This window comes from Hemitrygon akajei, chromosome 3, assembly GCF_048418815.1.
Source record: "Hemitrygon akajei chromosome 3, sHemAka1.3, whole genome shotgun sequence".
NCBI classification, from domain to species: Eukaryota; Metazoa; Chordata; class Chondrichthyes; order Myliobatiformes; family Dasyatidae; genus Hemitrygon; species Hemitrygon akajei.
This window is the reverse complement of record NC_133126.1, coordinates 136,228,977-136,301,065: the sequence shown is the minus strand read 5'-3', so window position 1 is coordinate 136,301,065 and position 72,089 is coordinate 136,228,977. Positions and strand designations below refer to the sequence as shown.

General features: G+C 41.8%; 2 protein-coding genes across 2 annotated transcripts; both read right to left on the bottom strand.

Moving 5' to 3' along the window:
* Nucleotides 1-24,426: 24,426 nt before the first annotated feature.
* On the bottom strand, nt 24,427-70,187 carry LOC140724587 (lysophosphatidic acid receptor 6-like). Its single transcript, XM_073039014.1, has 2 exons — nt 69,045-70,187; nt 24,427-26,496 (listed from the first exon to the last, which is right to left on the bottom strand). Exons 1-2 carry the CDS (start codon nt 69,988-69,990, stop codon nt 26,441-26,443), a joined length of 1,002 nt encoding a protein of 333 aa, XP_072895115.1. The 5' UTR covers nt 69,991-70,187; the 3' UTR covers nt 24,427-26,440.
* Nucleotides 34,670-35,878, bottom strand: LOC140722899 (G-protein coupled receptor 35-like). Its single transcript, XM_073037541.1, has 2 exons — nt 35,074-35,878; nt 34,670-34,809 (listed from the first exon to the last, which is right to left on the bottom strand). The coding sequence occupies exons 1-2, from the start codon at nt 35,876-35,878 to the stop codon at nt 34,670-34,672; spliced, it is 945 nt and encodes a 314-aa protein (XP_072893642.1).
* Nucleotides 70,188-72,089: the final 1,902 nt, after the last annotated feature.

Here is a 72,089-nt window from a genome sequence, read left to right as displayed (position 1 = left end):
TCCATGTACCTATCCAAACATCTCTTGAAAGCCTCTAATGTATTGGTCTCTACCACCATTCCAGGCAGCTCAATCCAGGCATCCAGCACTCTGAGTAAAAAACTTAGCCCTCACCTCCCCCTTGAACCTACTCCCCTTCACTTCCAATGCATGCCCTCTGGTATTGGACATTTCAACACTGGGAACCAGATATTTCTTGTCTACTCTATCTATGCCTCTCATAATCTTATGAACCTCTATCAGATCTCCCCTCAGCCTCTGCCGCTCCAGAGAAAACAACCCAAGTTTATCCAGCCTCTCATGATAGCATAAGCTCTCTAAACCAGATAGTATCCTTGTAAAGCTTTTCTGCACCTTCTCCTAAGCCTGTCTGTCAGTGGTCATTTGCAGACAGCTATTTAAATACCTCACATGGCAACATTCCTGCCTTTCACTACAATAAATTTGTATTGCATTTTTATTGAAGTTGCTTTGCAAAATCATTCTTCAGTACTAAGTTAATGTCCAATCTTTATCATTCATTATTAATATCTGTCTATACCACAACTATCAAATTATCATTAAGGTGAAAACAATGAAATGTAGCTGTTTGTTTCTTTTTTGGAAGTCTGTATTCTGACTGAAAGTGTTTGTTCACAAAGTGTAGACATTGCAAAGGAAGTAGAAACCTTCAGTCAGCTTCCTGGAATGCTTACGTGAAATGCTGGTGGAACTCAGTGAGACACGTGGCATTTGTAGAGGAAAACAGACAGTTGATGTTTAGGGTTGAGACCTCTTGCACAGAAACATCAAATGTCCATTTTCATCCACAGATACGGAGTTCCTCCAGTGTTTTGTGTGTTGCTCCAGTTTTCCATGGACTGTTGTATCTCCTAGAACCTCTGTTACAATTGCCAGCTGGATGGATCTTTCAAAAGAAGGACCATGTACATTGGCAAATTGCAAATCTTGACCAAGCCCCATAAAATCTCAAACCATCAGGTAAAATATTACACAAGGTCAAATTATTAACTCGAAGTAGGACAAAATTAGCGTTTGTTTAAAATGTTGCCTCACTTACTTTCTATTCTCTCCAATAGACTCATCTTTTTTTCTCCACTCTTGATGAAGGGTCTCAGCCTGAAACTTCGAATGCTTGCTCTTTTCCATCCATGTGCTGCCTGGCCTGTTGAGTTCCTCCAGCATTTTATGTGCGCTGCTTTGTTATTTTCTTTCAGCTTGTTTTTTTTTTTGTCTTGGGCTTTAATGTGAGCCTACACCCTAAAACCCCATCTTTGCCATGTTTATATGTATCAGGATTATTTTTCCCAACATACTTGTCACTTCAGTGAATTCCTTGCATCCTTGTTTCATCAGTCTTTTTGTGCTGCAAGGTTCTTTTCCTGACTAGAGACTCTAGAGATAAAGGACATAGTCTGAGGAAAAGCATTGCCTATTTAGAGCTCTGCTGAGGGGAAATTTCTTCAGAGTTGTGATTCTTTAGAGACTTTTTCCTACAGGGGTTAATGAATGCAAAATTGTTGAATGAACAACTGAATTCCAAACCTATTTGAACTCTCAGAAAAACAAGGAATTCCAGCAATATTCAGATCACATAACCCTCCAAGACATCAGACCTTAATAGTGTACCTGGCAGGATACTGAAGAACTGTGCCTACCAACTGGATGGACTGTTCAAGGACATCTTCATCCTCATGCTGCTGTGGTCCAAGGTTCCCACCTGCTTCAAAAGAGCTTCAGTCATATCAGGGCCAAGAAGAGCAGGTGAGCTGCTTCAGCGGCAATCATCCAGTAGCAACCATGTCTACTGTGATAACGTGCTTTGAGAGGTCAGTCATGGCTAGAATTAACTCATGCTGTACCTAAGCAAGGACCTGGACACACTACAATTTGCCTATTGCTACAACAGGTCTACAGAAGATGCAATCTCACTGATTTCCACTCAACCTTTGACCATCTAGACCACAGCAATATGTACAACAGGCTGCTATGGATCAATTACAGCTTGGTGTTCAACACCATCATCCCCTCTCTACTAATCAACAAGCCTTAAATCCTTGACTCTCTCTGCAGAGCCTCCCTCTGGACCCTTGGCTTCCTCATCAAAAGACCTCTGTCGGTGTGGATGGGTAATATATCCTCCTTGAGGACAATCAACACAGGGACACCTAAGGGATATTTACTTAGCCCACTGCTCTACTCTCTCTACACTCCTGACTCTGTTTATAGGCGCAGCTCAAATGCCATCTGAAAATTTGCCGGTGAAGAGCATTTTGACTGGTTGCACCACTGATGAGTACAGTGGCTCCAATGTACATGATTGAAATACTTTGTGATGGCACTGAGTTTGTTGACTGCTGAGTTCTAAACCCAAACAAAGACTGTAAGCCCCATCCAATATAGATAGGCATGGGTACCCTCACTATAGGAAGATTATGCTGTAGCTACCCAATCTTCAAAGACTAGTTCACTTCCCTGTTTATCCTCCATGGTGAATTTAGCTGTGAATATCCAAAGCTTGAGTGGTGGGTTCACCCTCCCTCCCAAGCAGAAGGTGCTTTTTAGCTAACGAAATAGTTCAGCGACATTTCATTTATTTTTAGTAATATGCACTTAGATCCAAACAATATTCATAAAACACGTTTAAAACTCGGAGGATTTCTAACTTATAAAAGACTTTCAAATTACAAACCATTTCTATAACACACAGGATTTCCAAAATACAGGTACAATAAGCTAAAAACAAACATCAATGAGCTGCAGACATTTGCCCTTTGCAGAAATGGAAGGCAGAGGAAAGATTCCAGTTCACCTCATCTTTCTGTCATATTCTTGATGTTTCTGGACCATCCTTAAAAAAGCCTGGACTGCTCTCTATACCTATACTGTTTCTCAGCCACATACGTGACTTCGTACAAGTGATATTTTTTTTCAGTACCTTTTAACACAAGTGGTCTAAAACTTTTGGAGACAGATTTCCCAGGCACACACAATTAACACTGTTAAGCTGTGCACAAACCTTCCAACTATTAACAGGTCAGATATTTGATACGCTAAGTGATAATAGCAATCTGGTCTGCAAGCTTCCTTGAAATAAATAACTTTGCCAGTGTTCTCTGTTTGAAACAGGCTAAATTAACATCTGCCGTTGTTTTACACTGCATCTCTTCAACAATTAGCCCAGGTGCTGTGAGCCAGCTAGTCTGCTCTATAGACAGTGCATGTTTGCAAAGCTGTCTTCCTAAATTCAAACTGATTATTGCTTGCCATTGACATCAAGAACTGAAGAATGGTTCCTGTTTATAACAAGAAGCTAAACAAAGATTAGTAGGAAGTTTAACGCATATATAAGCAATCCTTTGATCTTAAAAGTGTCAGCTGTTGTGTTTAGAAAGCTGAGCTTGGCAAAATAGAAAAGGCCTCTGGCTGAGAGCAGTGAATATCCATCACAACTTCAAATGCTGTAGACTTAACTGGCTCCATAATGAATACAACCCTCCCCAGCATCTAGGACATCTTCAAAAGGCATTACCTTGGCATCCATCATTAAAGACTATCTGGGACATACCCTCTTGTCATTACTACCATCATGGCGGAGGTACAGGAGCTGAAAACACACATTCAATGATTTAGGAACAGGTTCTTCCCTTCCACCATTAGACTTCTGAAGGGCCCATGTCCTGCGCTATGATTTATATTTTGTATTTATTCTTGCACTGTCCAGCTACCACAAAACAACAAATTTCATGACTTCTGTCAGTGATAATAAACTGGATTTTGATTATGATGTGCAAAAGTAGCATCAGGTAGAAAGAGATGTTGAGGATTTGTTATAATGGAAGAACCATATCCTTAATCCAAGACCTTTAAGAGCATTGAAGCTAATCCTATAATCATTATGTGGTTGAGAACCATATAAAGTAGGGAGCAGAGGAGAAATATGGCCCTGGTCTTACACAACTGATTTAATAGATTACAGGCTCGTTAAGGTGTTTGATTTCCATGAATGCATCAACATGCAACTCTGCACTGTGGTTATTGCACTTACTTTGTAAGCACCGCCTGAACACTCTTTATCTAAGATGCTTGGGCCCAGAAGTGTTCCAGATTTTGGATTTTCAAATAGATCATTTTAGAGTTGGACTGCAGCCAATCACTGAGTGGGATTACGAGAAGACAGCTGCCTTTTCAATTAGGTACACACTCCGGATTAAGGCCGCAGAACTTTGTGGCACTTCTTCGGAGTTGGACTGCGACCAATCACTGAGCGGGCCAGTGCTTGGAGTAGCTTTGGCCCATCAGGCTTGGGAGAGGTAGGTATCTGGTAAGTTCCTCTCCTTTTCTTCTTTATTTGTCATTCCTTATCTATTAGGGCATAGTAGTGCGTTGAGAAGGGATCCAGAGGAAGTGTTTTGTTCTGTGTGTGAGATGTGAGAATGCTGGGAAACTTGCAAACTCCCAGATAACCACACCTGCACCAGGTGCACTGACCTGCAGCTCTCCAGAAAACGTGTTAAGGAAATGGAGCTGAAGCTTCATGACTTTCAGCTCATATGGGAGACTGAGGAGATGGAAGACAGCAGCGGCAGGGAGGTCATCACCCCTAGGCTGCAGGAGGCTGGCAACTGGGTACTGTCAGGAGAAGGAATGGAAATGGGCGGCCAGTGTAGAGTACCCCTGTGGCCATTCCCCTCAATAATAAGTGTACTGTTTTGATTCATTTGAGGGGAATGAACTAACGGGGGAAGCCGCAGCGACTGGTTCTTCAGCGCTCAGTCTGGTGCAATGGCGCAGAAGAGAAGAGGATGGTATTGGTGATAGGAGATTCCATAGTCAGAGGAACTAGATTCTGTTGGTGTGATAGAGACACCTGGATGGTATGTTGACTCCTAGGTGCCAGGGTCAGTGACTTCCTGGATCTGGTTCACGGCATTCTCAAGGGGGAGGGTGAGCAGCCAGAAGTCTCTGTACATATTGGCACCAATGACATAGATTGGAAATGTGAGAAGGCCCTTAAGAGAGATTTTATGGAGCTAGGCAGAAAACTAAAAAAACAGGACCTCCAGGGTAGCAATTTTGGGATTACTGCCCATGCCATGTGTAAGTGAGGGTAAGAATAGGATGATCTGGAAGATGAATATCTGACTGAGAATATGGTGCAGGGGACAGGGGTTCAGATCCCTGGATCATTGGAATCTTTTCTGGGGAAGGTATGGCCTGTACAAAAGGGATGAGTTGCACATGAACCCAAGGAGGACCAGTGTCCTTGTGGGCAGGTTTGCTAGAGCAGTTCAGATGGGTTTAAACTAATTTTGGCAGAGGGATGGGAACCCTCTGGAGCTGGGGATGAGGTAGTTTGTTTACAAACAGGGGCAGTGTGTACTGAATCTGCTAACAAGAAGGCTGATGATAGGGCAAAATTGCCATCAACAGGACGATTTACAATGTAAAAGATGGACAAAATCAAAAAAAGCAAATACAGGCCCAAAGGTGTCATATTTGAATGCATGCAGTATATGGAATAAATCAGGTGAACTTGCAACACAGTTACAAATTGGCATGTATCATGTTGTGGACATCATTGAATCATAGCTGAAAGAAGATTATAGCTGGGAAGATTATACTTTGTCAAAGCATACACATTGAACTGAAAGGACAGGCAGGAATGCAAAGGGGATGGCATGGATCTGCTGGTAAAAATGAAATCAAATCATTTCAAAAGAGGTGACCTAGCATCAGAAGGTATTGAACCATTGTGGGTAGAGCTAAGGAACTGCAAGGGAAAAAATACTCTGTTGGGAGTTACATACAGACTCCCCAAACAGAAGTAAAATATGGTTTTACAAATTACAATGGGAGATGCAAAATGCATGTCAAAGGGCAATTTTACGGTAATCATGCAGGATTTCAGTATGCAGGTACATTGGAAAACCTAGGTTGGTGCTGGATCCCAAGAGAGGAAATTTCTAGAGTGCCTATGAGATGGCTTTATAGAGCAGCTCATGGTTGAGCCCACTAGGTGATCAGCTATCTTGGATTGGGTGTTGTGCAATGAATGGTTTCAGTAGACCATAAGACAAAGAGGCAGAATTAGGCCACCTGGCCTATCAAGTCTGCTCCACCGTTCAGTCATGGCTGATCCTTTTCTCTGTCTCCTCAACTCCAGTTCCTGGCCTTCTCCCTGTAACCTTTGATGCCATGTCCAATCAAGAACCTATCAATCTCTGCCTTAAATACACCCAACAACCTAGCCTCCACAGCTGTACATGGCAACAAATTGCGCAAATTCACCATCTTTTGGCCAAAGAAATTTCTCCGCATCTGTTTTGAAAGGGCGCCCCTCTATCCTGAGGATGTGTCCTCTTCTCTCAGACTCTCCCACCATGGGAAACATCCTTCCCACATCTACTCTGTCGAGGCCTTTCAACATTTGAAAGATTTCAATGAGATCCCCCCTCATCCTTCTGAATTCTAATGAGTACAGAGTGAGAGCCATCAAACATTCCTCATATGATAACCCTTTCATTCCTGGAATCATCCTTGTGAACCTCCTCTGGACCCTCTCCAATGCCAGCACATCTTTTATAAGATGAGGGGCCCAAAACTATTCACAATATTCAAGGTGACGCCCCACCAGTGCCTTATAAAGCCTCAGCATCACATCCTTGCTCTTATATTCTAGACCTCTTAAAAGGAATACTAATATGGCTTTTGGACTTGCAAGTCCTTCTGCATCTCAGATTTTTGGATTTTCTCCCAGTTTAGAAAATAGTCTGCACATTTATTTCTACTACCCAAGTGCATGACTATGCATTTTCCACTTTCTTGCCCATTCTTCTAATCCAAGTCTTTCTGCATCCAACCTGTTTCCTCAACAGCATCTGCAGTTGTATTTTTGTTGTCTTGATTTGTTACTCCACTGCAAAATCTCTTCGAGGTATGCCTACCCTGAAGAAGTTCAAATCTTCTCTTCGACGGGAGTTCAGTGAGACCCTCGCTCACTGCCCACCCTCCATTATCTCCGCCTCTTCGACCACATCCTGACCCAGACACGGTACCATAGCCATGTCTCGTTTTTGGGAACGTGTCTCCACCGCCATCTCATACCGAAGGGTTTCCAGCTTCGGTTCCAGGCTTCCCAGCGAGGATCCCAGGTACCGCCATTTTGTTAACTGAAACTCCCTCCGCTTCTCTCGTCGGATTCTCCGAGCCACGCTTACCGCCACGCGGAGATACCTGCGGTTCCTATCACTGTCTCTGCCACCACTCCGAGCCACGCTTACCACCGTCTGCCGTGGTCCACTACTCCACTTCATTCTCCACCGGATTCACGCCTGCAACTGCCGTTTCTTCTCCTTCCTCACGTCCAAGAAGGATTACAAGCTTGCTCGCTTGCATCCCACGAGGACGACTGCCTCCAGCCCAGACTCCTACTTCTCAGACCTTCAGCACGTCGAAGAATCATCCGCCTCGGACTCCGACCCCAACTGGCACCATGGCCCCCTGGACATGGGCACCTGCCTCCGGCGGGCCATGAACTCTCTCTCTCTGGACTCTGACCACAGATTTGATGCCCTGCGGGCTATAAGCTCCGGAGGCCCCAGCTCCGGGTCCGGCTCAGACCGGGATCCTATGGCCAGGACCGTCGATGCTGCCGTGGGGTCCTGCCGCCCGTCCTATTCCCCTGCTACCTCCTATTCTCATTGTGACTCCCAGCCTTCCCTTCATCCCTTATCCCCTCTCCATCCCTCATCCTCCCCTCTGCCCGCTCTCCCTGAACATCCCAACACCTCTCCTCCTCCTGAGACTTCCCACTCCTTACCCTCCCTTAACCCCAGTCCCAACCCTTGCCGTGTCTTCACCATCCCCCCGATCTTCCCCTATCTGAGGCAGAATGCTCTGTCCTCAGTAAGGGCCTCACTTTTGTCCCACTCCGCCCCCACCTCAGTGAGTTCCGTGCCCGCCATGATGCTGAACTCTTCTTCCGCTGCCTACGTCTCCGAGCCTACTACTTCAACAAGGATTCCCCCCCCCCCCCCCCAGTGATGATCCATTCTCCCGACTTCTACGCTCCTCCTCCTCCTGGACATCTCCATCGGGCCTTCTACCTGCTCTCCACCTTTTCATTTCTAACTGTCACCGAGACATCAACCGTCTCAACTTCACCACTCCTCTCTTCTATTCTAACCTCACTCCCTCTGAACGCACTGCCCTCCACTCTCTCTGCACTAACCCCAACCTCACCATCAAACCAGCAGACAAAGGTGGTGCCGTTGTAGTCTGGCGGACGGACCTCTACCTCACTGAAGCCAAACGGCAGCTCTCCGACACCTCCTCGTACTTACCCCTGCCACAGGACCCCACCAAAAAACATCAATCTACTGTCTCCTGCACCATCTCCACCCTCATCAACTTCGGACACCTTCCTCCCTCAGCCAAAAAACTCATAATTCCCACACCCCGCACAGCTCGGTTTTACCTCCTCCCCAATATCCACAAGCCTGACTGTCCCGGCAGACCCATAGTTTCAGCCTGCTCCTGCCCCACCGAACTTGTGTCTGCCTACCTGGACTCCATTTTATCCCCCATAGTTCAGACTCTCCCCACCTACATCCAGGATACATCCCATGCCCTTCACCTCTTCAATAACTTCCAATTCCCCGGCCCCGACCGCTTCATTTTTACCATGGATGTTCAATCCTTATGCACCTCCATCCCACATCAAGAAGGCCTCAAAGCCCTCTGCTACTTTTTGGATAACAGACCCCACCAGTTCCCCAGCACCAGCACACTCCTCCGGTTGGCAGAGCTTGTTCTAACTCTCAATAACTTCTCCTTTGGTTCTTCCCACTTTCTCCAGATCAAAGGCGTAGCCATGGGCACTCGCATGGGCCCCAGCTATGCCTGCCTCTTTGTGGGTTATGTGGAACAGTCTATGCTCCAAATCTATACTGGCACCACTCCCCAACTTTTCCTCCGCTACATCGACGACTACATTGGTGCTGCTTCCTGCACCCATGCTGAGCTCGTCAATTTCATCAACTTTGCTTCTAACTTTCACCCAGCCCTTAAATTCACTTGATCCATCTCGGACACTTCTCTCCCCTTTCTCAAACTCTCGGTCCCCATCTCCGGAGACAGACTATCCACTGACATCTTCTACAAACCCACTGACTCCCATAACTATCTTGATTATACCTCTTCCCACCCTGCCCAATGCAAAAATGCCATTCCCTATTCCCAGTTCCTCCGTCTCCATGGCATCTGCTCCCAGGATGAGGCTTTCCATTCCAGGACTTCTCAAATGTCCTCTTTCTTTCAGGATCGTGGTTTCCCTTCTTGCGTCATCAAAGATGCCCTCACCCGCATCTCCTCCACTTCCCGCACTTCAGCCCTCACCCCATCCTCCCGTCACCACAACAGGGACAGGGTTCCCCTTGTCCTCACCTACCACCCCACCAGCCTCCGGATCCAACACATTATCCTCTGCAACTTCCGCCACCTTCAACAGGACCCCACCATCTTTCCCTCTCTACCCCTCTCCGCTTTTTGCAGGGATCGTTCCCTCCGTGACTACCTGGTCCACACGTCCCTCCCCACAGAACTCCTACCCAGCACATCCCTGTAAGTGCAAATGCTACACCTGTCCCCACACCTCCCCCTTACCACCATTCTGGGCCCCAGACAGTCCTTCCAGGTGAGGCAACACTTCACCTGCGAGTCTGCTGGAGTCGTCTATCACATCCGGTGCTCCCGGTGCGGCCTCCTCTACATCGGTGAGACCCGACGCAGATTGGGGGATCGCTTCGTCGAGCACCTCCGCTCCGTCCGTCACAATAGACAGGACCTCCCGGTTGCTACCCACTTCAATTCTGCCTCTCATTCCCATTCAGATATGTCCATACATGGCCTCCTCTACTGCCATGATGAGACCAGACTCAGGTTGGAGAAGCAACACCTCATATACTGTCTGGGTAGCCTCCAGCCTGGTGGTATGAACATTGAATTCTCCAATTTCTGGTAATTCCCTCCCCCTCCCCTATCCCAGGTCCCTCTCTGCCTCTCTCCCCTTTCAACTTTCTGCTCCTTTATCTCTACAGTTCTTTCATGCTTATCCCCTCCACTCCCCCCTTTATCTTTCCTTTGATTGGTTTTCCACCTGGCGCCTCTAGCCCTTCCCCCTCCCCTATCTCTATTACTGGGCTTCGGCCCTCTCTTCTCCCCCCCCCCCCCCCCCATTCCTGATGAAGGGTCTCGGCCTGAAAAGTTGGCTACTCTTTTCTCACGGATGCTGCCTGACCTGCTGAGTTCTTCTAGCGTTGTGTACGTATCCTTTGATCCACAGCATCTGCAGTTGTATTTTTGCTGCTCTGTTTCCTCAACACTACCTGCCCCTCCACCAATCTTCGTATCATTTACAAACTTGTTGACAAAGCCATCTATTCCATCATCTAAATCACTTATATACAGCATAAAAAGAAGTGGTCCCAACACCGACCCCTGTGGAACACCACTATTCACTGGCAGCCAACCAGAAAAGGATCCTTTTATTGCCACACACTGTCTCCTACCTAAATATGTTAATAATTTTCCTGTAATCCTAACTTGGTAAGCAGCCTCATGTGTGGCACCTTGTCAAAGGCCTTCTGAAAGTCAAAATACACAACAGCCACTGCATCTCCTTTATCTATTCTACTTGTAATCTCTTCAAAGAATTCCAGCAGGTGCATTAGGCAGGATTTTCCTTGAAGGAAACCATACTGACTTTTCCTATTTTGTGCTGTGTCACAAGTACTCCATCACCTCATCCTTAACAATTGACTCTAACATCTTCCCAACCCCCGAGGTCAGACTAACTGGTCTATAAAATTTCCTTTCTGCTGCCTTCCTCTTTTCTTAAAGAGTGGGGTAAATTTGTAATTTTCCAGTCCTCTGGCACCATGCCAGAGTCCAATGATTTTTGAAAAATCATTTCTAATGCCCCCACAATCTCTAACACTACCTCTTTCAGTTCCTCTGTTCCGGGTGACTTATGTACCTTTAGGTCTTTGAGCTTTTTGTGCACCTTCTGCCTTGCAACAGTAACTGCACCCATTTCTCTTCCTTCACACACTACAAGCTCAGGCACACTGCTAGTAAAAGTGACGACTGACGCAAAATACTCATTTAGTTCAGCAGCCAGCTCCTTGTCTGTTATTATTTCTCCTGCCTTATTTTCTAGCGGTGCTATATCCACTCTCATTGCTCTTTTATTTTTAACATATAACCATAACCATATAACAAATACAGCACAGAAACAGGCCATCTCGGCCCTTCTAGTCCGTGCCGAATGCTTACTCTCACCTAGTCCCACTGACCTGCACTCAGCCCATAACCTTCCATTCCTTTCCTGTCAATATGCCTATCCAATTTTTTTTTAAAAAAATGACAATATCGAACCTGCCTCTACCAATTCTACTGGAAGCTCGTTCCACACAGCTACTACTCTCTGAGTAAAGAAGTTCCCCCTCGTGTTACCCTTAAACTTTTGCCCCCTAACTCTCAACTCATGTCCTCTTGCTTGAATCTCCCCTACTCTCAATGGAAAAAGCCTATCCACGTCAACTCTATCTATCCCCCTTGTAATTTTAAATATCTCTATCAAGTCCCCCCTCAACCTTCTATGCTCCAAAGAATAAAGACCTAACTTGTTCAACCTTTCTCTGTAACGTAGGTGCTAAAACCCAGGTAGCATTCTAGTAAATCTTGAAATACTTGAAAAATATGCTTACTACCCACTTTGATATTATTTGCTAGCTTGCTTTAATATTTCATCTTTTCCCTTCTAATGATTGCTCTTTGTAAGTTTTTAAAATCTTCACAATCCTATCTTCCCACTGATTTTTGCTTTACTGTATGCCCTTCTTTTGCTTTTACAATAGCTTTGACTTTTCTTGTCAGCCACGGTTGTACTATTTTACCATGAGTATTTCTTCATTTTTTGGAATACATACATCCTGCAACTTTCTCATTTTTCCCAGAGATGCACGCCATTGCTGCACTGCAGACATCCCTGCCAGCCGCTCCTTCCAATTTACTTTGGCCAACTCCTCTCTCATATCACTGTAATTTCCCTTACTCAAATGAAATAATGCTACGTCAGACCTTACTTTCTCCCTATCAGATTTCAAGTTGAACACAATCATGTTGTGATCACTGGTTCCTAAGGGTTCTTTTACTTTAAGCTACCTAATCACCTCCAGTACATTACATAAAAAAGCCATCTCATAGGCCATTCTACAAACCCACTCTCTTGAGATCCATGATCAACCTTATCTTCCCAAATGACCTGCATGTTAAAATCTCTCATAACTAATCTCTCATAACTCTCATTGTCCTTTTGACTTGCCTTTTGTATTTCCTGTTGTAACCTACGGTCCACTTCCCAGCCGCTGCTGGGAGGCCTGTATATAATGCTATCAACATCCTTTTATCCTTTCAGTTTCATAACTCAACCCACAAGGATTCCACATGTTCTGATCATATGTCACATCTCTCTGCCGATTTGATGCCATTCTATAACTACACTGGTCCAATGAAATAATGGCCACACATCATACAGATGTCCTCGGAGATTTATTTTTTTCTCTCTCTCTTCAGCAGACACCATAAAAACTACAAGAAAATAAAGGTCATAAAAGGTTTGAAACATACATCTCTGTCTTTTAAAGTCTCTCAAGCTAGTGTCTACCGATAAACAGGCCCAAACCTGTTAGCACAACACAAGTGTGCTGAAATCAAATAAAATCACTGAAAACATATCACACTGTCCATATAAAGACACCTCAAAAACATTATACACAACATAAAACAATTACCATGTGCACCTCTTAGACCACATGCAGAATAAAGTTATTTTAGGGCCATATGTCTTTCTCTGCTTCCATATTGGTTCTGACCCATAATACCACAGTCATGCTTTTATTGAACTCTGGTCATGTGACCCAGTAAACTCTGGTCACATGACCCATTGAACTCTGCATTAAAATAAAACCTTACATAAAATATTTTAAGATGATAAAATAATCACAAATTTATGACAAAAACATAAAATAAACATCTCAATGAAACATGTCTCTGAGACAGTTACACATTCTTTAGCAGTAGAGTCACATCACCCCCTCTGCCTACCTTCCTATCCCTCTGATATAACATGTAACCTAGGACATTCAGCTCCCAGCTACAACCATCCTTCAGCCACAATTCAGTAATGGCCACAACATCATACCTGGTCATCTGTAACATTGTAACAAGACCATCCACCTTATTCCTTATACTACGCACACTCAGATACAACACCTTGAGTACCGTATTTGCTATCGTTTCTGACTCTGCATCCCTAATGATTTGATACTCAGCCTGTTGGCTGCAACTAAGTCCCATCACCTGCCTGCCTTTCCTGCAATCAAATGGCCCGAAAAATCAAATTGCTTCTCCCTATAGATGCTGCCTAGCCTGCTGTGTTCTACCAGCATTTTGTGTGTGTTGTTGCACACTATCTTTACTTTTTTACCATCCGTCCTATCCTGAGTCCCTTCAATCCAGTTTCCACCCCCCTGCCAAGTTAATTTAAGCCCTTCCCAACAGCTGTAACAAACCTGCCCGCTAGAATATTGGTCCCTTTTGGGTTCAGGTGCAACCTGTCACTTTTGAACAGGTCATATCCTCCCTGCGAAGAGATCCCAATTATCCAAGAATGTGAAGCTCTGCTCCTTGCACCAGATTCTTAGCCAAGCATTTATCTCCTAAATCATCCTGTTTCTACCCTCACTGGCACTGGGTATGGGCAACAATTCAGAAATTACTACCTGGGAAGTCCTGCTTCTCAGCTTTCTACCTAACTCTCTAAATTCACTTTTGAGGACCTCATTACTTTTCCTTCCCATGTCATTGGTACCAATATGTACCAAGACATCTGGTTTCTGCCCCTCCCTCTCCAAAATGTTGTGGACACGATCTGAGACATCCCTGACAATATGCATTCTGAAATTCTTTTTCTTTGCAAACTTCCACAAAAACCGAGGAGTGCCCCAAAAAATGAATGACAGTTAAATGTTAGAACCCCAAAGCCCCCCAGCTCCCCCCACACACAAGCAGCAGCAAAGCAATGACCCACCCCCCCACCAGCAAAAAAACATCAGCTCCCTTCACCAAACACTGAAGCATACAGCAAAGTGTCAATGAAGACACAGACTTGCATACCCCAAAAACTGAATGTTCACCTGGTAATTTGATTTACCACAGGCTCTCCCTCTCCCTAATAAGGTAAAATGAGGTGTCCATGTTTCACAGTGAGAAGGGAGACATAACAAACAACTTGCTGATTTGTGATGTTAAATGTCTGTTGTGTCGCTTCTTCCGAGCTCTGCGCCCAGAGAGTTGGCCCCAGAAAGGTGTAGCTCTCTGGACACACAACCCCTGGCAGATAGTCCACTGCTCCCAGTGTTCAGTGTTCTTCTACGATGCCTCAGTCAGGGACTCTGCCCTGGAATCAGCATGTCTCCAGAGCCATGAAAATCCACAACCTTGAATGCATGTTAGTCTTCCAGGCCGCATCATTGGGATATGAAAAAGTGGCCAGTTGTGAGGCCCTGAAAGCGGGTCCCATTCCCACGAGGAATCAAAGTCAGAAAGTAACTCCAGTCAGGTTCTTCAAAAGAACCTTGAAAAGGAGATGCAAGCAAAGGAGTCATAGTTTAGCGCCATCTTGACTTTTCTCCACCCCTCCGAATTGAATAAAGAGCTTAAGGGCTAGCCTTCACTTGGGGAATGTGAACCTAATATGATAGAATTCAGCCTGAAATTTGAGAGGGAGAAGCTAAAGTGAGAAGTTTCAGTATTATAGTGGAGTAAAGGGAATTATAGAGGAGTTGGCCAAAATTGATTGGAAAAGAACAGAGCAGCAATGGCTGGAATTTCTGCGAGCAATTTGGAAGGCACAGGATATATTTATCCCAAAAAGGAATAAATATTCCAAAAAGGAAGAAGCTGACAAAATAACCAGCATGTAACAGCAAAACTTAGTGGGATGTTAGAAGAAGAATAGCAAGTTTTTAAAAACCAATAGAAGGCAGCAAACAGCATGGTGGCATAAAGGTTAGCACACCGCTTTACAGTACAGACAATGTGGCTTCAATTCCTGACACTGCCTGTAAGGAGTTTGTATGCTCTCCCCATGGCTGCATAAGTTTCCACCCACAGTCCAAAGACATACTGGTTGGTAGATTAATTAGTCATTGTAAATCATCCAATGATCAGGCTAGGATTAAATTAGGGGATTGCTAGGTAGTATGGCTCGAAGGGGCAACAAGGCTTATTAAACTCTGTATCTCAATAAAATCAAAAATAAAATGCAGTTATAAAGCCATAAGGAGCAAAAAGATTGAAGATGAAGCTAGCCATTAATATTAAAGAAGATACCAAAAGTTTCTTCAGATACATGAAGTGTAAGACAGACAAGAGTAGATATCAGATTCCTAGTAAATTATGCTGGAGAGGTAGTAATGGGGGACAATGAACTGGTGGACAAACTGAATAATTATTTTGCATCAGTCTTCACTGTGGAAGAATACTAGCAGTGCCGGATGTGTCAGAGTGTCAGGGGGCAGGCGTGTGTGAAGCTGCCTTTACCAGGGAGAAGTTCATGCAAAACCATAATGTCTGAAGGTAGGTAAGTCACCTGGATCAAATGGTGTACACCACAGGGTTCTTGAAAGACAAAGATGAAGAGTTTGTGGTGGGATTAGTAATGAGCTTTCAAGAAGCTCATCACATCCTCATCACATTCTACAGGGGTTGTATTGAGAGCATCCTGAGCAGCTGCTTCACTGCCTGGTTCGGAAATTGCACCATCTCGGATCGCAAGACCCTACAGCGGATAGTGAGGTCAGCTGAGAAGATCATCAGGGTCTCTCTTCCTGCCATTACGGACATTTACACTACACGCTGCATCCGCAAAACAAACAGCATTATGAAGGACCCCATGCACCCCTCATACAAACTCTTCTCCCTCCTGCCGACTGGGAAAAGGCACCGAAGCATTCGGGCTCTCACGACCAGACTATGTAACAGTATCTTCCCCCAAGCTATCAGACTCCTCAGAGCTTTGACTGACGCCTTACTGCCCTATTGTCTTGTTTATTATTTATTGTAATGCCTGCACTGTTTTGTGCACTTTATGCAGTCCTGGGTGGGTCTGTAGTCTAGTGTAGTTTTTTTTCTGTGTTGTTTTTTTACAAAGTTCAGTCTAGTTTTTGCACTGTCATGTAACACCATGGTCCTGAAAAACGTTGTTTCATTTTTACTGGGTACTGTACCAGCAGCTTTGGTCAAAATGACAATAAAAAGTGACTTGTCTTGACTTGACTTGAAGAATCAGTTGATCTTGGCATGGATCTGGAAGAATTGAAAATTGAAAAAATCACTCCAATCTTCAAGAAGGGAGAGAGGTAGAAGAAAGTTAGTCTGATCTTAGTGTTTGGGAAATGTTGGAGTCAATTGGTAAGAATGTGGTTTTGGGGTACTTAAGGGCACATGATAAAATAGGCCAAAGTCAGCATGGTTTCCTCAAGGGAAAATCTTGCCTGACAAATCTGTCGGAATGCTTTGGGGAAATAACAAGTAAGATAGATAAAGGAGAATCAGTGGATGTTGTGTACTTGGATTTTCAGAAGGCTTTCTATAAAGTGCCACACAAGTTAAGAGCCCATGCTAGTTCAGAAGATATATCAGTATGGATAATGCATTGGCTGATTGGAAGGAGGCAAAGAGCAGGTATAAAGGAAGTTGGCTGCTGGTGACTAGTGGTGTTCCACAGGGATTTGTGTGGAGACTGCTTCTTTTTACGTTATATGTCAATGACTTGGATGATGGAGTAGATGGCTTTGTGGCCAAGTTTGCGAACGGTACAAAGATAGGTGGGGGGGCAGGTAGTTTTAAGGAGGTAGAGAATCTACAGAAGGAGCTAGACAGATTAGGAGAATGGTCAAAGAATTGGCCAAAGGAATACAGTTTCAGTAAGTGGATGGTCATGCGTTTTGATAGAAGTAAAAGGGTAGGCTATATTCTAAATAGTGAGAAAATTCAAAAATCTGAGGTACAAATGGACTTACGAGACCTTGTGCAGTATTCCTTAAAGGTTTATTTGCAGGTTGTGTCTGTGGTGAAGAAGGCAAATGCAAATACAAAAGCAAGGATGTAATGTTGATGCTTTCTAAAGCACTAGTGAGCCCTCACTTGGAGTACTGTGAGCTGCTTTGAGCCCTCTTATCTAAGAAAGGATGTGCAGACAATGGAGAGGATGCAATGGACAGGATTCCAGGATTGAATGGCTTGTGATATGGAGAGCATCTGATGGCTCTGGGACTGTATTTACTATAATTCAGAAGAATGAGGGGTGACCTAATTGAAACCTATTGAATGTTGAAGTGCCTCGATAGAGTGGATGTGGAGGGGATGTATCCTATGGTGGGGAGTCTAAAACCAGAGGACCCAGCCTCAAAAGGGCATTCATCTAGAATGGAGATCAGGTAGAATTTGTTTAGCCAGAGAGAGGTGAATCTGTGGAATTCATTGCCATGGGCAGCTGTGGAGGCAAGTCATTGGGTATATTTAAGGCAGAGGTTGATACATTCCTAGCATTTTGGGCAGAATCTGTGGAAACGTTGACTGTTTGTTTCCATGGATGCTGCTTGACCTGCTGAGTTCCTCCAGCATGTTGTGCGTGTTGCTTTGACCCCAGCATCTGCAGTGTATTTTGTGTTTACGATATATTCTTAATTAGTCAGGGCATGAAAGAATATGAGGAGAAGGCAGGAGATTGGGGCTGAGAGGGAAAAAGGACCAGCCATGACAAAATGGCGCTGTAGACTTGATGAGCCGAATGGCCTACTTCTGCTCCTATATCATATGGTCTTACTAGACTTATTTCCAACTCTGAATTTATGATCTACCATTTAGGAGTCTTTGTCTTAGAATTGTTTATCACACATATGTACTTAACATTAAAATTATTACAAACCATTAATATAATGAAAATACAATGTGTGCAGGGTATTAAAGCCAGCAGAGCAGCATCTAATTAATAACTGAATTGACCGTTGGACAACAACAAGCAACTGCAGGCTTTTGTTCTCCAACAGCAGTGCTGTGTTTTTATTAAAAAGTTACAGTAGAGTACATTGCATTTGTATTTTACTTTTTTTAAGGTTTTGTGTAAGGTATAAAAACAATCAGTATTGTAGACTTTTTGTCTCTGCTTCTTTGTGATCAGCAGACACTTTATCTTTAAAATCCTTAAATCTTTAAAAATTTAATGCCAAGCCTTTTCTTAAATTTTCGCAACTACTCTGCTGAATGTCCATAATTACATTCAATTTTTAGTTCCTGATTGATCTTTACTTGTTTTATGATCAGCATACTGTTAAGTGGCATATGTTCACTCCACTGTTGATGAATACATTCTTTCAATGCACAATCTCGATCTTCAGTTTTTTTTGCTTTATACAGTGTTTTATTATTTTTCATTGACATCTGTTCATTACGTATGTGAGGTCACTTTTCAGAATGGTCAGTGATGCCTAGAGAACTTTTCTGGCACCTTGTGGAATTTTCATCTGTAACCATCATGTTAGAGTAAAAAAAAATCAACTTTTGGAGGTTTTTGGATTTTGGAATTTTGGATAAGAGGGTTTGAGGTTTGTTGCCCGTGAAGTTCTAAACTCATCTGAAGATACTAAGCCCTAAATAACCATAAGTACTCTCACTAAAGGAGATTATACATAAACTAAAGGCAGTATATACTAGACTAAATGTATGACTTCAAAAACTTTGACACACTTATACAGATGTGTGGTGGAGAGTATATTGACTGGCTGCATCATGGCCTGGTATGGAAACACCAATGTCCTAGAATGGAAAATCCTACAAAAGTTATTGGATACATCCCCATCCATCACAGATAAAACCCTCCCCACCACTGAGCACATCGACACAAATGTGTTGTCACAGGAAAGCAGCATCCATAATCAGGGACCACTGGCACCCTGGTCATGCTCTCTTCTCATTGCTGCCATCAGAAAGAAGTTACAGGAACCTCAGGACACACCACAAGGTTCATGATCAGTTATTACTCCTCAACCCATTAGGCTCTTGAACCAAAGGGGATAACCTCACTTAGCTTCACTTGCCCCATCACTGAAATGTTCCCACAACCCGTGGACTCACTTTCAAGGACTCTTCATCTCATGGTCTCGATATTTATTGCTTATTTACTTTTTTTTTGTATTTGCAGTTTGTTTTCTCTTGCACATTGGTTGAATGCCCAAATTGGTCTTTCATTGATTCCATTTTGGTTATTATTCGATTATGGATTTATTGAATATTCCCACAAGAATATGAATCTCAGGGTTGTACATGGTGACATATATGTATTTGGTAACAGATTTACTTTGAACATTGAATGTTATACTACAAATACCCTATTTTTAAAGACTACTATGATTCCCTGTTTATTCTCCATGGCGAAGTTAGCTGGCAAAATCCACTATTCAAGTGATAGGCCCCCGCTCCCTATCAAGGAGAAGATATTTCCAGCTAACAAAGTAGTTTAAACCATAGTTCATTGTGATACACTTTTAAATCTAAACCACAGTCTTAAAAACATTTAAAACTAACAGAAGATTAATTTAAACATTTCCAAATTACAAACCATTTCCAAAACAAAAAGCACTTCTAAAACACAAAGCACTTCTAAAACACAAAGCATTTCTAAAACAAAAATAAGGACACATGATTTCCAAAACACAGATTGAATTCCTATTAACAAAGGCATACCAATGATGTGGACAAACAAACCAGGCATCACAGAAATCGAAGACAGGGGAATGGTCTCTAGTTCACCCTGTGTTTCTTCCACGTTTCTTGATGTTCTTAACCCCATTCCTTCATTTCATTTTTCAATCTTTTTATTGATTTTCAAATAAAGAATATACAAATCAGAGGAGGAGTTTAGCAAACAGATAATATAAGACATATAAACAGCAATAATAAAAACAGAAAGTATATGATGTCAAAATCAAATAGGTAAAATATTACATTGTTATTGTTACGAACCCCATAACTGGGTATCTTACCAGCAAAGATAGGAATATCCATTGAAGTCTGATGATACTATTTCTAACAGTATTTATTGGTAAAAATACACAAAAATATCAATGCAAATATACAGATAAGATACGTCATCAATACTAAACCTAAAAGTGCGGGTATAATAATCATCAATAAGAAATAAGCTCTATTGTTGTCTAGGGGATAATGAATTGTCTGATGGAAATATAAAGTTCAGTTCAGTTCATGCAGGCTGCAGTAGTTGTTGTTCACTGTGTTGCAATTGTTGGAGAGAGAGAGAGAGTAACTTGCCGACTTTCCTTTTACAATTTTGATCCGTCTCTGTCCTTTAGCTAGACCGTTCCATAGAGGACTCGTCACCCAGGCAAGGGTGGACACACACACAAGCCCCCACTGGTCTCGTAGCGTCTCTCCTGGTGCGTCTGAGGGGTGTTTCCCAGACCCTACTTTTATCCCCACTCAAGGGGTCTCAGGTGTCAATCAGGTTGGGATGATGCAATCCCTCAACCAGACCACTCTGGTTGCCCCCTGAGGGGTTTCAATGAATAGAACAGTACTCAATACACGATTCCTTCTCCAAGAGACAATAGTAGTAATCTCTCTCTTTGTCAATAGGAGACATTCCAACCTGTGCTGTGCCCCTCTCTCATAAATTTGTATGAGCTGTTTATCTCTCTCATTTCCTTTGATAACAGCATCAGAATAGTAGCGATTTGCGATTCTCCAAAAGGGGAGGGGGGGCATTGGCAATTCTGTACCCTTCTGCCCATCAGAGTTGCTTCTCATTCGTAACACCCCCATCCTTCTAAAAATCTTTACCACAGGGAAAAATTACTACAGAGTCTTACAGAATTTCAGAATCTAACACAATACAAAAGCGTTTTTTTTCACTACAGAGTAATACAGTTATACATTCAATTTAACATCTAAACATTTAGCGATTACATTGTCACTTCCTTTAATATCTTAATATCTTGTACCTTATAAAATTCCTGTAGCATCAGACTCCAATTTAATAACCACCTATTTTTATTCCTTTTCTTCAGCAAAATAAAACTAAAGAGTTGTGATCTTAGCTTACCTGTATATTACAAAAGTTTATGCAAATACTAATCTTTATTTTACTTTCAAACTTAACAGTCAATCTTCCATGGTGTTGTCTTTATTATTTACATGTTTTGTCGAAATCCCTCAAAACCAGATTCTGTTATTTAAAGTGGCATTTTGTCAACCTTCGCCCCTTTTCCACTTAATGCTCACGTGGTTAGCTTGCTCACCAGTGTGGAATAGGCTTTTGCATGTTCCTTTCATAGGAGTTATTTTATCAACAATGTTTTCCAAACTTAGCCCATCTTCTGAACTTCCACACAATTCTTTATTTTTAAGCAAGTCGTTAGTTTTATCTTCAGGACCCTTCATTCTATTAGTTTTCAGTTTAATATCTGCAAGCGATCCCTCTTTGTCCAAACAACATTTCAAATTCTGCCTCTTCACAGCACATCCTTGAATAACATTAACGAGTGGGGTACCTTTACATTCCAAATCAAACTGTAATTGATTCGCAGGCACCTTGTTAACAAGCCATTGTTTCTTCAGCCTGGTTACTGCTTCTGACACCAATCCAGACTTTAAATTTTCTTCATTCAATTTAGGAACTACACTTTTCCCTTCTCTTTCAATAATAATATCCATATCACCACCTTTTATCTCCTCACTAACTTTTAACACACCTTCAAACACAAACAACTGGGAATTCTCACTTCCCACTAGTACCAAGGTTAACCCTTTCTTCACTGAACCAAGTCCATCTGACCCACAAGGACTGCATTCCTTTTTAACTGAATCAGATACCTCAGACTTTTCCTGAGTTTCATTATTAGGTTCAGTACCACGTGCATCCACATCTTGAACACACTCAAACGGGACATCTGCCTCTTCCAGGCTTTTAATACCCGTCCCCCTTTTCAAATTCTAAGTTCCCCTGATCCTCCCAGTTATTCTCTGGGCAACTCACTTCCGGAGTAAACTCAACCCCTGCGGGCCGAAACAACCTCATCTGCCAACCCAGCAGACTCCTTCAAGGTAATGGCATCCTTTTCATCTAGGACTGCCCTTATTTCATTATCGGGAACACATTTAAATTCTTCAGCTTCTTCAAACAGTTCTGTCAAGCCAGACAGATCATCCATGTCCAACCCTGGACCTTCTAACAGCCTCATCTGTTTCTCATTTTTACTCCGTGCCTCTATACATTTCCTCCTGGCTAAGTAAGGTCTACCTCCTCTCCTTTACTCTCTTTCACCTCCCTATTCTCTATTTTACCAACCCCTAACCCCTCTTGGTACAGGGTCGGTAAAAACGTCTCAGCCAAATCGATACTGGACTGATTTAAACTGGTCTCTTTCTCAGCTGCCTTTCTCGACATGCTGCGAGTGATCGCGCATGCGGGATAGATCTTGGAACCTAGGGGCGGGTCCTCTACACTTACAGGCTTGCTCGTCAGCTTCACTGCTGAACACACGTCACCACCTGCTAAATCGTTACCAAGAAGGACGTCCACGCCTTCTCTCGGGAATTCTGATCGCACCTCTATTTCAACTGGTCCAGATACCAGATCACAATTTATAATGATCCTATGCAAAGGTACAGCTTCTGTCCCTTTTCCTATGCCTCTCAAAACTACCTCTCCAGTCTCAGGACCAAAAATCTAGTACCTTACTGAGAATCAATGACTGCTCAGCTCCAGTATCTCTCCAGATCCGCACTGGAACTGCTGTTTCTCCCTCTTTCACAGACACGGTCCCTTCTGAAATAAATTTCTCACGCCCCTCTCATATTCTATCTACCTGGGGCTTTCTCGTCGATTTGCTGATCGACACAATACATCCTTTAGGGACTGCTGCTTTCCCTTTTCCTGCCTCCTTCCTCGGAGCAAAGCACTTAGATGCAATATGACCCACCTTTCCACAATTAAAACAGGTCAAGCCAGGAACCCTCCTGCCATCTTGCCTTTTTTCCTCCTTACTTTTACCACTAGCTCCCGGCTGAATTTCTGCCTCAGCGGGTGGGCTTTCTCTATCATTCCTACGGTCTTTCTGGTAATTCTTATTCGAGGAAAACTTTGTCTTGTGGGTTAGGGCATATTCATCTGCGAACCTGGCAAATTCGGATATGGTCTTATTCGACTTCTCGTTCAAATACATCCAGATATCATCCGAAACACAACCTTTAAATTCCTCAATCAGAATTAACTCCCTGAAATGCCGAAAATCCTCTTCTACCCTTTCTGCTGCACACCAACGATCCAAGAACACACCCTTCTCATAGGCAAACTGTGCATACGTCTGATTCCACACTTTCTTTAAATCTCTGAACTTCTGTCTATAGGCCTCAGGTACCAATTCGTAGGCCCGAAGAATGGCCTATTTTACTTCTTCGTAATTCTCATACTCCTCCTCCTCCACAGACAACGCCGCATATGCCCATTGTGCCTTCCCTTTTAACACACTTTGTAACAACACCACCCATTGCTCTTTGGGCCACTTCTGATTCACTGCCACCTTTTCAAAATGCAAGAAATAACTATCAACATCCGTCTCCTCGAACGGAGGTACTAACCTAAACTCCCTACTAGCATTAAACCTCTTGTCTCAGTCCGCCCCTGGACCCTTCTCTCTTGCTTTAACTTCTCCATGTCCAGCTCATGCTGCCTCTGTTTCTCCTTCTCCTCTGCTTTTCAGCTCTTTCCTTCTCCTTTTCAGCTGCTTCTTTCTCCCTTTTCGCCTCTAACTCCTTTAGCTGGAGCTCATACTCCCTTTTCTTCTGTTCCAACCTTAATTTTTCCAACTCTAACTGAGCCGTCCCACTAGCTGGTACCTTTTCAGGGGTAGGTTCCACTACCTCAGCCGAAAACACCTCCTTATTAACATAATAATGAGCTATGGTCCTCTGTATCTCCCACTTTTTCATTGACGACTTCACCTCTGTGAGTTTTAATCTTTTCACAATATTTACCAAGTCTGACTTTGTGGCATCCTCTAGCGCCTCCGGAGTCAGGTTTTTTGTAAATTCGTCTACGTCCATCTTTGCTGGTTTCCTGTCTGGTTACCCACGCAACCAGATCCAAGTCTGGACTTAAAAGCCCGATTTACTGGCCCTCCAATTTGGTATCAGATCTCGAGACGAGGCCCCAAGTTGTTACGAACCCCGTAACTGGGTATCTTACCAGCAAAGATAGGAGTATCCGTTGAAGTCTGATGATACTATTTTTAACAGTATTTATTAGTAAAAATATACAAAAATAATATCAATGCAAATATACAGATAATATACGTCATCAAGCCCCCACCGGTCTCGTAGCGTCTCTCCTGGTGCGTCTGAGGGGTGTTTCCCAGACCCTACTTTTATCCCCACTCACGGGGTCTCAGATGTCAATCAGGTTGGGATGATGCAATCCCTCAACCAGACCACTCTGGTTGCCCCCTGAGGGGTTTCAATGAATAGAACAGTACTCAATACATGATTCCTTCTCCAAGAGACAATAGTAGTAATCTCTCTCTTTGTCAATAGGAGACATTCCAACCTGTGCTGTGCCCCTCTCTCATAAATTTGTATGAGCTGTTTATCTCTCTCATTTCCTTTGATAACAGCATCGGAATTGTAGCGATTTGCGATTCTCCAAAAGTGGGGTGGGGGGCATTGGCGATTCTGTACCCTTCTGCTCATCAGAGTCGCTCCTCATTCATAACATTATATATACAATGGTCAAAAAAACTACGACTCCTCTTAGCAATCATAAAAAAAAGATTGGCAATTTTGTTTGATAAAGGAAAAAAACCCACTAACTAAACTGAAACAAAAAAAAAAGAAAAAGGAAAGAAAAAGAAAGATTGGGCAGTCGAATTGAGGATAAAATTTTAAAAAAGAGAGAGAGAGAAAAAACATCCTTCCAGTCATCTCCGAACCTTCACGGATAAGGATTTTCCCCAAAGAGAATAAAGAAAAATAAATAAAAAATAAATTAAATCATGTGAAAATATTGAATAAAGGGTCACCAGACTTGTTCAAAATTAAAGGATGTATCAAAGGCTTCTAATTTTCTCCAAGCTTAGACATGACATAATGGAGGAGAGTCAATAAAAAACAGTAAGTGGGTTAGATCCTTTCCAGTGTAGCAAAATAGCTCTCCTAGCCAGTAAAGTTGAAAAAGCTATCACATTTTGAGCAGAAGCAGACACTCTGCTTGCTTCCTCTGGAATAATCCCAAAAATTGCTGTAAGTGAATTAGGTTGAACATCCACATCTATAACTTTAGATAATATTCCAAACACATCCCTCCAAAAATTGTTTAAACTTACACATGACCAAAACATATGAGTTAGAGCAGCCACTTCTGCATTACATCTGTCACAAATAGGGTTTATATTAGGAAAAATATGTGCCAATTTATCTTTGGACATATGGGCCCTGTGTACTATCTTAAACTGAATTAAAATATGGCATGCGCAGATAGATGAATTATTGACTAAATAATAAATTTTACTCCATTGATTGTCTGAAAGTGAATGTTGAAGTTCTACCCCATTCCTAATAAAGCTGAATTGTCCCTACATTTGTACCCTTTCTCTCCACTTAAGTGACTCCACACAAATATGATATTTCCTCAGATATCCTGTTTGCATAGTCTAAAAGCATTTTGGAGCATAGTTCTCTGCTATCCATAATAATTGTTGTGAAGTCAACTTCCTTAAGTTCCCACCATTAATAAATCGGTTATTTGATATGCTAAATAGTATTATCCATCTGGTCTGCAAATTTTGTTGAACTAAACAGCTTAGTCAGCTTGCATATTTTGAAGCAAGCTAAAGTAAATGACCCATTATCTTATAATGCATCTCTTGAGCAGTTAGCCTTGTGGTATGAGGAAGTAAGTCTGAGCTATAAACAGAGCTTGTTTGCAAAGCTGTTTTTGTAAACTTCATACTGATTACAGCTGTCCATTTACATTTTACAAAGTGAACACTGACTCCTCTCGTTTACGACGAGAAGTGAAATAGGGCATCATGGTAGCGAAACAGTCAGTGCAAAGCTATTACAGCACAGGGCATTGGAGCTTGCACTTCAAGTCTGGTGCCCTCTCAAAGAAAGTTGTAAGTTCTTCCTGTGTGTCCGGGTTTCCTTTCTTTGAGTGCCTTGGTTTCCTCTCGCAGTCCAAAGATGTACTAATCAGTAGGTTAATTGGCCGTTGTAAATTGTCCTGTGATTAGATTAGGGGTTACATTGGACTGTTGCATATGTCGTTGGGCCAGGAGGTCTTGCTCTGTGTTGTGTCTTTAAATAAAAATAAAATAAAAGCAATATTAGTTTGAAGTTTACATACAAATGTTTGATCTTACAAGTGGCAGCTGCTGTATTTAGAAAGTGGCTTGGCAAACATGAGCACATAGCCCACTGTACAAGGAAGCAAGCATCCATTACACAATATTTTAACAATTGGAAGAGATTGGTTTAAATTTTACTTAAGATTGGAAGAAATTTGTTATAATTTTCTAAGTGCACAATACAGTAGACTAAAAAAATATGAGCTAAGTATTTCCATGGGACATATCACTGCACAACTTTGAAATTCCTTACAGATGTTCTTTTGGAAAGAACATTAAGTATACATCAAGAATAATATACTTGTATCAATTTCATTCTTGGAATATGAAGACGTAATCTTTTGAAAATTTATTATGCAAATAAATTCAGATACTATGTATTTGGCACTAAAAGACTGGAGGATGGCTAAAGATACCAGAAGCCAGGAGCATAGCTAATCCTATCCCTTCATTTAAGAAGGACAGGAGGTATAAGACAGGTGATGAACAGCCAGAAGTCTTGGTACACATTGGCACCAATGACATGGGTAGGAAATGGGAGGAGGTCCTGAAGGGAGAATCTAGGGAGCTAGGTAGAAAGCTGAAGAGCCCAGCTTCCAGGGTAATAATATCTGGATTGCTCCCTTGCCACATGCTAGAGAGGGTAAGAATAGGTTGATTTGGCAGATGAATGTGTGGCTGAGGTTTGTACAGGGGGCAAGGTTTCAGAGTTCTGGATCATTGCGAACTCTTCTGGGAAAGGAATGGCCTGTAGAAAATGGCTAGGTTAGATCTGAACCTGAGTGGGGCCAATCTCCTTGTGGGCAGGTTTGCTAGAACTGTTGGGCAGGGGAATAGGAAATTGAGTGATAGGGTTGAGGATGGGACAGCTGTTATACAAACAGGCAGCATGGAGTGAGACTAGCAGGAAGGGCAGGCGAATAATAAGGCAAAATTGCAGTCAGTGGAATGTGTGGTAGGATAGCAGAGTGATGGCATGGATCTGTTGGGAAAAAGTGAAATTAAATCCTCAGAAAGAGGTGACGTAAGACTGGAAGATGTAGAATTGTTGTGGGTAGAGTTAAGCAACTGCAAAGGTAAAAAGACTCTGAAGGGAGTTATCCACAGCCCTCTGAACACCACCCAGGATATAGGCTACAGATTACAATGGGAGCTGGAAAATGCATGTCATGAGGGCAATGTTACGATATTCATGAGGAATTTCAATATGTAGGTAGATAGGGAAAATCAGGTTTGTGCTGATTTAGGATTTCAAGAGAGAGAATTTGGAGAATGCCTCAGAGACAGTCTTTGTAGAGCAGCTTGAGGTTGAGCCTACCAGGGGATCAGCTATTCTGGATTGGGTGTTGTGTAATGAGCTGGATTTGAATAGTGAGCTTATGGTAAAGAAACCCTTATGAGTTACTGATGTAATTCATCCTGTAATTTGAGAGGGAGAAGCTAAAATCAGATGTATCGATATTACAGCGGAGTAAAGGGAATTACAGATGCATGAGAGAGAAGCTAGGCAAAATTTATTGGAAGGGGACACTAGGAGTGATGACGGCAGAGCAACAATGGCTGGATTTTCTCCGAACAATTCAGAAGGCACAGGATTGATACATCCCAAAGAAGAAGTACTCTAAATGCAAAATGATACAACTGTGTCTGACAAGGGAAGTCAAAGCCAACATAAAAGCAAAAGAGGGGGCATATAACAGGGCAAAAAATAGTGGGAGGTTAGGGAACTAGGAAGCTTTTAAAAACCAACAGAAGGCAACAAGTGGTATGGAAGTGTAGTGGTTAGCAGAATGCATTACAGTATAGGCAGCCTGGGTTCAATTCCTGCTGTTGCCTGCAAGGAGTTTAGACGTTCTCCCCATAACTGCGTGAGTTTCCTCCAAGTCTTCCAGTTTCCTCCCACAGTCCAAAAACAAACTGGTTGGTAGGTTAGTTGGTCATTGTAAAATATCTGTTGATTAGGCTATGATTAAATTAGGGGATTTCTGGGTGGCATGACTTGAAGGGCCAGCAGGAGCTATTCCGTGCTGTATCTCAATAAAATAAAAAAGTAAAATAAACTTAAAAAGCCATAAGGTACAAAAGATGATATATGAAAGTAAGCTAGCCAATCATATCAAAGAGGATATCAAATGTTTCTTCAGATATATAAAGAGTAAAAGAGAGGTGAGAGTAGATATCAGATCATTGGAAGATGACACTGGAGAGGTAGTAATGGGCGTCAAGGAAATGGCAGATTCACCTGAAGAAGTATTTTACATCAGTCTTCTCTGTGCAAGACAACAGCAGTTTTCCATAAGTTTGAAAGTGTCAGGTGAAAGAAGTGGGTGCAGTTGCTATTACTGTAGAGAAGGTCCTTGGGAAGCTGAAAAGCCTAAAGTTAGATTAGTCATCTGGACTAGAATGACTACAACCCAGTGTTCTAAAAGAGGTAGGTGAAGAGATTGTGGAGGCATTAGTAATGATCATTCAAGAATCACTAGATTCTGGCATGGTTTCAGAGGACCAAATTGCAAATGTCACTCCACTTTTCAAGAGGGGAGGGAGGCAGAAGAAAGGAAATTATAGGCCAGTTATCCTAACATCAGTGGTTGGGAAGATGTTAGATCCAATTGTTAAGGATGAGGTTTCAGGGTACTTGAATGCACATGATACAATGGGTTCCCTTAAAGGAAAATCTTGCCTGACAAGTTGATTGGAATCCTTTGAGGAAATAACAAGCAGGATAGACAAAGGAGAATTGGTGGATGTTGTGTACTTCTATTTTCAAAAGGCCTTTGATAAGGTTCCACGCTTGAGGCTGCTTAGCAAGACAAGACTTCATGGTATTATAGGAAAGGGAGTAGAATAGATAGAGTATTGGCTGATTGCTAGGATGCAAAGAGTGGCATAAAGGGAGCCTTTCCTGGTTAGCTGCCGGTGACTTGTAGTGTTCCACTAGGGTCAGTGTTGGGACCACTTCTTCTTATGTGTATATGTCAATGATCTGTATGATGGAATTGATGGCTTTGTGGCCAAGTATGCAGATGGTACAGATAGGTGTAGGGGCAGATAGTGTTGAGGAAACAGGAAGCTGCAGAAGGACTTAGACTGATTAGAAGGTTAAGCAAAGTAGTTGCAGACGGAATACAGTTTCAGGAAGTGTACCGTCATGCACTTTGGTAGAAGGAATAGAAGCATAGACTATTTTGTAAATGGGCAAACATTAAAAAAACTGAGGTACAAAGGGACTTCGTAGTCTTCATGTAGGATTCCCTAAAGCAAGGGTTCCAAACCTTTTTTATATCATTTGAAGGAATAGAATTTATATACATTTGGAAAGGCAGTAACTTATGCTGACAAGAGATGGTCAGCATAACTCTGTGCAGGAGAAATCCTTTCTCACTGATTTGAATTTTCTGAGGAGGTACAAAGGAGATTTTAAAAAGGGTTGATAAAGGCAAGGGAGTATACATTGTCTTTGTTAGCTTTAGTGAAGAATTTGTTGAACTGGTCCAGAAGATTAAAGCACTTGGGACTAATACAAGTCGGTGAATTGGATTCAGAATTGGTTCAGTGATAGAAGGCAGAAGTGAAAAGATGATTTTCTGATTGGAAGTCTGGAACCAATAGTGTACCACTGAAATTTGTGCTGGGACCTTTGCTATTTTTGATACATAGTGTATTAATGACTTGAATGCAAATGTAGGAGGTATCATCAGTAAGTTTGCAAATAACATGACAATTAGTAGCAATCTGGAGAATACAGAAGGTCGTCTAAGGTTACAAAGGATGTTGATCAGATAGAACGTGGAGTGGAATAATGCAGTTGGAATTTAATCCTGAATGGCAATAAGTGATGTATTTTGGGAAAAGAAACGGGGTAGGGTAGATACAGTAAATGGCAGGGCACTAAGGAGTCTTGATGAAGAGTGGAACTTTAGATTCAAGTCCCTAGATCCCTGAAATAGACAACATAGGTAAGTTGATAGCATTACATAGAAGTGATTTGGATTCTTTGTCACAATAGGTGAGGACATAAATATGACAGTTGGGCTGTTATGATGCAGCATTACACAAGACAGTTTTGGCCACGCTTGGTGCATTTTGTGCAGATCTGGTCTCCACACTATAGGAAGGATTTGAGCAACACACACAAAATGCTGGTGGAACACAGCAGGCCAGGCAGCATCTATAAGGAGAAATACTGTCGACGTTTTGGGCCGAGACCCTTCGTCAGGAAGGATTTGATTGTTGTTAGGAAGAGTGTATCAGGAGTATGAGAGGAGATTCACCAGGATATTGCCTAGATTGAAGGACTTTAGTTATGGGGAGAGATTGGATAGACTGTGCTTGTTTTCCTTGGAGTGAAGGTGTCTGAAGGGTGAACTGATAAAATAGAGGCTGTTTCCTATATATATATATATATATAAAAAAAAATCACTAAAGCTTGATTCACTTAGAAAATAATAGGTAATGCAACTTACTTAGTCCGATTTATTTTATCATTATTCATTATTGCCAATATATCTCAGGAACATGAAAATTATATCCATATCTCATATTTTTACCATTGACATTATGAATTGCTGATAAGATATGGGCCAAGACAATATTGTGGCTATAATTTGAAAGACAGGTACATCAGATTTATTCAATATTTCACCCATTTTCTGAGACTGGAAGTAAGCAATCTTAATGAGCACAAGTACACATATGCAAACTGAAAAATATAAAAGAACCAGTCATAGATTTTAGCAATTTGCAACTTACAATTTTGCACATGATGCTTCTACAAAAGAGTATTTAACCAGGGAGACATTTTATTTTAAGGACAGGGAATAGCCTATTCCCCATGCGAACTGAATCGCAACTGCATTCTGAAATCTCAGATTTATTTGCATTTGCTGTTACAAATTATTATGTAAAGACACACTGATACCACACTTCATGCTAATTCTGCATTATAAATTATTCCATTGATTATTTGCCAGAGCTTCAGTAAAGGTTGGCAGAAATGATTCAGTTTTACCTGCCATTATCATGGCTTGTATATGAGAAACATTTTGCTGTGCTCATGAGAACAAGGAAGCCACATGGTCTCTCATTTTGTTTCAAATTGTGGATTCTCAGAATAAAATGGGGAAAAACATTTGCCTTTATTCACAAACAAGAGAAAATCTGCAGATGCTAGAAATCCAAGCACTAAGTACAAAGTGCTGGAGAAACTCAGCAGGTCAGGCAGCATCTATGGAAAAGAGTAAACAGTTGACATTTTGGGCCAAGACCCTTTGTCAGGACATGCATGTTGTTCTGCCTTTATTCTTTGCTCTATCTTTGATTAACAAATAATCCTCCATGATCCTCCTGCATAATTTGCATATTTAATAAACGTTCAACATGCACATTGCTATTTCTCTGTCCTTTATCAATCCAGCAGAGTATATGTCACCACAGCTCAGTGACCTAATTCTGACAGTTTCTATTTCAACAGCTAATGCTTTCAGGTTTCTGCTACCCTCCATGAAGGGGCCTCACTTTTTCACTTCAATCATCAGCTTTAGAATTGATACTCCATATCTCTTCATCTTCTTCTATTACTTTATTCTTGAGATAATCAATTTTACATTTTTAGCCAGTCTTTTAAATGTTTGAAAAGTTCACTTTTTAAAATAATTTTGTTTTCGCTGTTTTAACTTCCTTTTCTTTCACTTAATATTCCTCATGATTATTTTATTCATTGTCGCCTAAACTTTATTCTTTACCCATCTCTTAAGTTACAGCTGAAATTTCAATGTAACTTTTAAATGGCTTGGGAACAATGCCAAGTAAGAACTCCATTGCAAAAGAGAGCATCAGTGAAGACGAATGTACTAAGAAAGGTGATGGCAATTGACCTCTACATAGATGGACACGGGCCCCATTAGAACTGACACACCTGTTGTTATGTCTCTAAGAGCAAACTGATTCTAAAATGGCAAATTCTCACAAACAATTGTCCTTGCAACATGGGATTGTAAATTTGTGATGAAGATGTCACATGGTTAATTTTCTGCAACAGAAGAAAGCTGTTTTCTAGAATATGAGGCTTGTAGGAACAGACTTTACTTGTATTATGGTTGAGAAGCCTGTCACAAAAAATGTTGATGGAATCAACTCCATTACAAAAAAAAGGACCAGATTTCTTATCATCGTTCAACTGACACCTTCTCCATTTTGCAGGGAAGAGGGACCCTCATTATTCTGATTCCCCACTTCCCCACAGCTGTCTTCCTCTTCTGCCACAGTTGTTCATCTCATCATTCCAGAACAGTTCACTCCAAACTTGGTACCTCAGTATATCCAATAATGACAACTGACAGTAACTGCTCCAGCCAGGAGGGAACATTTGTGCGAGTTAATCAGAGTTTGTTCATGACTCCATAGCTTTAGCAAAGATACTGTACCCTATTGTACAAATCACACTTTCAACAAAGCACAAAAGCCACCTCTCTGTGCCCCTGGTTCAAACTATTAGGACAGATCAGATGTGACCAATCAGTGGAAATGTGTTTATGGAGCCTGAGGAGGCAGTGGAGGTACTTAATGAACACTTTGCTTCAGTATTCACCAGGGAAGAGGACCTTGGTAATTGAGGGGGTGACTGAAAAGCATTAAATTAGATACTTTGCCAGGACTGGACAAGATATACCCCAGGCTGCTGTGGAAAGCAAGGGAGGTGATTGCTGAGCCTCTGGTGATGATCTTTACATCATCAATAGGGAAAGCAGAAATACCAGAGGACTGGAGGGTTGCAAATGTTGTTCCCTTGTTCAAAAAAGGGAGTTTGGATAACCCAGGAAATTATAGACCAGTGGACAAGTTGTTGGAGAAGATCCTGTGAGGCAGGATTTATGAACATTTAGAGAGACATAATCTGAGTAGGGGTAGTAGCATGGCTTTATCTAGGGCAGGTCATGCCTTATGAGCCTGATTGAATTCTTTGAGAATGTAACAAAACACAGTGATGAAGGTATTGTATATGGATTTCAGTAAGGCATTTGATAGGTTCCCCATGCAAAGCTCATTCAGAAAATAAGGAGACATGGGATCCAAGGATACCTTGCATGTGGATCCAGAATTGGCTTACCCACAAAAGGCAAAGGGTGGTTGTAGATGGTTAGAATTCTGCCTAGAGATTAGTGGCCAGTGGTGTCCCACAGGGATTTGTTCTGGGACCCATTCTCTTTTTATAAATGACCTGGATGAAGAAATAGAAGGGTGGCCTAGTAAGTTTGCTGATGACACAAAAGTTGGGGGTATTGTGGATAGTCTGGAAGGGTGTCAGAGTCAGTGGGACACTGATAGGATGCAGAACTGGGCTGAGAAACGGCATCTGGAGTTCAACTCAGATAAGTGTGAAGTTGTTCATTTTGGAAGGTCCAAATTTGGAGGCAGAATATAATATTAATAGTAAAACTCTTGGCAGTGTGGAGGATCAGCGAGATCTTGGGGTCCAGGTCAATGGGATACTCAGACCTGCTGAACAGGTTGACAGTGCTATGGTGTGTTAACATTCATCAACCATGGGGTTGAGCTCAGGAGCTGTGAGGTAATGTTTCAGTTATATAAGATGTTAGTTAGACTCACTTGAAGTACTGTGTTTAGTTCTGTCCACAGGAAGGATGTGGATGCTATAGAAAGAGTGCAGAGGAAATTTATAAGGATGTTGCCTGGATTGGAGAAGTTGCCTTATAAAAATAGGCTGGGTGAACTTGGCCTGCAGAGCTGCAGAGGATGATAGGTGACCTGATAGAGATGTATAAGATGATGAGAGGCATTTTCCCAGGGCTGAAATGGCCAACATGAGGGGGCATAGTTTTAAGGTGCTTGGAAGTAGTTACAAAAGGGATGTCAGGGGTAAGTTTTTCACACAGAGAGTGGTGGGTGCATGGAATGCACTGCTGGCAACGGTGGTTGAGGTGGATACAATAGGATCTTTTAAGATACTCTTAGATAGGTACATAGAGCTTAGAAAAATGAGAGGGCTCTGTGGTAGGGAAACTCTAGGCAGTTTCTAGAGTAGGTTACATGGTTGGCACAACATTGTGAGCTGAAGGGCCTGTAATGTGCTATAGATGTCTATGTTCTATGTTCTAGGTAAATTAGAGAATAATGTTACATTGAAATGAAAATTTAATGTTTGGTGTTTCCGTATCATTTGGCAGTTTACATCCTGGTGTCAGCTCCAAAGCAATATACTGCGAAGGAATCCGCATTGAAGTGATATTTCGATCATATTTCTCTGCAAAACAGCGGAAAACATTTGTATTGAGGTAAGCTGAACTCCAGTGGACACCAACGCTTTAATGCCCCCTTTCTCTTTGGAAACGAGAAATCCCCAATAAAATACAGAAATACCGTTTCAAAATCACTGGAAAGATATTTTGAGTCGTTTTCAGTCCACTTTCATCATTAAAGTTGAGTACGCGCTGAGTTTGATCCATACACGTGAAGTGTCGCTAAATTTTGGAAATGAGTTCACACAGAGGAAAATAACTCACTTTACCTTTTATCTTTGGATTCCAGAATTCCTTAACGATCAGATAGTAATACATGGCATCCAGACAACTGTTTAACATTGTCAAACACTGACTGATCTGGAAGAAAACCCGCAGTGGTACCAGATAATCCTCTGTAATGCGACCAATTTTAACCAGAAAGTTCAGGAACAGGGCGACATGATACGGAATGAAGCAGACAAGGAAAATGACCAGATTGGAAGAGATTATTTTCCTTGATGTCTTGGTGTCAACGTTGTCTCTCTCTTCATCTACTCTTTGCAATGTTCTTATAGATTGAACACTGCAGAAAATCACAACAGATGCAAATATAGCGAGCATACTGAGAGGAATTGTATCAGGCCACCAAGAATTAGCAAAATCTTTAAAGCAGTGTTCACCATTTTCTTCTTGCAAGTAATTTGGAATACTTACAGACCAGACACAGAGCCACAGAACAGTGCAGGCAATAGTTGCTTTCTTTGGAGATCTGATGGCCCTCGCCTTAAAGGGGTGATTGATAACAACGTAACGATCTAGGGATATCAGCATCATTAACAGCATAGTCCCGGAGGTGTTAACAAAGTAGAGGGACTCCACAAACTGACAGAAGCATGCACCGAGATGCCAGTCTCCTCCGTTCCGATAGGAGTTTAAGTTGAACGGCAGAGAGAAAAGCAGAAGAATGTCAGAAAATACCAAATTTATCATGTAGATCACGGACTCCGTCCATTTCTTCAACCTGAAGCAGATCATCCCAAGGGCTGCTGAATTGACGACCAGTCCCAAAATGAATGCTGGGATCTGCATCATTTTCAGGACTTCAAGATCCGTCGTGTGGATCAAACTACACAAGTTGTTCGGTGAACAGCTGGACAAACAGAATCCGTCTTAGTAATGGACTTAAACGTTGTTCTTTACTTTTGCTTCCACGACAAGTTGTATGTAAAGCAGCAACGCAGGCGGGGTTGCAATTTCCCGCGGCTGCAGTCACGTAGTTTTAGTGTTTTCGTGCTGTCCCGCCACAGTCAGTCTTCCACATTGGGTGCATGGGGATAATGGATTATTCCACGAAGAGCTGACTGTAGCTACTGCACCAGACAAGAAAGACAACAAATCGAATAAGCCAACACCCCTTAAGTTGGGATGTTGGAATGTCCGTACAATGATGACCGGACTTGACCAAAAGCTCAAGGATATCGAAGATGCACGGATAACAGTTGTCATTACCAATAAGCTGCTAAGGCTCAAGGTAGATACACTCACAGAGTTCACGTGTACCAGCATGTCTTTGGTACCAGCGAGTAATGCAGAGCATATCTGGGTAAACTCTCAAGGTTACAGAGAGAAAGAGCAGACTCCACTCAGACAGCACTCTAGATCAGGCTTGAACCCAGGTTTCAATTTCTCCAACTTCGTGTATCTTTTTTCTTTAGGCTGATGGTAAGCCCGAAGTCCTTGCATGCTTTAGAGAAGCGGTCCATGAGAGTTTGTAGTTGCTGGTTGGCGTGCGAGGTTATAGCAGCGTCATCTCTAAAGAGCATGTCACGTATTAAGATCTTTCACATCTTTGTTCTTGCTCTCAGGTGCACAGGGTTGAACAGCTGTCCATCAGACCTAGAGTGCATGTAGATGCCTTCTGACGACATCCCAAATGCATGCTTCAATAGCAGAGAGAAGAAGATGCCGAATAGACATCCTTGTTTGACTCCACCACGAATAGAGAAGGGTTCTGATGAGCTGCCATTGTACTAAACAGTAGCCCTCATGTTATCACAGAATGACTTGATGATACTTTAAAGTTTTGGGCTACAGCTGTTCTTGAGGAGAATCTGAAAGAGTCCATCCCTGCTGCCAAGGTTGAATGCCTTGGTCAAGTCGATGAAAGCAACATAGAGGGGTTTCTGTTGTTCCCTGCACTTCTCCGGGAGTTGATGGAGTGAGAGAATCATGTCGACAGTTGACCTCCCTGCATGAAAACCACATTGGGACTCAGGGTAGACCGATTCTGCCAGAGTCTGTAGACATGCCAGAGTTACATGAGCAAAGACTTTGCCGACAATACTCAGGAGGTAGATACCATTGTAGCTGTTGCTCCTATCACCCTGGTTCTTGTACAAAGTGATGATTTTGGAGTTGTACATATCCTGTGGTACAGCTCCTTCCTTCCAGCACTGACGGAGGACCTCGTGTAAAGGTTGGAGGAGTGAGCTCTTGCACTGTTTGATCAGGTCTGGAGGAATTCCATTATGGCCAAAAGCAATGATGGGATTCCACTACACAATGATGACCGGACTTGACCAAAACCTCAAGGATATCGAAGATACACGTAAAACAGCAGTCATCATCAATGAGCTACTAAGGCTCAAGGTAGATACTGTATAGCTACCCTGCTAGAAACACATTTGGCGGATTCAGGTACACTGAAGGAAAGGGACTACACATTTTTCTGGCAGGGAAAGAACCAGGATGAGCTCCTTGAGCATGGAGTGGGTTTTGCCAATAGGAAACTCTTATTGCAAATGGTGGAGCCACCAGAAAATGGATCAGAGTGACTTATGACTCTCTGCCTACTCACCAGTCATTGCCCAGTATCTCTCATCAGTGTGTATGCCCCTACCTTGAAGTCCACCTCTGAGGCAAAAGACATGTTTTACGACAAATTAGAAGCTGTTGTCAGGAATATTCCCAGTGATGAACACCTCACGCTCCTTGATGACTTTAACGCCAGAGTGGGAGCCGATAACAATTCCTGGCCGCCTTGACTTGGCCACTTTGGAACTGGCAAAATAAATGACAATGGACAACGTCTCCTGGAATTCTGCTTCTATCATGGCCTGTGTGTAACTAACTCTTACTTTCAGATGAAGTCGCAGTACAAGGTCTCATGGCGACATCCACGGTCTAAACACTGGCACCAACTAGACATGATCATCACCAGATACTCTTTCATCAACTCTGTACTGATCACCCGCTCATACCACAGTGCAGACTGCAATATGGATCATGCTTTAGTATGCTGCAAGATCAAACTATGTCCAAAGAAAATCCACCACTCCAAACAAACTGGAAAACCTCGCATCAACACAACAGAGATGAAACAGTCAGAAAAGATTGACCAGTTTGCCAAGTCAATACAGGCTGCTATGACTACCTCCTCACAAGGAGATACTGCAACAGAACAATGGTCATACTTGGCAACATGAATCAGCACTCTCCATCTTTGGGAGAAAGATCACTGTTATGACCCCAGCCCCCTCCTTTGTGAGAATCGCAAGAGCCCTAGTGAAGGGTGGGTCAATGACCCAAGAGAAGAGAAAGATACGTGCGGTGTCCCTCATTTCACGGCGAGGCAAAAGCTGGTGACTGTGGTCATTGTCTCGTGGAGACACCTTTGTGAATTGGGAACTGTACTACGTGTATACCCTCAGGGCAACGTGGGTGGAGAGATGGAGAGAGATTGCATCATCTCAACCTGATTGACATCTGAGACCCCGTGAGTTCAGATAAAAGAGGGGTTGTAAAGACGGCCCCCCAGACGCACCAGAAGACACGCTAGAAATCCTGTGACAGCGTTTAATAGCGACAGCCGGTGGGGGGGGGGGGGGGTTGTGAGCGTCTTTTCCTTGCCTGGGATTGGCGACCTCACCACGGAAGAACCGCTTTAGCTACGGGAGAGGCCACAAGTGAGCGGCCATTTCCCAACGAGACTCCGACGGATCGAACTCATAAAGGTTGGAAAAACCCGCCAGGTAACCGTTCCATTCTATCCCTATCTCTCTCTCTCCAACAAAGTGCACCACCGCGACATTCAAAAGACGGCAGCTGGTGGAACTGCAGTGACTGCAAGAGACTTTTAGATATACATCGGACAAAATATATATTACCCCTAGACAATGATAGAGCTTATTTCTTATTGATTATTACTATACCTGCGCTTTAGATTGAGTATTGACGACGTATGTTATCTGAATGTTTGTATTAACCTTACTTTTGTGCCCCTTTATAAATAAAAACTTTTAAAAATGGTACCATCAGACTTCAGCGGACCTCTCTATCTTTGCTGGTAAGTGATCCAGTTACAGGATACGTAACAACTTGGGGCCTCATCTCGAGATTTGATACCAAATTGGGAGGTCAGTGAATTGGGTTTGTAAGTCAAAAAATTTGAATCTGGTACGCGGGTAGCCAGACGGGAAACCAGCAAAGATGGACGTGGATGAATTTATGAAAAACCCGACTCTGGGGGTGCTAGAGGCGGCTACAAAATTAGACTTGGTCAATCTGGCGAAGGGGTTAAGCCTCACAGAGGTGAGGTCATCAATGAAAAAGCGGGAAGTGAGAAGGGTCATAACTCAGTATTACATTGGGAAGAAGGTGTTTGCAGCTGAGGAGTTGGAAAATATCCCTGAAAAAGTACCAGCTAGTGGGATGGATCAGCTAGAGTTGGAGAAATTAAGGTTGGAACATGAATTTAAAATAAAGCAGCTGGAAGCAGCTGAGAAGGAGAAAGAACGGGCTGAGAGAGAGAAAGAAAGGGCTGAGAAAGAGAAAGAAAGGGCCGACAAACAAAGGGAGCAGGTGTTCCACATAAAGGAGTTAGAGGTGAAACGGGATCAGGAGCTCCAACTAAAGGGGTTAGAGGTGAAAAAAGAGCAGGATCAAGCTGAAAAGCAAAGACAGCATGAAATTCAGCTAAAAGAGCTAGAAGTAGCTGAGAAAGAGAAGGAACGAGCCGAGAGAGAGCAGGACCGAGCTGAAAAGCAAAGAGAGTATGAGGAGAAACAGAAACAGAGGGAACATGACTTGGAGATGGAGAAGTTAAAGAAAGAGCGAAGAGGAGCGAGAGGAGAGGTTTAATGTTAGTCGGGAGTTGAGGGTAGTACCTCCATTCGAAGAGTCGGATGTTGATAGTTATTTCTTGCTTTTTGAAAAGGTGGCATTAAATCAGAAGTGGCCCAAAGAGCAGTGGGTGGCGTTGTTACAAAGTGTGTTAAAGGGGAAGGCACAACGAGCATATGCGGCCTTGGCCGTCGAGGAAGGGGAAGCGGAGAATTATGCCAAAGTAAAGGAGGCCATTCTCCGGAGTTACGAGCTAGTACCTGAAGCTTATAGACAAAGGTTCAGAAATTTACGGAAAGGGTGGAATCAAACGTATACCGAGCTAGCCTATGAAATGGGTGTGCTCTTGGACCGTTGGTGCACCGCGGAACAGGTGGACGGGGATTATGGGCGTATCAGGGAGTTATTTTTGATTGAGGAATTAAAAGGGTGTGTTCTGGAGGAGATCCGGATGTATTTGAATGAGAAGCTGAATAAGTCCATCTTGGAAATTGCTAGGTTCGCAGATGAATATGCCCTAACCCACAGGACAAAGTTTTCCTCGCCAAAAGGTTACCCGAGAGACCGTGGGAACGACCGAGAAAGTCCGCCGGCTGAGGCAGAGGTCCCGCCGGGAGCTAGTGGTAAGGTTGCGGGGGAAAGGCCAGGCGGCCCGAGATTTCTGGGCTTGACCTGTTTTAATTGTTGGAAGGGAGGACATATTGCCTCTAGGTGCTTTGCACTGAGAAAGGAGCCAGAAAAAGGGAAAGCAGCGTTCCCTATCGGGTGTGCCGTGGTAATCAGTAAATCGACGAGAGAGCCCCGGGTAGACAGAGTACGAGAGGGGTCAGAGACTTGGCTGTCACCCGGAACCGTGTCCATGAAGGGGGGAGACCCACCCATTCCCGTCCGAATCTGGTGAGACACCGGGACGGAGCTGTCGTTGATCCGCCGTGAGATACTAGATTTCGGTCGGAGAAGGGGAATGGTCGCTGTGAAGGGGATAGGTACAAGAATAGAAATGGTGCTCCTACATCAGGTAATTATGGATTGTGAGCTGGTATCTGGACCAGTTGAAATAGGGGTGCCATCAGAATTCCCGAGAACTGACGCGGACGTCCTCCTCGGAAATGATTTAGCCGGGGGGCAGGTTTGGACAAGGGTGACACGGCCCAAACAGCCTGTGAGGATTGCAGCCCCGCCCCTCGCATCTCCAGTCTGTACCACAGGCGCGAGCATTCGCAGCCTGTCGAGAAAGGCAGCTGAGAAAGCGAGCAGTTTAAATCTGGCCAGTATTGATTTGGCCGAGATGGTCCTACCGACCCTGTACCACAAGGGTTCTGAGGGTGGTAAACCGAAGAGTAGTAAAGTGAAAGGGGTTAAGGGAGAGGAGCTAGATCTGTCCTTAGCGAAGAGAAAGGTCCTAGAGGTAGGAAATAAAGATGAGAAACGGAAAAAGCTGTTAAAAGGTCCAGAGTTGGACATGGATGATCTGTCGGGGGTGGCAGCCCTGTTTGAAGAAGTTGAGAGTTATCAAGGTGTTCCTGATAATGAGATGAAGGCAGTCCTAGATGAAAAGGATGCCATTACCTTGGAGAGGTCTGCTGGGTTGGCAGACGAGGTTGTTTCAGCCCGCGGGGTTGAGTTTACTCCGGAAGGGAGTTGCCCAGAGAGGAACTGGGAGGATCAGGGGAATTTAGAATTTGAAAAGGGTACGGGTATTGAAAGCCTGGAAGAGGGAGATGTCCCATTTGAGTGTGTCCAAGATGTGGATGCACGTGGTACTGAACCTAGTAATGGAGCTCAGAAAAAGTCTGAGGTATTTGATTCAGTTGAAAAGGAATGCAGTCCCTGTGGGTCAGATGGACTTGGTTCAGTGAAGACAGGGTTAACCCTGGTAGTTGGGGGAAGGGAGGGTTCCCAGGTGTTGGTACACGAAGGGGTGGTGAACCTTAAAGTGGAACTCAACCATGGGGGGATAAACATTATTATTGAAGGGAATGGGTAGTTTGTAGTTCCCAAATCGAATGAAGAAAATTTAAAGTTTAGATTGGTGTCAGAAGAAGCAACCACGCTACAGAGACGATGGCTTGGTAACGCGGTGCCTGCGCATTGATTACAGGTTGATTTGGAATGTAAAGGTCCCCCACACGCTGTTGTTATTCAAGACAGCGCTGTGAAAAAGCCAAAATTTAAATGCGGCCTGAGGGAAAGGCTCGAACTGAAACCCATCAGCCTACATGGTCTTGACAAAAGGGTTAGCTACCTGTGTAACATTAAAGAATTGGGTGGAAATTCACACGATGATTTAAGTTTGGGACACGGTGTTGAGAGAATAACCCTTATGGAACGGAAAGGCGGGAGAGTACCTCGCCAAATTACCCAGGTTCCCCACGTAGGAACTCACCGGAAAAGAGGTGATGGCTAATGGGGGCGCCATTTTTAAATAGAAAAACCGGCTGTACGGGATTTTGACAAAGCATGTGAATAACAAAGACAACCCCCTTGGAACCCTGCCTGTTGAAATCTGATGCTACCAGCCTTTAGTCAGGGACAAGATGTTACCATATTAACGGAAGTGCCACTGTAATCGTTAACTGTTTAGATGCTGAAAAATGTATGACGGTACAGCTCTGTAGTTAAAAGAAACGCTTTTGTACTATGTTAGATCCTAAAACTCGGTAAGACTCTGTACCACTCCGTTTTAACCGCTGGTAAAAATGTTTTTAAGAGGGGAGGTGTTATGACCCCAGCCCCCTCCTTTGTGAGAATCGCAAGAGCCCTAGTGAAGGGGGGGGGGTCAATGACCCAAGAGAAGAGAAAGATACGTGCGGTGTCCCTCGTTTCACGGTGAGGCAAAAGCTGGCGACTGTGGTCATTGTCTCGTGGAGACACCTTTGTGAATTGGGAACTGTACTACGTGTATACCCTCAGGGCAACGTGGGTGGAGAGACGGAGAGAGATTGCATCATCTCAACCTGATTGACATCTGAGACCCCGTGAGTTCAGATAAAAGAGGGGTTGTAAAGACGGCCCCCCAGACACACCAGAAGACACCCCTAGACAACGAAAGAGCTTATTTCTTATTGATTATTACTATACCTGTGCTTTAGATTGAGTATTGACAACGTATGTTATCTGAATGTTTGTATTAACCTTACTTTTGTGCCCCTTTATAAATAAAAACGTTTAAAAATGGTACCATCAGACTTCAGCGGACCTCTCTATCTTTGCTGGTAAGTGATCCAGTTACGGGATATGTAACATCACAAAGAGCAGTGACTGGTTTGAAGCAAAGTCCAACATCATGACTCCTGTCATCGAAGCCAAGCATGCAGCTCTCACAGAGTACAAGCGCTCACCGTCCAACCAAACACTCCAGGCACTTCGAGCTGGTAGAAGCAAAGTGCAACAGACTGCAAGGCAGTGCACAAATGAGTACTGGCTCCAGCTCGGTAAGGACATTCAGACAGCAGCTGTGACAGGCAACATCAGGTTGTTGTATAATGGTATCAAGAAGGCCCTTGGCCCATTGCAGAGCAAGACAGCACCCCTGAAGTCATCCAGTGGTGAAATAATCACCGATAAAAGCAAGCAGATGGAAAGCTGGGTAGAACACTACTCTGAGCTCTACTTGAGAGAAAATGTTGTTGTTAGCTCAGCCATTGATGCCATCTATTGTCTACCTGTCATGGACAAAATTGGTTCTATGATATGACTTGCTCTTAATATATCCATGTTAGTTCATTCAAAGCACCTTTAATTTCTCATGTGCCTGTTACTCTTCCCTAAATCCAGAATTCAAATATGTCTCCTCCTACAGATGACCGGATAACAGTTCTTTAATTTTTATGGCATTTCTCATTTATTTCATGCATGCACACTTTTTGAACAGATAAAAATCCCTGATGACAATTTACCTTCTAAAATAGTTCATCTCTATATTCTTCAGTTCTTGCTATCATCTTTTATTTCCATTGCTGTGAAGATTATACTCCCAGATTTAGTGGAAATTTCTTTTAGCTAAATGTATTCTGTCACTTTTGTTGATTATGGTCCATAGACGTATACTGTATTCCACTCCTACCTACAGTTAAATTGTTCTTTGAACACCTTCTGTAATTCAACTGAATTTTATGAGGTAATAAATTTGACTAGTTGGTTGTTGTCAGTTCCTGTTTTGTTGAAGTTGCATCACTAATACCTGGAATCGTACCAACTGTAATGTATCTCTTCAAGGCTAAAATTGTGCTCAATCAATTAAAGATTACAGTTAAATAATTATTAAATTGTTTATTAAATTAAACAAATAAAGAGTTTTATTAAAACAACTTATTTTGCTACAATGTTCTTCCATATCTAAAATAATTCATAGTTTCACTTTATTGCTGCTATCAGGTGGCTTTTTCAAACTACTTTATGTTTTTCCTTAAATCTCCATTTTTACCTTTAGGTTACTGCTATCATTTACCTCAATGAAATATTACCTTCAGTCAAGTACAGTATCACTCTTTCTCTTCCAGGTTTTCTAGTTTTTCAAAGGTCAAGCTAAATTTTCAGTCTTCTTGTTAGCCTTATGGTTTTTATTTTCTGTGCTATTGCCATACTTTCTCATTGTTTTGCCTTTCGTTAGTTTTTTGTGCAAGAGAAGGGGATTTGGGAGCTGATGGTTTTGTTGAGTTTCATGTGGGGGAGGGGGATTTTGTGGACAATGTTCTTGTTGCTTTTTTGTTAGTTTTATTGTGTGGGGAGAGGGGTTTTGGAGGCAAATACTCTTGTGTTTTCCATGGGGAGAGAGGGGTTAGGGATTGATGATCATGTTGCCATTCTTTTTTTTTTGGGGGGGGGGTGTTGCTGTTTCTCCTAGAAAAGATTTCCATGGTTTTTCTTTGTTTCGTGGCTATGTGGAGAAGAAGAATCTCAGTTGTACACTGCTGCATACTTTGATAATAAATGAACCTTTGAAATTTCTTATCAAAGTTCATATATGTCACCTAATAAAAGAGATCTAGAAGATTATAAGGCCAGCAGGAAAGACCTTAAGACAGAAATTAGGAGAGCCAGAAGGGGCCAGGAGAAGGCCTTGGCGGACAGGATTAAGGAAAACCCGAAGGCATTCTACAAGTGTGTGAAGAGCAAAGTGATAAGACGTGAGAGTATAGGACCAAACAAATGTGACAGTGGAATAGTGTGTATGGAACTGGAGGAGATAGCAGAGGTACTTAATGAGTACTTCATTATTCACTACAGAAAAGGATCTTGGCGATTGTAGGGATGACTTACAGCGGACTGAAAAGCGAGCATGTAGATATTAAGAAAGAGGATGTGCTGGAGCTTTTGGAAAGCATCAAGTTGGATAAGTCACCGGGACCAGACGAGATGTACTCCAAGCTACTGTGGGAGGCGAGGGAGTGGATTGCTGAGCATCTGGCACTAATCTTTGCATCATCAATGAGGATGGGAGAGGTTCTGGAGGATTGGAGGGTTGCAGATGTTGTTTCATTATTCAAGAAAGGGAGTAGTGATAGCCCAGGAAATTATAGACCAGTAAGTCTTACTTCAGTGGTTGGTAAGTTGATGGAGAAGATCCTGAAAGGCAGGATTTATGAACATTTGGAGAGGCATAATATGATTAGGAATAGTCAGCATGGCTTTGGCAAAGGCAGGGCATGCCTTACGAGCCTGACTGAATTTTCTGAGGATGTGACTAAACACGTTGATGAAGGTAGAGCTGTAGATGTAGTGTATATGGATTTTAGCAAGGCATTTGATAAGGTACCCCATGCAAGGCTTATTGAGAAAGTAAGAAGGCATAGGATTGAAGGGGACATTGCTTTCTGGATCCAGAACTGGCTTGCCCACAGAAGGCAGAGTGGTTGTAGATGGATCATATTCTGCATGGAGATCAGTTACCAGTGGTGTGCCTCAGGGATCTGTTCTGGGACCCCTACTCTTTGTGATTTTTATAAATGACCTGGATGAAGAAGTGGAGGAATGTGTTAGTAAATCTGCTGATGACACAAACTTTGGAGGTGTTGTGGATAGTGTGGAGGGCTATCAGAGGTTACAGCGGGATATTGATAGGATAGAAAACTGGGCTGAGAAGTGGCAGATAGAGTTCAACCCAGATAAGTGTGAGGTGGTTCATTTTCGTAGGTCAAATATGATGGCAGAATATAGTATTAATGATAAGACTCTTGGCAGTGTGGAGGATCAATGAGATTTTAGGGTCTGAGTCCATAGGACACTCAAAGCTGCTGCGCAGGTTGACTCTGTGGTTAAGAAGGCATATGGTGCATTGGCCTTCATCAATCGTAGGATTGAGTTTAAAGCTGAGAGGTGATGTTGCAGCTATATAGGACTCTGGTTGTACCCCACTTGGAGTACTGTGCTCAGTTCTGGTCACCTCACTATAGGAAGGATGTGGAAATAATGGAAAGGGTGCAGAGGAGATTTACAAGGATGTTGCCTGGATTGGGGAGCATGCCTTATGAGAATAGATTGAGTGAACTCGGCCTTTTCTCCTTGGAGTGGTGGAGGATGAGAGGTCACCTGATAGAGGTGTACAAGATGATGAGAGGCATTGATCATGTGGATAGTCGGAGGCTTTTCCCCAGGGCTGAGATGGCTAGCATGAGAGGGCACAGTTTTAAGGTGCTTGGAAGTAGGTACAGAGGAGCTGTCAGGGGTAAGTTTTTTTACACAGAGAGTGCCTGGAATGTGCTGCTGGTGATGGTGGTGGAGGCGGATATGATAGGGTATTTTAAAGGACTCCTGGACAGGTGAATGGAGCTCAGAAAAATAGAGGGCTATGGTTAACCCTAGGTAATTTCTAAGGCAAGGACATGTTCAGCACAGCTTTGTGGGCTGAAGGGCCTGTATTGTGCTGTTGTGTTTCTATGTTTCTATATACGATCCTGAAATATTTTTCTTGCAGGCCTTCACAGTAAATACAAAGAAACACAATAGAATTAGAGATAAATTATACTCAAACATTGACAAATAATCAATGTGCGGATACCAAAAGGAAAACAAAATAATAATAATAAATTATAAATTATAACTTAAACATGAGTTGTAGAGCCCATGAAATTGAGTCCATAGCTTGTGGAGTCAGTTCAGTCTTGTGATAAGTGAAGTTTGAACATAGAACACAAAACAGTATCACACATGAGCAGGCCCTTCGGCCCATCATGCTGTGCCAAACCAGTTAAAAAGCAGATCAGAAGTGGCCCAAAGCTAATCCCTCCTACCTAAATAATGTCCATATCCCTCAAACTTCCTCACATTCATGTGTCCATCTAAATGTTTCTTAAAGATCTCTAATGCATTTACCTCTACCACCATACCATGCAGTACATTCTGGGCATCTGCCACTCTCTGAATAAAACTCACTCCAGTTTTGGAGCTTGATGGTTGAGGAGCATTAACTGTTCCTAAACCTGGTGGTGTGGGACCTAAAACTCCTGTACCTCCTTCCTGAAGGCAGTAGTGAAAAGAGATCATGGCCTGGATGATGTGGGCACTTGATGGATGTTGCTTTCCTGAGTCAGCGCTCCTTGTAGATGCCCTCAGTGGTAGAGAGGGCTTTACCTGTAATGGACTTTACCTGAGATACAGTAGACAGTATCTACTACATTTTGTAGGCCTTTCCATTCAACGGCATTGAAGTTTCAATACCAAGCTGTTTTGCAGTCTGTTAGTTATACACTCTACTGTGCATCTATAGAAGTTTGACAAAGTTTTAGAAAAAAGTAGAGCCCCTGCTGTGCCTTCTTCATAATGGCACATGCTGGATACAAGACAGATCCTTTGAAATGATAATACCAAGGAATTTCAAGTTATTACCCTCTCCTCCTCTGATCACCTGAATCAAGATTGTTATGTCATTTCCTGTACACAACTGAAAAGGAGATTGAAGTAATTGTTATTCTGGATCAGATGCAGCTTGAAAAAAGATGCAAAAGATAAAGAACAAAATAATAGTAAAAATATACTTCAAATCTGGATGAGTATGCCACAATTGTTACCTACTTCATTAAAACCTGTGTGGATAAGTGTGTGCCTACAAAGTCTTGCTGCACATTACCAAACCAAAAGCCATGGATGAACCAGGAGGTATGTCGCCTGCTGAAGGCTAGATCTGTGGCATTCAAGGTTGATGACCCAGATCTGTACCAGAAAGCTAGGTATGAATTGGAGAGGACTATTTCAAGGGCAAAGAGACAATTTCAAATGAGGTTGGAGGCGACATTGGATGTACGACAACTCTGGCAGGGTTTGCAAGACATTACTCCCTACAAAGTGAAACCCAATGGCATGAATGGCAGGAATGCTTCTCTACCAGATGAAGGCCTGCTTTGAAGGCAGATATAACTACATCTGTGAATATCCCTGCTGCACCTGGTGACCCTGTGATCGCTGTCTCAGTGAACCCTCACAAGGTGGAAGGTCCCGATGGAGTACCTGGTAAGGCTCTGAAAACCTGTGCCAACCAACTGGTGGGAGTATTCAAGGACATTTTCGAACTCTCACTGCTACAGGTGGAAGTTCCCACTTGCTTTAAAAAGGAAACGATTATACCAGTGCGTAAGAAGAATAATGTGAGCTGCCTTAATGACGATTGCCCGGTAGCACTCACAGCGACAGTGATGAAATGCTTTGAGAGGTTGGTCATGACTAGACAGAACTCCTGTCTCAGCAAGTATCTGGACCCATTGCAATTTGCCTATTGCTACAATAGGTCAATGGCAGATGCAGTCTCAATGGCTCTTCACATGGTCTTAGACCACCTGGGCAGTACAAGCCTGGGCAGTAATAGCACCTAGGTCAGGGTGCTATTCATCGACTATGGCTCAGCATTTAATACCATCATTCCCACAATCCTGATTGAGAAGTTACAGAACCTGGGCCTCTGTACCTCTCTCTGCAATTGGATCCTTGACTTCCTCACTAGAAAACCACAATCTGTGTGGATTGGTGATAATATCTCCTTCTCACTGACAATCAACACTGGTTCACCTCAGGGTTGTGTGCTTAGCCCACTGCTCTACTCTCTATATACCCATGACTCTGTAACTAGACATAGCCCAAATACCATCTATAAATTTGCTGATGATACAACCATTGTTGGTGGAATCTCAGGCAGAGATGAGAGGGCGTACAGGAGCAAGATAGGCCAACTAGTGGAGTGGTGTCACAGCAACAACCTGGCACTCAATGTCAGTAAGATGAAAAAGCTGATTGTAGACTTCAGGAAGGGTAAGACAAAGGAACACATACATCATTATGAAATAATAATAATAAATAAATAAGCAATAAATATTGGGAAGAGTCCTTGAAAGTGTGATCATAGGTTGTGGGAACATTCCAATGATGGAGCAAGTGAAGTTGAGTGGAATTATCCCCTTTGAGTCAAGAGCCTGAAAGTTGAGCAGTAATAATTGTTCTTGTGTATATGTATATATGTGTGTGTTTTAGGAGAGGTATATCTATATGTAGGAGTATATAGGTAACTTACGTGTTATCAATTTAAATGAGGTCACATTTAATTAAAAGTAAAAGAAGTGGGTAATTGGTTCTATTGTGCCTTCAGACTCAGAAACATATCAAAATTGAAGAAGGGGTACAGTTCCACTCTAGAATACTGCATTTGACTTTCAAAATGCAGGTTCCTCTTCAATGGAGAAATTCACCCTGCCCTCAAATTTACCTGGTCCATTTCCGACACCTCCCTCCCCTTTCTTGATCTTTCTGTCTCCATCTCTGGAGACGGCCTATCTACTGATATCTACTATAAGCCTACAGACTCTCACAGCTACCTGGACTATTCCTCTTCCCACCCTGTCTCTTGCAAAAAGGCTATCCCCTTCTCACAATTCCTCCGTCTCCACCGCATCTGCTCTCAAGATGAGGCTTTTCATTCCAGGACGAAGGATATGTCTTCGTTTTTTAAACAAAGGGGCTTCCCTTCGTCCACCATCAACTCTGCTCTCAAACGCATCTCTCCCATTTCCCGCACATCTGCCCTCACCCCATCCACCCACCACCCCACTCGGGATAGGGTTCCCCTTGTCCTTACCTACCACCCCACCAGCCTCCAGGTCCACCTCCAACGGGATCCCACTACCAAGCACATCTTTCCCTCCACCCCCCTTTCTGCTTTTCGCAGAGATCGCTCCCTACGTGACTCCCTTGTCCACTCGTCCACCCCATCTCTTCCCACCGATCTCCCTCCTGGCACTTATCCTTGTAAACGGAACAAGTGCTACACCTGCCCTTACACTTCCTCCCTCACCACCATTCAGGGCCCCAGACAGTCCTTCCAGGTGAGGCGACAATTCACCTGTGAGTCGGCTTGTGTGGTATACTGCGTCCGGTGCTCCCGGTGTGGCCTTTTATATATTGGTGAGACCCGACGCAGATTGGGAGACCGTTTCGCTGAACACCTACGCTCAGTCCGCCAGAAAAAGCAGGATCTCCCAGTGGCCACACATTTTAATTCCACATCCCATTCCCATTCTGATATGTCTATCCATGGCCTCCTCTATTGTCAAAATGAATCCAAACTCAGGTTGGAGGAACAACACCTTATATACCGGCTGGGTAGCCTACAACCTGATGGCATGAACATTGACTTCTCTAACTTCCATTAATGCCCCTCCTCCCCTTCTTACCCCATCCCTGACATATTTAGTTGTTTGCCTGATCTCCATCTCCCTCTGGTGCTCCCCTCCCCCTTTCTTTCTCCCGAGGCCTCCCGTCCCATGATCCCATCTCCAGCTCTGTATCACTTTCGCCAATCACCTTTCCAGCTCTTAGCTTCATCCCACCCCCTCCGGTCTTCTCCTATCATTTTGCATTTCCCCCTCCCCCCACAACTTTCAAATCTCTTAGTATCTTTCCTTTCAGTTAGTCCTGATGAAGGGTCTCGGCCTGAAACGTCCACAGTGCTTCTCCTTGTAGATGCTGCCTGGCCTGCTGTGTTCCACCAGCATTTTCTGAATTAGATTATCAAGTTTGAATCATTCTATATGAAAACCATTTCAAACATTAATACCTAATTTACACGCCACAAGTTTAACCAGGTTAAGTTGTGAAAAGCACTTTGCACCATTACCAAAATGGTAGTGTGAGTGCATTTCAAGAATAATTCTGTTGCTAACTCATTTCTTCTGGGAAATACCAGTCAAAGTATAGAATATGCAAGTCTATATACAGAAAAGTGGACTGGCATTTTAAACAGAATATTTACGACAAACTCTATTCAAAAATGTTAATCGCACGTTAAGTATAAATCTAATTGGAGAATAAAACAGATCACATACTCAGGTTTTTAAGTATGTAGATCCTACAGTAACCCAAGTACCATCACATCAAATGGAAAATACAGAAGCAATTTATACCTGATTGAAGGTGAAGTAGTTCTCTTCCTCCACCCAACCCATGAACAAGACTGACACTTCCCAGCTTACCAAAAATCTCCCTGAAAGAAAATTTTAGTTTTTCCATCCAATCACAAAACCGCCAAAAATCTCAAGATTTCTAATGGAAGAAAATAATTAGAAAGGGAAGCAGTTTAGATAACTTCCTACATGAATAATTTAAGGCATTCAAGGGAGAGAAAAAAACCTGAAATGACAACATGTAATAATTATTTAATTATTTCTAATTATTTTCTATTTGTTTCTTTACTCCTTTTTTTGCACCCGCGAGTATATGTTGTTTTACTTATTGATTTTCCTTATCTGTCCTTCCTTTTTACCGAGACTAATACTTATATTTTCCTATGTTTTTTTTCTCGTAAATAGCGAACTTATTTACTTTGATATTTTGTTTTTGTATACATATACCGGTATTTACAATCGTTTATTCAGCACAGCTATACATATGTAATTTTTGGAGCCACCGGAGTTTAGGGTTGGGAACGTTAGAATTAGTCTTCAGCCTCCCTTGGCTGATTTTTCTCTTTGGGGGGAGGGAGGGGGGAAATGGGTTCCTCCAGAAAGCTGATTGGAGGTTTTTACTGTTTTATTTATTTGCTATCTACATGTCTGTGATTACCTTTTATAATTACTAAAGGATACTTGATGGATTCTTTTATTAATATACTCAGCTTTAATGTGAAAGGTCTAAATAACCCTATTAAACAAAATAAGATTTTCTCTTATATCAGGAAACTTAAAACTCGTATAATCTTTCTCCAAGAAACATATATTCGTAAAGATGATATTTCACGCTTTTTCAAAGGATGGAAGGGTATACATTTTCACTCACCCTCCCAATCTAGATTGAGAGGCATCTCTATCCTGTTTGATCAGAATGTATCCTTTATTCAACATAATGTAATTTCTGATACAAATGGGCACTTTGTTATTGTTTCAGGTAGTCTTGAGAATAAACTAATCGTATTTGCAAATGTATACGCTCCAAATACAGATGACTCCTTGTTCTTTGAACATCTTTTCTCTTTTCTGCCTGATTTGAATCGGTATTCCTTAGTGATGGGTGGAGATTTTAATTTTTGGCTTGACCCTATATTAGATCGCTCTTCAAGTAAAACCCCTGTCACTAATAAATCAGTCCTACTTTTTAAATCTTTTCTATTTCAACGTGGTATTCTCGATGTGGTGTTTTTTACACCCCCAAGAAAAGGAATATTCATATTTCTCTCAGGTTCATCATATGTACTCTCGGATTGACTACTTTTTTACAGATAGAAACTTGCTTCCACTGGTTCAATCCTGTGATTATAAGGAGATTGCTTTGTCTAATCATGCACCTGTGCTTCTGGCTTTAAGATTACCTGTTTACTCTGTACCAAACAGAAGTTGGCATTTTAACTTATCATTGTTATCTGATAAAAATTTTCTAAAGTTTTTGGAAAACCATATTACTTTTTTCTTTAAAGAAAATTTTAAAGGAGATACTGCTGATACTATAGTCTGGGATACTTTTAAGGCATATATTTGTGGAGAAATTATCTCTTTACCTATATAAAGAAAAAAGCTGACAAAGAAAGGTCTGACTTAGCAGTGATATTAAAAGATCTTGATCGAAAGTATGCCCTATCTCAAGATCCAACTACATATAGTAAGCGTATTGAAATCCAATCCAAGTATAATCTTCTGCTGACTTACCCAATTGAATGACAGCTGTTGAGAGATAAAACTCAATTTTACATTCACGGGGATAGAACAGGTAGTTTATTAGCCAATCACTTAAAATCTTTTACAGTTAATCGTCAAATCACAGAAATTTTTAAAGATCATGGTACTAAGATATCTGACCATTCTGAAATTAACAACATATTTAAAGGCTTTTACCCTAAGTTATATCAGTCTGACTCTTCTTTAGATGATACCTATAATAATGCTTTTTTCAGTAATATCAACATTCCTACATTGCTGATAGCCTAACACAGTTAGATCTGCCTATTTCCAATGAAGAAGTGGCTGAGGCTATACATGCTTTACATTCTGGTAAGACCCCAGGACCTGATGGCTTTCCTGCGGAGTTTTATAAAACTTTCATTACATTACTTACACCTTATTTATCCTCTGTTTTATCAGAGTCCTTTAAATCAGGTAAACTCCCTCAATCTTTTTATGAAGCTTTTAATTCTCTTATTCTTAAAAAAAAATGAAAATCCAGCTGAACGTTCTTCATACAGACCGATCGCTTTATTAAATGTTGAAGCAAAAATCTTATCCAAAATCTTAGCACGAAGACTTGAAAATATTTTACCATCTATTTTATCACATGACCAGACAGGATTCATTAAAAATTGTTACTCTCATTTTAATATACGTCGGTTATTGAATGGGATATATTCACCATCCAAAAAAATATCAGAGTGTATATTATCCTCAGATGCAGAAAAAGCCTTTGATAGGATTGAGTGGAATTATCTTTTTAAGACCTTAGAAAAGTTTAATTTTGGGCCTAATTTTATTGGATGGGTTAAATTAATTTACTTGTCTCCTACCGCTCAGGTTATTACTAACTCTCAAATTTCTAAGCCCTTTAATTTACAGCGGGGAACTAGACAAGGTTGCCCTCTTAGTCCTTTACTTTTTGCTTTAGCTATAGAACCCTTAGCAATAGCATTTCGAGAATCTAAGGACAGTTCTGGTATACTAAGGGAAGGTATGACTCATAAAATTTCATTATACGCTGATGATATTTTGCTTTTTATCTCTAACACTGGAACTTCTGTTCTTTCTTTAATTTCCCAGTTTAGTTCTTTTTCAGGATATAAGCTGAACTTACATAAAAGTGAGTTATTTCCTTTAAATGACCTAAATTATCAAATGCCAAATTTCCATTCCAAGTTGTTACAAGTCAATTTACATATCTAGGCGTAACAATTACTAAAAACTTCAAGAATTTATTTAAAGAAAACTTAAACTCCTTATTGAATTATGTGAAAAAGACGCTTTCTAAATGGTCTCCTCTTTCTTTATCTCTAATTGGCTGAATTAATTTGATTAAAATGAAGATTCTTCCTAAATTTTTATATCTTTTTCAGGCCTTACCTATTTTTATTCCTAAGACCTACTTTGATTCTTAGATTCAATTTTAACATCTTATATTTGGAATAATAAGCAAGCTCGTTTAAGTAAAGTTTACCTACAAAGAAATAAAGAGATGGGTGGATTAGCCCTACCCAATTTTAGGTTTTACTATTGGGCTGCCAATATAAGGAATATTACTTTCTGGTCTTATTATATTTATCGTAAAGATTGCCCATCATGGGTCTCCTTAGAAGTTAATTCTGTAAAAAATTCCTCTATTGTCTCTCTTCTTGAATCATATTCTTCTTTTTCAGCAAATAAAATAACAGATAACATAATTGTTATTGAGTGCAAATCCTATTAATAAATACATCTGTTCAAGAGTAGTAGAAATCTAAGGTCTTTTAGCTGTTTAAAGTTCAATGTCAAGATTTACTTTTATATACCTGTGTTTTTTTCAATACTTTCTGCTCTTTTACGATGAGACATGATGCAGTGAGAACTATATTATCAATATGTTGATTATAACACAGTGGAAGACAGCTAATGAAGATGATGATGTAGAGCAACATTTGACAAGGTTCTTCATGGTAGGCAAGTACATTAAGTTATATTGAATCCACATTGAATTGATAAGTTGGATCGAAAGTTGGCTTAGTCATAGAAATGAAGAGTAATGTGAAGTTGACATAAGAATGGATGCTGGAAATATAGAGAAACACATGAAATGTGGGAGGATAGTGAATGTTTCAGGTTGAGACCATTCATCGGGACTGGAAAGAGAGGGAGATGACTGGTGTAAAAAGCTCGGGGTGGGTACGAGGAGTGGAACAAAAGGTGGGGAAGGGACTCAGAGAGTGGGATTAGGAGAGGTCAGTGGACTAGAGAATAAAAGGAAGGAGGTAAGGTAGGTAACTAGAGGGAGGAATATGTGGGTCAGGGGCAGATATTCTCTTTCTTCTCCCCCACCCTCACTCTTGATCCTCCCAGGACCAATAGATTCCTCTCACAAAATGCTGGTGGAACACAGCAGGCCAGGCAGCATCTATAGGGAGAAGCGCTGTCGACGTTTTGGGCCGAGACCCTTCGTCAGGACTAACCGAAAGGAAAGATAGTCATCTCTTACTATCTTTCCTTTCGGTTAGTCCTGACGAAGGGTCTCGGCCCGAAACGTCGACAGCGCTTCTCCCTATAGATGCTGCCTGGCCTGCTGTGTTCCACCAACATTTTGTGTGTGTTGTTGTTTAGATTGGGTGACTACTTTGCACCTGTCTTCAGCCCACAGGCCACACCCAAACTCTCAGTTGCATGCCAAATGTTTTCATCTACTTCTGTTCTGACATATCTGTAACCTGTTAAACTGAACCCAAATTAAACTTGAGAAACAACACCTTATCTTCAGTCATGACTTACCACAGCCTTCTGCACTCATTATCAAGATCAAACTTTTCAAACTGACTTCCTTTGTATCATAACTGGTCAGTTATATTGAGGGCTATCCATCTGTAATATTAGCTGTTTTTTTGTCTCTCCACTTGCATGGTTTGATCGACTTGTCAATCCCCTCAGCTCTGCAATTATTTCCTTTATTTTTGTATTTTTCTCTCTAACTGCCCCCATTAACCTACAACCAGATAATATCTTCAACAACTGATTGGTAACCCTGCCCTCAATCTATCAGGGACATTCCTTTAGTCCTCTGACATTTTATGGAAATTAGCAGTCCAGATTAAAGATCCAGTCCACCAACTGGACTGGAGTGTGGTGTCAAGAACTTGGGGGGGGGTGTGGAAACTGCCTACTTCTTTCAAATGAAAGCTAATTTACCCCAACAAGCCCTATAGATTGTAAGTAATGAAAGACAATACTGTGAATTAAATTAAAGTCAGTCCCATAACTTAATGAAGCTTTTAAATGAAAACTATTGACGCCCAAAGATTGTAATGAAGTCTGCATTTGATTTCTTTCCACGTGATATGCATCACACTGTTATAGCGTATGCTCAAGTTTCAAAACCTATACAACCCAGAATGATGTTTTCCAACAAGATATAAGGAATAATTAAATATAAAGAGAAGAAGAAGAATGCCCTCAACTCCTAATGGAGTCATCGGGGTGCTGTCATGACAAGCTTTTTGCACCCATCTTTTTGGTGATTGCTCATCATACGGCATTTCTGTAGCATTCTCCAGGTTTTTTTTTTACGAGGTCGAGTTGCTAGCTCGATGCTCAACCCAGCACGGATGGAAAGCGTGCAAGGGAGCCGGCTGGATTTGAACTCGGGACCATTTGCTCCGGAGTCCAGCGCTGATGGCGCTACACCACCAGCCGGCCATAATTAAACATAGTACGCATAATTCTAAGTCAAAATAATTCCTTCCCTTCTTGTTTTACTCTGTTCTCCCATAAACCCAACAGTTTAATGTAATCTGTGAAGATGTATCCTGTTGGATCCCAGGAATGAAAGAGACATGATTCTGCAGCTTTAAAAGGCATTGGTCAAACGGCACTTGGAGTATTGTGAGCAGTTTTGGGCCCCTTATCTATGAAAGGATATGCTAGCATTGGAGGAGGTTCGCAAGAATGATTCAGAGAATGAAAGGCTTCACGTATGAAGAATGTTTGATGGCTCGCTAGTGTTTAGAAGAATGGGGGGGGGGATCTCATTGAAACCTATCGATTTTTGAAAGGCCTAGATTGAGTGGATGTGCAGAGGATGTTTCCTATAGTGCGGGCTGTCTAAAACCAGAGGGAACAGCCTCAGAATAGATGGATGATCTAAAGAGATAAGAAGGAAGTTCTTTAGCCGGAAGTTGGTGAATCTGGAATGCATTGCCACAGATAGCTGTGGAAGTTCTTTCAATGGGTATATTTAAAAGTGAGGTTGATATGTTTTGATTAGTAAGGTAGTCAAAGGATATATGAGGAAGATGAATGAGGCTGAAAGGAATAATTAATCAGTCATGACTAGACTTGATGGACCAGGTGGCCTACTTCTGCTTTTATGTCTTAAGGCTTTGTGGTCTTAATTTGCAAACTAATCTTACAGTGTTTTGTTCACTGTAAGTATCATTTGTTTTCAACTTATGTCAAGATAATGAAAGAGATATGTAGTATCTGTGATCTGGTAATAAAACACACATACCAAATCCCACTTTTGCAAATAAGGGAGTGCACATCCTTGACGACACTATCATTTAGATGAAATATCAAACCCAGGCCCCATCTTATCGGAGAATATAAATGATACAGTCACACAGCAATACTCATATGAAAGTACAGGAATTCTCCCTTCAATAGATTTTGAGGCTAGTTTTACTGATCCTGTAGATTATGTTCAAACCCATGATTATCAGTATTAACATTACCAGGCATCATTTGAGGTTAGCTTTGGTAAAAGTGAGAGGAACTGTCATGGACATGCTACACTGGTGCTGAAAGCATGGCAACACTTGCAGGCTGCTCCCAACTCATCCTTCCTGTGTTGCTTGTTGACACAAATGACGCACTTCACTGCATGTTTTTATGTTTTGATGTACATATGACAAATAAAGTTAATCTTTAATCTTACATTGACCTGAGTTCAATTGTGACCGCTGGTACTGTTTATCTGGTGTTTGCCTGTACTTGGTGACTGTGTGGGTTTCACAATGGTGTGAAGGTTGTTTGAGTGATGAATACAAGACTAAAGCTGTTATATTTGAATGGATGCAGTATAAGGTATAACGTGGATGAACTTTTAGCACAGTTACAGAATGGCATGTATGAGGTTGTGGGCTTCACTGAATCGTGGCTGAAAGAAGATTATAGCAGGAAGCTTAACATCCAAAGATACACATTATATCAAAAGGACAGGCAAGTGGGCAGAGGGGGTGGGTGGCTCTGTTGGTAAATAATGAAAACAAATCCTTAGAAAGAGGTGACACAGGCTCGGAATGTGTAGAATAGTTGTGAGTGGAACTAAGAAACTGCAAGGGTAAAGAGACCCTCATAGGAGTTATGTACAGACCTCTGAAAGATGTGGGCAACAAATTACAATGGGAAATAGAAAATGCATGCCTAAACGGCATTCTTACATTAGTGATGGGGGACTTTAATATGTAGGTAGATTGGTGCTGGATCCCAAGAGGGGGAATTGTAGAATGCCTACAGGATGGCTTTATAGAGCAGCTCATGGTTGAGCCCACTAGGGGATCAGCTATTCTGTACAGGGCTATGTGTAATGAACCAAAATTGGTTAGGGAGCTTAAGGTAAAGGAACCTTTGGGGGGAGTGTGATCATAATATGATAGAATTCAACCATAAATTTGAGAGAGAGAAGCTAAAGTCAGATGCAACAGTATTTCGGTGGAGTAAAGAGAATTGCAGAGGCATAAGAGAGGTGATAGAAATATAGATTGAAACATAGAAACATAGAAAACCTACAGCACAATACAGGCCCTTCGGCCCATGAAGCTGTGCCAAATGTGTCCCTACCTTAGAACTACCTAGGCTTTACCCATAGCCTTCTATTTTTCTAAGCTTCATGTAGTCATCCTGGAGTCTCTTAAAAGATCCTATTGTTTCTGCCTCCACCACCGCCGCTGGCAGCCCATTCCCTGCACTCACCACTCTCTGCGTAAAAACCTTACCCTTGACATCTCCTCTATACCTACTTTTAAGCACCTTAAAACTGTGCCCTCTCATGCTAGCCACTTCAGTTCTGGGAAGAAGCCTCTGACTATCCACACAATCAATGCCTCCCATTATCTTGTACACCTCTATCAGGCCACCTCTCATCCTCCATTGCTCCAAGGAGAAAAGGCCGAGTTAATTCAACCTATTCTCATAAGGCATGTTCTCCAATCCAGGCAGCATCCTTGTAAATCTCCTCTGCACCCTTTCTATGGTTTCCATGTCCTTCCTGTTGTGAGGCGACCAGAACTGAGTATAGTACTCCAAGTGGGATCTGACCAGGATCCTATACAGCTGCAACATTACCCGTCAGCTCTTAAACTCAATCCCACGGTTGATGAAGGCCAATAAGCCATATGCCTCCTTAACCACAGAGTCAACCTGCGCAGCAGCTTTCAGCGTCCTAATGACTTGGACCCCAAGATCCCTCTGATCCTCCACACTGCCAAGAGTCCTATCATTAATGCTATATTCTGCCATCATATTTGACCTACCAAAAATAACCACCTCACACTTGAACTCCATTTGCCACTTCTCAGCCCAGTTTTGCATCCTATCAATGTCCCATTGTAATCTCTGACAGCCCTCCACACTATCCACAACACCCCCTACCTTGGTGTCATCAGCAAATTTACTAACCCGTTCCTCCACTTCCTCATCCAGGTCGTTTATAAAAATCACATATAATAGGGGTCCCAGAACAGATCCCCGAGGCACACCATTGGTCACTGGCCTCCATGCAAAATATGACCCATCTACAACCACTCTTTGCCTTCTGTGGACAACCCAGTTTTGTATCCACAAAGCAATGACCCCTTTGATTCCATGCCTTCTTACTTTCTCAATAAGCCTTGCATGGGGTACCTTGTCAAATGCCTTGCTAAAATCCATATACACTACATCTACGGCTCTATCTTCATCAATGTGTTTAGTCACATCCTCAAAATATTCAATCAGACTCGTAAGGCACGACCTGCTTTTACACAAAGCCATGCTGACTATTCCTAATCATATTATACCTCCCCAAGTTTTCATAAATCCTGCCTCTCAGGATCATCTCCATCAACTTACCAATCAAAGAATTAAGACTGACTGGCCTAAAATTTCCTGGGCTATCCCTACTCCCTTTCTTGAATAAAGGAACAACATTCACAACCCTCCAATCCTCTGGAACCTTTCCTGTCCTCATTGATGATGCAAAGATCATTGCCAGAGGCTCAGCAATCTCCTCCCTTGCTTCCCATAGTAGCCTGGAGTACATCCCGTCCGGTCCTGATGACTTATCCAACTTGATGCTTTCCAAAAGCTCCAGCACAACCTCTTCCTTAATATTTACATTCTCAAGCTTTTCAGTCCACTGCAAGTCATCCCTACAATTGCCAAGATCCTTTTCCGTAGTGAATACTGAAGCAAAGAATTCATTAAGTACCTCCGCTATTTCCTCCGGTTCCATACACACTTTTCCATTGTCACACTTGATAGGTCCTATTCTCTCACATCTTATCCTCTTGCTTTTCACATACTTGTAGAATGCCTTGGGGTTTTCCTTAATCCTGTCCACCAATGCCTTCTCATAGCTCCTTCTGGCTCTCCAAATTTCATTCTTAAGCTCCTTCCTGCTAGTCTTATAATCTTCTAGATTCCTGTCATTATCTAGTTTATTGAACCTTTCATATGCTCTTCTTTTCTTCTTGACTAGATTTACTACAGCCTTTGTACACCATGGTTCCTGTACCCTACCTTCCTTTCCATGTCTCATTGGAACATACCTACTCAGAACTCCACGCAAATATCCCCAGAACATTTGCCACATTTCTTCCGTACATATCTCTGAGAACATCCGTTTCCAATTTATGCTTCCAAGTTCCTGCCTGATAGCCTCATATTTTCCCTTACTCCAATTAAATGTTTCCTTAACTTGTCTGCTCCTATCCCTCTTGAATGCTATGGTAAAGGAGATAGAATTGTGATCATTATCTCCAGAATGCTCTCCCACTGAGAGACCTGACACCTGACCAGGTTCGTTTCCCAATACCAGATCAAGTACAGCCTCTCCTCTTGTAGGCTTATCTACATATTGTGTCGAGAAACCTTCCTGAACATACATAACAAACTCTACACCCACCCCCCATCTAAACCCCTGACTCTAGGGAGATGCCAATCAATATTTGGGAAATTAAAATCTCCCACCACAACAACCCTGTTATTATTACTCTTTTCCAGAATCTGTCTCCCAATCTGCTCCTCGATGTCCCTGTTACTATTGGGTGGTCTGTAAAAACCACCCAGTAGAGTTATTGACTCCTACCTATTCCTAACTTCCACCCACAGAGACTCCGTAGACAACCCCTCCATGACTTCCTCCTTTCCTGCAGCCATAACACTATCTCTGATAAACAGTTCCACCCCCTCAACTCTTTTGCCTTCCTCCCTATCCTTTCTGAAACATCTAAAGCCTGGCATCTGAAGTAGCCATTCCTACTCTGCACCATCCAAGTCTCTGTAATGGCCACAACATCATAGCTCCAAGTGCTGATCCACGCTCTAAGCCAGGGGTGGGCAAACCTTTTGACTTGTGGGCCACAAAGGGTTCTAAAATTTGACAGGGGGGCTGGACCAGGAGCAGATGGACAGAGTGTTTTGGTAATACACCTCATAAGAGAAAATAAAATATCATGGGATATGTAGAAAACATGTGCTTTAATTTCAATTGAAAATGAACAAATGCATTACAACAAAATATCTGTCTTTGAAGTCCCATGGTATTTAGCTATTTATTGAAATGACTTTTAAAACACTGAAAATTAAATGAATACAGCTTTTTTTAATAGTAACAGTTATTATTTTAAAGCACTGAAAATTCTGTTATCCTTCAAGATATTATCATCATCACTCTCCTCCTGACTGTCTTTATTTCAAAAACGGTAGGAGATGCAGGTCTACTTGTCCTGCTCCTTCTTATTCAATTGTCCCCTGTGCCAAAACTCAACAACGACCAGTGTCACTGACAGAACAGTGACAGCGCGCCAGTATGCGGAGCGCGTTATTTGATCTGGAGCGCATTTTTTATTTTGAGAACGTACATGCACCTGCGCACTACTCATGTCCATCACTTAACAGAAATGACATGTAACATGTAAGGCTTATTGAAAAAAATATTTTCAAATGCATTTTTTACATAACACAACGAAGAAACTTATTTTTAATTTCAGTGGGAACAGAGTTGTTGGTCTCCCTTTTTAGCCAGCGCATTAAAGTCTGGATTTAGTTTTGTTGTGGCGATTCTCAGGATGGATCTGAGGTGTTAACAAGGTTTATTAATATAATTTCATCAAGTTCTGCGGGCCGGATTAAAAAGCTTAACGGGCCGCATATGGCCCGCGGGCCGTAGTTTGCCCATGCCTGCTCTAAGCTCATCCGCTTTATTCATGATACTCCTCACATTAAAATAGACACATCTCAAACCATCGGACTGTGCATGCCGCTTCTTTATCACCTGCCTATCCTCCCTTTTGCACTGTCTCCAAGCTTTCTCTATTTGTGAGCCAACCTTCCTTTCCTCCGTCACTTCAGTTCTGTTCCCAGCCCCCAGGAATTCTAATTTAAACTCTCCCAATGGCCTTAGCAAACCTTCCTGCCAGGATATTGATCCCCCTTGGATTCAAGTGCCAAGATTGATCAGAAGGAGGCATTAGCAGTAATGATGGCAAAGCAGCAATGGCTGGAGTTTCTGGGAGTAATTCAGAAGACGCAGGATAGATACATCCCAAAGAAGAACAACTATTCTAAAGGCCAAATAGAAGGCTTACTATAGAACAAAAATTACTGGGACATTCAGAGGATTGTGAAGCTTTTAAAAGCTAACAGAAGGCAACTACAAAAGTCATAAAGGAAAAGGTGGAATACGAAGGTAAACTATCCAATAATATTAAGGAGGTCACAGAAATTTCTTTAGATATACAAAGCATTAAAGAGAGCTGAGAGTAGATAACAGGCCACTGGAAAATGATGCTGGAGAGGTAGTAATGGGGGACAAGGAAATGGCAGACAAACTGAAGAAGTATTTTGCATTAGTCATCACTGTGGAAGACTCTAACAGTATGCCAGAAGTTTGAGAGTGTCAGGAGACAGAAGTCAGTGAAGTTACCATAACTAGAGGGAAGGTTCTTGGAAAACTGAAAGGTCTGAAGGAGCGTAAGTCACCAGAATGGTTTACACCCCAGGGTTCTAAAAGAGATGGCTGAAGAGATTGTGGAGGCATTAGTAATGATCTCTTAACAATCAATAGATTCTGGAGAAAAGGAAAATTATAAATGTCACCTCATGAGAGAGGCAGAAGAAAGGTAATTATAGCCCAATTAGTCTGACCTCAGTATTTGGGAAGATTTTGAAGTTGATTGTTAAGGATGTGGATTTGGGTTACTTAGAGCTATATGATAAAAAGTCAGCACAGTTTCCTTTAGGGAAAATGTTGCTTGACAAATCTGTTGGAATTCTTTGAAGATGTAACATGCAGGATAGACAAAGGAGAATCAGTGAATTTTGTGAAATTGGATTTTCAGAAAGACTTTGAGAAGTTGCCACACACGAGACTGCTTAACAAGTTAAGAGCCCATGGTATTACAGGAAAGATACTAGCATGGATAGAACATTGGCTGATTGGCAGGAGGAAATAATTGGGAATAATGGACTGCAAGTGATTAGTTGTATTGCACAAAGATTTGATTTGGGACCACTTCCTTTTATGTTATATGTCAATGATTTTGATGACAGAATTGATTGCTTTTTGGCCGAGTTTGCAAATGGTACAAGAATAGATGGAGGAGGAGGTAGTGTTGAGGAAACAGTGAGACTACAGAAGGATTTAGACAGAATAGGAGAATAGGCCAAGGAATGGCAGAAGGAATATACTGTCAGGAAGTCTATTGTCATGGATTTTTGTAGAAGAAGTAAAAGGGTAGACTAAAAGGAGAGAAAATTCAAAAACCTGAGGTGCAAAGGGACTTGGGACTCTTTGTGCAGGATTCCCTAAAGATTAATTTGCAGGTGGTGATGTTAGCATTTATTTCATGAGGTCTAGAATATAAAAGCAAGAAGGTAATGTTGAGGCTTTATAAGACAATGGTGAGATTTCACATGGAGTATTTTGTGCATTTTTGCCCCTTCCCTCAGAAGGGATGTGCTGACATTCAAAAGGATGCAATGGAGGTTCGCAAAAATGATTCCTGGTTAAAAGGCATATTGTATGAAGAGCGTTTGATGGCTCTGGGCTTGACTTACTGGAATTTAGAACAATTTGTGGGAATCTCATTGTTGAAAGGCCTCACTGGGGTGGATGTGGAGAGGATGTTTCCTATGGAGGGGTAGTGTAGAACCAGAGTACACAGCCTCAGAATAGTGGGACATCCATTTAGAATGGAGAAGATGAGTAGTTTCTTTAGCCAGAGAGTGATGAATCTGTGGAATTAATTGCCACAGGTGGCTCTGGAGGCCAAGTCATTGGGTATATTTAAGGCAGAGGTTGAGAGGTTTTTGACTAGTCTGGGCATGAAGAGTTATGGGGAGAAGGCTGGGAATTCAGGCTGAGAGGGAAATGAATCTTCCATGATGGTGGAGTAGACTTGATGGGCCAAATGGCCTAACTCTACTCCTATATCTTAAGGTCTTATAGCCTTAACTGGCAATTGTAAATTGCTCCTAGTCCATTGGTGCTAGATTTAGGGGAAATTGACAGGAATGTGAATAGAATGAAATTGAATCTGAGTAGTTTGACTGAAAATGGGTGCTTGAAGGCCTGCAAAGACTTGGTGGAATGAAGGATCTATTTCTGTGCTATATGACTCTAACTGAGGTGCAATGGAACATTCCTATTAAACCTTGTAAATGTTTGAAATTTTCTGTAACAACAAAGTGTTTTCCCTACCACATACAATTTTTGTAATTATGCTAAGGTAATTTGCTGGTTACATATTAAAGATGGTAAAATTATACTGACCCAACTCCAGTGACCCAATAGACATGGTTCAATGTATTTAAACAGTTTACGTTAAATGAGCAGCAACATCAGATTGGGCACAGATGCACAGCAAAGTGTGAATAGATCACAATTTTTTGTAAGTTTAAGTATATATTGCCTTTAATCTTATTTTCAGAATCTTCCTGTACTTAACTATTAGTAACCTGATGCCTTTCCATAAAGTACTAAGACTTAAGATTTCAAGTTAACATTCCCCTTTACAGTATGTTAAATGTTACTGATTACCAACTTCCTTTGCACGTAAATTAGAAATTCCTAAACTTCCAAAAATTTAAAATTCTAAATGTGTTTCTTCTTTTTCTCTATCTCTTTGAATTCAACCTTTCTTTCACTATGTCTATCTCTCTTTCAGAAATCATCCATTCTATTTCCCTGTTCCTTTTAGCTCTGCTTTTTAGTTTCTGATCCTTATGGAGAAAAGGGCAGATAAACTTACAATAAATTGTGATCTATTCATGCTTAAAGCATGATCTATTCACAATTCTCTGTGCATCTGTGCTTAATCTGATGTTGCTGAAAACCTGAAACAAAAGCAGAAAATGACAGAAATAAACAGCATGTCAGGAAGCATTTCAGAATTAAGAGCAGATTTAACCTTTCAGTATAGTGCCCATTCACAATGATACTGCCTGTGACGTGTTGGTTGGGCAATATGATTATTGGTTGTAAAATCCTGTGGCAAACCTGAAGAAAGTTGCAGAGGAGTTTGCAGATACTGGATCAAAAACTGCTGGAGGAACTCAAAGGCCTGAGAGAATTTTTGACTTGTTGATATGAAGCAGGGATATGTCATGTCAACATTTCATCCTCCTCCACAGATACTGCTTGACTTCTACTTTCCTCCAGCAGTTTGTTTTGCTTCTGATGGTAATCATACTACAGTTATTTGAAGTTCCTTGATCATTTGACCTTAACTAAAAACTGTAGGATTAAGGAAAACCCCAAGGCATTCTACACATATTTGAAGAACTGGGGGATGACTAGAGTGAAGGTAGGACTGATCAGGGGTAGCAGAGGAAACATATACCTGAGGTTGGAGAAGGAATAATTTGTTTCAGTATTCACAAGTTAGCGAGACTGTAATGTTTGTGAGGGCAGCATAGTACAGACTGATATACTAGAATTAGTCAATGTTGAGAAAGAGCATGTGGGGGAACTTTTGAAAAACAATAAGACAGATAAGTCCTCAGGGCCGATCGGATATAACCCAGGTTACTACAGAAAGAGAAGGAAGAGATTGCTGTGCCTTTGGTGATATTTGCATCCTCATTGGCCACAAGAGTAGTACCAGATGATGGTAGGGTGGCAAATATTATTCCTTTGTTTAATAAAGAGAGTATGAATAACCCAGGGAATTATAGACCAGTGAGTCTTACATTGATGGTGGGCAGATACTTGGAGAATACTCTTAGACAGGAGTTACAAGTATTTGGAGAAGCAAAGTCTGATTAGGGATAGTCAGCATGTCTTTGTAAGGGGCAGGTCATGCCTCATGAGCCTGATTGAATTCTTTGAGTATGTGATAAAGCATATTGATGAAGGTAGAGAAGTGAATGAGATGTATATGGATTTTAGTCAGGCAATTGAGAAGGTTTCCCATGATAGGCTCATTCAGAAACTCAGCAGGCTTGGGATCCAGGCAAGCTTGGCCGTGTGAACCCGGAGCTGGCTTACTCACAGAAGGTAGAGGGTGGTTGTAGGACTGTATTCTTCCAGGAGGTAAGAGACGATTAGAGTTCTGCAGGGATCTGTTCCTCCCCTTGTGATTTTTATAAATGACTTGGATGAGGAAATGGAAGTGTAAGTTATTAAATTTGCAGAAGACATGAAATTTGGTGGAGTTGTGGAAAGTGAAAAGGTTGTCATAGATTACAATAGGATAGCGACAAGATGCAAAACTGGGCTGAGAAGTGGCAGATGGAATTCAACTCAGAAAGGTATGAAGTGATTCACTTTGGAAGGTTTTATTTAAAGGCAGAATAATGGGTTAATTGCAGGATACTTAGCAATGCAGAGAAACAGAGGGATCATAGGATGAATGTCCATAGATCACTTAAAGATGTTGCACAAATTGAAAGGGTTGTTAAGAAGGCGTATGATGCAATGGTCTTTGTTACTCTGGGGACTGAGTTCACCACAAGGTAACGTTGCAGCCTTATAAAACCCTGCAGCTCTATTAGACGAGGCTTGAAAATTTTTGTTCCGTTCTGGTCCTGTCATTATAAGAAGTAAGTGGAAGCTTTAGAGAGGTTGCAGATGAGATTTACCAGGATGCAGCCTGGATTAGAGTGCATGTCTTATAAGGATAGATTGAGCAAAGGAGGATGAGAGATGATCTGATAGAGGTGTACAAAATGATAAGAGGTATAAACCAAATGGATATTCAGAGACATTTTTTTCCAGGGCGGAAATGCCTAATATAAGGGGGCATAATTTTAACGTAATTGGAGGAAAGTATGGATGGTATGTCAAAGATAAGTTGTTTATTTTAACACAGAGAGTGTGGATGCATGAAACACACTGCCGGGGTGATGGCAGAGGCAGATATATTAAGGGCATTGAAGAAATACTTGGATGGACACGTGGATGATAGAAATTATAAACACGAGAAATTTTGCAGATGCTGGACGTCCATATCAACACACAAAAATGCTGGAGGAACTCAGTGGGTCAGGCAGCATCTGTGGAAATGGACAAACAGTTGACATTTTGGGCTGAAACCCTTCTTCAGGACTGGAAAGGAAGGGGGAGGATGCCAGAATAAAAAGTTGTGTAGAGGTGAAGGAGGACAAGCTAGAAGGTGTTAGGTGAAGCCATGTGGGTAGGAAAGGTAAAGGGCTGAAGAGAAAATAATCTGATAGGAGGGTTGAGTGACCATAGGAGAAAGGGAAGGAGGATGGGCATCGGGGGAGATGGTAGGCAGGTGAAACGAGGTAAAAGCCCAGAGTGAGAAATAGAAGAAGTGGGGAGGAGGTAATTTTTTTACTGGAAGGAGTAATCAATATTCATGCCATCAGTTTGGAGGCTACCCAGCAACATCAACAACATCTCAAATAGGATTTGATTTAATGTTTCCAGATCAATAGTCCAGAATTTTAGACCAACAATTTACTATGTCCACAATGCGTCTTGCCTCTTAACAGTTCAAAAGTTATTATTCAGCCAATTTACTTCACTACATTTGATATCAAATGATATTACTGAACATGACAAAGGCCACGACAACATCTCAGATGTAGAGACAGATGTTTAGCACATCTTGCTAAAAAGCATACAATACTTCCAACATTGGCATCTACTTCACAAAGTAAAATATTCCCTAGAATCAGAACCTTTAATATATTATAATGGAGTTGAGGTAAACAAAATTTGAAATATTAGAATGGAGATGAGGAAAAGAGATGCATTCAACAAATGGTGAGGTTTTAAACTTCTCCTCCTAAGGGTTTGGTGGAGACAAAAACATTCATCACATTTAAAAACTGCACAATTCATTAAAGTGCTCCATTCTACAAGGCTACAGATCAAAAACTGAAATGAAATTAACCAATTTTTGCCATCATGAATGTGGCTTGAATGGGCCCTCTCTGTAGAAAATATTTCATTTTTGTACCCTTATAAAGCAGACAAATTCAAACCGGTCTAGTATCAATCTTTTACCACTCACTTGTTTGAAGATGTGCAGCTTCAGTGCTAATAGAATCACTTCCTTTGCCAATAAACAGAAAAAAAACTCCAAGATATTTGCAAAGCTCTTAGAGAAGCTAAGGACAAATCAAGTTAGGTTGCTATTTTCTCTACTTCGCTCAAACACAAAAGGATTTATTTCAACATGTATACGGACAGCTGCTAATTACTTAAATGCAAATGCATAGTTCAGCTATTTCCATCTATATTAATGCATATCCAAACTTGTAAATCATTCACTTACCTAGTACAATGCTTTCTTTGTTAGCTTGAGTTCCTGTTTTTATCAAATCCATTGGATTGACGGTCACCTTTTCCTTCTTCATTGCATCGATTTTGAAAGCCATGCTAGTAAGATGGTAAATAATGGGATCCACACAGCTGCTGATGCTGGCTAAGCAAACGGTAATGGCATGAAGCAGATACATTCCTTTCATTGAGAAATGACCTATTTTATACAGTCCATACAATACCAAAGTAACATTAAAAGGTAAAAAGCACACAGTGAAGACCCCGATGTTTAGTAGAAACAATGGTACAATTTTGTATCTTTTAAATGTCTGATCTTCTTTTCTGATTCGGAACATAACTCTGACAACAGCAAAGAAGCAAATGATAATTATTACAAAAGGCATCGCAAATACAAGCATTGTTATCAGTAATATGAGTTTAACAGCAGATTTCCAAGTTTCAGCTGGATATCCTTCATAACATATTGTACTGTTTATTTGATCCTTTTGATGATATTGAAAAGCAATTGGAAAACTCATCAAAATGATAATAAACCAAACCACGGCACAGGCAACACCGGCCACTTTCGGACTTCTAAGAAAATTTGACTGGAAAGGATGAACTATAGCTAGATAGCGATCAATACTTATTAATGTAATAAATAAAGTACTTGTATAAAAATTCACTGAAAATATTGTTTCAGATAGAGTGCAAATAAAATTTCCAAAAAGCCATTGAGTAGTTATAAAGTAATGTATTCTGAAAGGTAATGACAGAATGAAGAGCAGATCTGATATTGCCAGATTAGTCAAATAAATTACAGGAGCAGTTTGTAGTTTCAATCTTTTGCAGAACACCCATAGCGAAAAGCTGTTTAGAGGTAATCCAACTGCCACCGTCAACCCATAAGTAGACGCAAACAGAGTATTCACAAAGAAGATTGTACTGTTTGACTCCATGGAACCACTTTCCACTGCTTTACTTGCTGTTGATTAACTAGAGAGCTTTTAACTAGAGTTAAGCTGGAGCAGCGTAGCCAGTTTCACAAGCTGAGAAGATGTGTAGGTAACTTTTGAGGTTGATATACTGCAATGTTAAAACCACAGCTGTGTGTGTGCGTACGTGTGCAAGATGCAAGTATGCACAAATGAAATGATAAACTTACTTGCACACAGCAGCAACACAGGGTTGTTGCATCAGATAAGCAGGCTTCACAAGAGAAACATAAACTTAACGCTATCTTTACAAGGAAGAGCACAAATAAGGAAAAGGAGGTTACCTGAATGAGATTGAGACAGGGCCACTCATATTCAATTGACTGCTTCCCCCGCAGCTTGTCCCTCCAAATTCTACATGCCACTCTTTCTACTGTGCGGAGATAGCTGGTGGCCCTGACTTCTCCTCCCTCTACCCTCTTTTATTCCCCACTCTGGCCTCTCAACTCTTCTCACCCACCTATCATTTCCAGCCTTGGGCCCCCTCTTCCTTCCCTTTTTCAGTCTCCTCTCCAATCAGACTCCTTCTTCTCCAGTGTTTTACCTTTTCTACCCACCTGGCTTCACCTACCACATTCTAGCTATTCTCATACCCTTGCACCTCAACTTTTATTCTGACGTCTTTGCAGTCCTGAAGAAGGGCCTCAGCCCGAAACTTCGACTGTTTATTCATTTCTGTAGACACTGTCTGACTGGCTGAGTTCTTGCAGCATTGTGTGTGGGTTGCTCCAGCAGAATGCCTGCTTGCTATGATGAATGAAGACCTTTATATCATGAGCATTAGTGATCTCTCTAGTGACACAGACAGGATATGTTTGAGACCCACTATGTGGCCAGCGACCTCAGTAGTCTAAGAGTACCACTCCGTTCAGCTCAACGACCATGGGATTATGAAGCATCTAAGAACACAGTGTAGGGATGAACTTGCAGATATGGAAGTGTGATGTGTGTGCATACATGTGTGTGTGGGAGGGACTGACTATCATTATTGGTAAGTTGATGAGACAAGGCCTCCGGATGCAAAAAGTGGTTACTGATTATTCAGGTTGCCAGATGGATGTGTGCGCACTCATTTGAGGGACTGCATAACAATACATTTGTTCGTGAGTGCACCTGTGACTGCAAAGAATAAGTGCGTAACTGTGTGGTACTGAGTTGGATAGGGAAGGAAATACAAGTGTTACCATGAATTCAGTGGCAAGAAAACTGGGAGATCACAGAGTAAATATTCTTGAGTTTTAAATTTTTCCTTGTCTTTTGTTAGTGTGGAGCTAATGTGGAAATATTTGGGGGACATGTTACACCCAGACGTATCTGTTTGGATGGCAGACAACAGCATATCGAGAATTCTGATGACCCCAGTCAGCCCTTGACAATGGTTAGTATAGTCTATAAACCTGGGGAAGAAGCAGAGCGTTTTGCCTGAGCAGCCCTCACTTAAAGTCTCTCGTAGGAATGTAAAATTTTGGCACAAAGATTACTGAAGTTCACCAGATGCACCCCAAAGATGTACACGTGTTGGTAAAAGCTAAGTGCCCGAGGAATATGTGGATCAGTACGCCACAGGGGATGCAGGATGGTACATGGCTAATTAATGGTAGTGCCAGTAATGAGGAGAAATTGCTACTTTAAGGGAGAAGCGAGGTAATGAGCAGGAGAATAACTGGGCAATGATAATGTCAGTGGTTCAGAGATTTGATGTGCTCACCATGGACTACATAGAATGTAAATATCGAGTATATGAGGAATACCTGGGGCTCGACTTTCCAGCCTTCCTGAAAATGGTGAAGCAAGGCCTGAACTCAGCCCACCAGGAAGTTCTAGACTTGGGGATAACAGTGGGATCTAACTAACCTACGAGAATACCATAAGCCGGGCGGATAGACTGGAGGAGGGAGGGGGAAAGAGGAATGCAAAATGGCTGTAGTGCATGTAGCTGCTACAAGGACAGGGAGGATTTTCTTCATGTGCAAGGCACTTAGCAAGTGAGTGCCAGAATAGACATAGAAGAGTAAAGGAGATATATTACAGCTGTAGCTTCTCAGGCCTTGGCTGGAGGCAGT

Coding starts and splice junctions, on each gene's coding strand:
- LOC140724587 (XM_073039014.1), bottom strand. CDS start 69,990: ATGGAGTCAAACAGTACAATCTTCTTTGTGAATACTCTGTTTGCGTCT. Junction 26,497..69,044: donor CAAAGAAAGCATTGTACTAG/GTAAGTGAATGA, acceptor TTTTATTTAAAG/ACACAACACAGAGCAAGACC.
- LOC140722899 (XM_073037541.1), bottom strand. CDS start 35,878: ATGATGCAGATCCCAGCATTCATTTTGGGACTGGTCGTCAATTCAGCA. Junction 34,810..35,073: donor CTGGAATCCAAAGATAAAAG/GTAAAGTGAGTT, acceptor GCTGTTTTGCAG/AGAAATATGATCGAAATATC.